Here is a 72,089-nt window from a genome sequence, read left to right as displayed (position 1 = left end):
ATGAGGACTAGTGAGAATTCAATTGTAGGTATCTGAAACTGGAATTATCATCATAATTAAGTTGCAGACATCTGTAATAAATATAAAGCATTGTGCAAGAAAATGAAGTTACTTTTCAAATAATCGATTCTGCATTTTCTGCATTAAACATGTAGTCAATATCCACCTCTGCTGTTGGTCCGCCCATTTAGTATGAGAAGGTTTCACTGACCACAGCCCTGTTCTTTATGTTAATCAGGAAACATGATGATGACCGTCGCTTTGTCTGTACGGAGGAGGGCTGTGGCAAGTCCTTTACCCGGGCGGAGCACCTCAAGGGTCACAGTATCACCCATCTGGGCACCAAGCCCTTCCACTGCCATGCAGAAGGTAGGAGTCACATGTTCTGCTGGGAGAAAGTCAATGGTTACTCGTATATCAAATATACTCGATGTATCACGGCTTGTACCACGTGTGATGTATTAAACGACTATCGCAACCATCGAGTATAAAGTTTAACGTGAATGTTTTAAGGCGTCAGCATGAAACTCTCTGAGTGTTGCTTCTCATGCCCCTTCCACAGCAGACTGCTCACTTCCCTGCCCATTCAGGAAACTCTCCTGCGCACATGTGTTTTTTTGAATCAGGAGAAGAGGGAAGACACTCAGAGAGCACGGAGAGAAAGAAAGTGAAGAGTCCCAGCGAGTTCACATGTTCAGAGACGGTTATTGACGGTTTGTTCATATTCCTTGTGAACGCTGAACCGAACTAATCAGATTACAAATGATGAACGTGAGCAGCGTTCACTCCAGTGAGAGGGGAGGTGTGTGTGTGTGTGTGTGTGTGTGTGTGTGTGTGTGTGTGTGTGTGTGTGTGTGTGTGTGTGTGTGTGTGTGTGTGTGTGTGTGTGTGTGTGTGTGTGTGTGTGTGTGTGTGTGTGTGTGTGTGTGTGTGTGTGTGCTCAGAGCGAGCTGGAGTTCACACACACACAGGCCCCGGGGCTCCGCCCCCACTTATTCTGCTACACAGTGAGATACGAGGCGCGTTTACGTCAAGCAGCCGCTCAGTGAAACAGTGGAAACAAACCACCAGAGTTTCCTCTATGATCCACAGCTGATCAATGATAAGAAGGCCCCGACTTTTACATTCGACTCGAAACGAGGTCATTTACGTGTTTTATGATTAAATGTTCGCTGATATCTACCGATGATGTGCGTTCAGGGCCGCTGTAAATCCTTACTTCTGATAGCTTAGCCACTTCATATATATCGCGATATGTCATAAAAATATAGCGATATTTGTTTTAGGCCATATCGCCCAGCCCTAGTTATACTCTACGTGCTTTATTAAAATGAAATGGACCTGTTTGATCAGTTGGAAATGAAGAGAGACAAGTTTAAATTTGTCTTCCACTTGGTTTTACAATACCGTTAAATACACAAGAAATTTGTTCTCTTTTTCTCAGTTTATCATGTTTTGACACTTGTGTCCTTTGTGTTATTTCTCAGGCTGTAATGCAAAGTTCTCAGCACGCAGCAGCCTGTACATCCACTCCAAGAAGCATAAGCAAGACAGCAGCACCCTGAGGACCCGCTGTCCTGTGGCCAACTGCTCCAAGCACTTCTCCTCCCGCAGCAGTCTTAAGAGCCACATGCTCAAACACCACCACCTCAGCCCCGGTTAGTGACTCTCACTGACTAATCATAACCTTAAAAGAAATACACTTGATGTTGTTGTTTTTTTAAGGGGAGCAAGGTGTCATGGTAATACCACTTATTATGACTAAATTACAAGAAATTGTATAAATGTAATATATGGCACCACAGGACACAGACTTGGCAGAAAAATACATGTGCATATTAAAAAAAAAAAAAGATTTGTTACTATACTGTGCAAGTTAGAATTTGTGTATGTAATTCTGAAAATTCCCATTCATGAATTATGAAACCTGTAAACATTGAGCAGCAGTACAGAATAATCTCACAGTTCAAAGTGTTCTCAGATTTTTGGAGGGCATTGTTCTAATTCATTTCGGGGGGGAATTAATTACAGCAGCAGATAGTCAAAATGAGGTAGACAGTTGAACACAAGAAAGTATTAAAATAGAATGAAGTAGGCAATAAAATATTAAAAAAATACAAAGAACATGTACATGTATACATATTTCACTATAGATGGAAAATAATTTGTATAGAAATGTACTTGAGTGCAGTGGCACAGATTGAGGTGTATATGTATGATTTTATTTTTGCATTATATATGACAAACCAGGTATTTGTAGGCTAGCACGTGTTCATATCATCAGCCACTACCGGGGAATTGCGTGTTAAGGCAAACTCGGCTGCAAGGACAGCCGCCGCAGAGAGAGACACAACGTTCTGCTCATTCAAATAAACAACAATGTGCTCCATCTAACAATTTTTTAATTCTTCCAAAAGTAACCCCTCTCGCAGCTCAGCCAAGTCCTTGACTTTACTTGCCTCCCACCACTTATCAAAAAACGCCCCCTTTTCATGTGCAAACTCGACTTACATCTGGTTGAAATAGCCGTGTACATATATGCATGTGTGTAAGCTGTTATAACTATATCGGTATGGTATACAACATGAATGAGAGCAGTAGTCCTATGAAGGGTTTTGTGACATGCACAGTGGATATATAACTCTACTAAACAATTTATTCCAATAGATGCTGTGGGAACAATGCTTACACTCTTTCCCCTCTCCTCCATGCCAGATGTTTTGAACCAAATGGAGACCACGCCCACCTTGACCCCCAGTAGCGAGCTCATCAGCTCCACCTCAACAACAGTTGCTGGGCCTGGTATTGCCGGGGGCGACCAGTTGACCCACTTGGACCTCAGCTCTCTTTTCTCCGCCGTGCCCGGAGGCACTGCACCCACCACTGGTATTGGACTGGGAATTCCTGTCGGCAGTAGTGGCTCGAACGGCACCTTCACAATGGACCTCTCCCTGGTCAGCTCAGGCATCCTGACCATTGACCCCTCCTCAGTTGGGGCCACTCTTTGTACCAGCTCTAGCACTGCCATGGCCAAGACTGTGGAACCCCTTATTTTAACAGCCAGTGCTGACATGGCCCCCCACCATAGTCTGGAGGGAACAGTTTGCGATGTCCTGCCCCCACAGGGCACCCTAAACCTAGATGATGTGCAGACGGTTACCCCAGAGGCCCTGGGAACCCTCACAGCTCTCACCATGCAGGGTGCTGGATCCTCTTTGGACCCCACTCTGCACCACCCACTCAGCTCCTCCAGTGCCCTGAGCGTGGAGGCCACAGCTGCCCTGGCCGTGGCTCCTGTGGCAGAGCTGCTGACCTCACCCTCTACGGTGGTTGAGGTTGGTGGTCAGGGGGGAGCGGGACCACTGCTGGGCTGTGTGGAGGTGTTGGGGCCTCCAGAAGGAGGAAAAGTCCTCACCCAGTTTGTTTTCCCTACTCACAGCAGCAACTTCAGCCCTCAGAAAGACCCAGAACTCAACGCTGTGTCACCAAGCAGCTTCCTTGTGAGTAACCATATTTTTTTAGACTGATACATTATTGTATTTAATCGGAAATTGAAATATTTTAAATCTCATTCTTCTGTACAATTTTGAAAGAATGAAAAACGTTTGCTTGGGTTGATACTTTTTTGTAAATGGCACAAAGGTCTAAGCCGTGAACTGTGCATAATTATTATTTATACACCTTTAACAATTTGTAGACATTTTCTAGACCAAAAATCCAAAATAATTGATAGTGAACATAAAGTGATTCAGTTCTAAAATGAGTCTACTTTGTGCATTAGGAGAGTGGAGGTTCTGCCAGGACTGACTACAGAGCCATCCAGCTGGCCAAGAAGAAGAAGAAACAAAGAGGCCCATCAGCCTCCTCTGGTAACACACTCATCATTTAGTGCTGCTCATTCAGATTAGATAAAAACCAAAATCTACAACAGTAAGTGATGGATAATTTGTCGATGTCAAATCCAGGCACTTCAGGATTGTGTCAAAGAAAAACCAAAGGAGCAAAGGCAGCTATTGCTCCTGGATCCCTGGCTCCCTCTGGTGCTCGTTACAGTGAGGGAGCTGCAGCAGCCAATGGGGGCCTGACTCTGCGAGACCCGGTCACAGGGGCCCAGTATGTCCAGATTCAGCTGCTGCAGGTGAGGTCCCAAATATCTGGTTACAATACAGTTTGTAGATCCGATGAAGCCACCTGATATTAAAAAACTTTATGACCTATTTGAAATTGCTTTTTGACTGAATGTGTCTCCCGAGGTTTTAAGTAATATATGATGATGACCTGTGTTGTGCAGCATATTCTAAAAGAGGTGACTGTATTGAATAGTCGGATGAAGCATAGTTACTGTTGACAGACATGCTGACAAAGTGTGTGTGTTCATGCAGGATGACCCAGCCAGTGATGGAGATCTGGCCTTTCAGCTAAGCTCTCAGCCCTCCAGCTCCCACTCTCAGCTCACTGTCGACCTGCCTGTCAACATTTTACAGGTGAGACATCTTCAGCCTCTCATGCCTTTAATCCACTTTGTGATACAGTGAGGTTATATTTCACAGCAAATCAAACACTAATGCACAAATCACAGCATGGTAAAAAGTTGTGATGCCAGAAACACTTCATGAAGTGATAAATGTAGATAAGAAAAGAACAGAAACAAGTAAAAATAATACTAAACCGTGATTGACCTGACAGCTGACGTAAACAGTGTATTTATATTTATTTTTATTCTTATTCATTTGGAAGCACAAGTTGGATTTCGCCACATGGTGTCAATGCAGTGGCCAAACTACTAGTAGCAATGATTAGAGCTGTCACGATATCAGATTTCTACTGAATAATGATATTTTTACAGTATCTATAGAAAGTTTGCGTGATGATAATAATAATAATATTATGTATGGGAATTATTGACATAGTATCAATAATTAGCTTTTTATTATTACCAGGATATCACGACAGCACGTCAGACAGCTGAGCTCTGTGACTCTTATGTTCACAGGAACCTTCAGTGATGGCCGAGGATGACAACGGTTCCGACAACTCCCAGTTCACAGGAAGCACAATCAACCTGCAGGACCTGGAGTGAGCAGTAGAGCTGCCGGTCAGAGTTCTCTCTGGCTCCTCATCACTGTCCACAGTTTACGTCAACACACCTGAGATATTTGTCTCCATCAAACAGTTGGCCCTAGTTTTGCCAGGACTTTAAAAGCCTTTTTGGACATGGTCGATATGGTTGAGGGAGGGGGTGGACATGATGTCACAGATAATGCACCTTGAGAAGAGAATTTGAGGACTCTTTGTTCAGAAGTTTATTATTATAGTGTTTGTATAAGTCCAGTTTTGTACCAAAATCGGGCCTGAGAGCACTGACATGTCAGTGGCTCCTACTGCTCTGTCCTGTGGTCGTTCGCAGCATCGGTGTCTATTCCATGGTGCCACATTGCCACTCATGCACACTCAGTGTGCCGTCTACGCTCCAGTTGCCTTACAGACGCCTCACGCCGTGCACACCTCCACCGGAAGGTTACCTGCTTTATTTGGTGCCATTTCAATCTCTCAAGTTTTGTTAGATTTATTTTTCTATGTTGGTAGTAGGTTCATGTTGAAAACATGCCTGATCATGTGTCTATTTACATAATATAATAAGTTGCTACCTTTCTGTAATAATCTCATCTGTTTGTTTATTTATTATTTAGCTGTGGGTTTACAGAATGGCTGAGCCAAACACAGATGGATTAAACAATTAAAGCACAATCACAGCAGTTTGTTGAAGTCTTCATTTGTATTCATTTATGATGCAGTGTTTTCATCTTGAGCTAATGAAAGATACAATGGTGTTAGAAAATATTCAAACCCCTTCATTCTGTGCTCACTTTGTGTTGTAGTTTTAAGTTTATTTGGATAAAGTACTTTGCACTTAACCCTAATGACAAAGTGAACAAAATTGACATGTTTGGATTTTTGTATTTATTGTTGTAATTTAAATGTCTCATTTCATTTAGTATTCAGACCTTTATTTCAGTAGCATACAGAAGCCTCTCTTTAGCAGGAGTTACAGCTTTGAGTCTTCCTGGGTGAAGACTATGAGCTGTAGTTTGTCAGAATCTCGTCAGATCCTTTCAGTCGAGTTTTTCTTCCAGGACCCGTCTGTATTTAGCTAAATGCTTTACCATAGGGATTTCCTTCGCAGTAAAACCACTTAATGATGGGGTAAGCATTTTTGGGGAATGACTGATGCTATTTTAACTCTAGACGGAAAAAAATACATACTCCCCCGACTGCTCCTTCAGAAGCTCCACCCTCCACATTCATGCACTTACATGTATGCTGTTGGAATTAGCCCTCACAAACATTAGCAAATGGGACAACTCAATATGGACTAAATGTGAGCAAAATATGAACTTCCATGCCTGTCAGGTATACACAAAGCCTCCTCATCCCTTTCAACTCCCTTTGGTCTCTCCGTCAATGAAATGCCTCACCGATGTCCTTGCAGGTCTTCGCCCTTTCATTACTCCTTTTTCTTTGGTTAACTGTAGTCTGTGGTGCTTCAGCACTGCATTTGGAGCGCTGGTGTGAAAATGACTGGGTATAACATCCTGTGAGAAAGCTGAGTTAGCATTTCCAGTGGCTAACAATAGTAACATTTTAAGGGTTTTGGCGGTGTACGCTATCAGAGGCCTTTATTTAAAGTTGTCCTGCCATCCTGTGATAGTGCAAAGCAGGGCAGTGATCGCAGCAGTGTTGTGCCAGTTCACACTTAAAAGGAACTAGTTCAAAAGTCAGTTCATGGAGAATGAACTAGTTCACATTGATTTGTTCTGTTTTTTTATTAGGAAGATTTAGGTGACAAATTTACAATCATGTGTTTAGTTATTAATCGATGGTGTCAGACCATGAATGAGTCCTGACTGTGTGCATCACGTCTCGTGTTGTACTGAGCACTAAATGTTTAAATACAGCCTCATAAACTCTGGAGTGAATCAAACTAACACTGATCATGTCCTAATAACTTGTGATGAGTGTTTATTAGTTAAAGTGAGTGCAGGTCAGCAGGAGAGTGGAGGGAGGACACAGAAAACTCCAGTCAGGTGTATGTGTGTGTGCTGCTTCGTGAGTGAGTGTGTAAACTCCAACTCGCTCTGTCTCAAACAAACTAGCTTCAGCAGTAGTAGATGCGTCTGTACTACTAACACCACCTATGCTGGGCTGTGGAGATGTCATGCGGCGTGTGGTAAAATTGTGTCGTAAAATGTGAGAAGGTACATTCGCTCACATTCATCATTCGTAAACAGTTCAACGTTCACAAACAATATTCACGCGTTCATTGCGCAACACTGGATATCAGGTGATGTTTACACGTTTTATTTATAAATGGCTCCAAGAAAGAGGAGTAGGGTACTGTAAGCATATACTGTTTATGTCAAACTTTTATCTCGCTCCCACTGCTCCCCTGTCCTGTGCACAAACACGACTTCCCTTGTTGCTGATTGGCTGGAACATTGTTGTGCTTTTTGGGCACAAAGCAATTTTTTTTTTCAGTGCAGCTAGTGGAGCTACAAGTAGAATTTGACAAAAAGTGCATTGGATTAAAATCGCTTACCCCACCTTTAACCACTTGTGTCTGCAGAGCGCGCTGTTGCTCAGCTAATGTCACATAGTGTTGCTTTCACGCTATCGCATGTAAATGCATGAACACTCAGCTTCACATAGTCCATCTCCAAGGAGAGGAGCACAGTTGCTGACGTACCTATAGTCTGATTCTGAGTGGTGTGTTTCTGATACAGTGGCCAGTTTATCTCCCTCCAGTATCCCAGACAAAGCTTCAGGACGTCTGTATCCTCACTTGTGGTAACTGTCAGATACAGTATCCACAGGAGGAGAATCTGCCTCCTCATGGGAACATTTCAGCTCTTCGTTAACATCCAGTGTCTTTGCTGAGGCAGGAGCTTTACTTGGTTATCTGCTCGCTGGTCCATGATGAACATCATCAAGGCTGTGTTGCTGTGTGAGTTACTTTCGTGTCCCAGGGCAACTCACTGAGCCTCGACTGCATCTTCCAGCATTCAGTGATGAGGACCAGGGGCTAGGACGTCTCTAATGGGAACATCTCTACTTTGTTAGTCTTTGATCATATACCCAGAGTTTTGTGTCTGCTTTCACCTCCTCCACCTCCTTGCCTTGTGCTTAGTTTACTCACTCACTTTTGCTGATGATGGAGCAGGTCTTAAGATTCTCTTCTCTCATTTTGTCATCAACTTGATAGTTGGAGATGCTCTTTTATTTCAAATATTCACTTCTGAACTTCTAATATGCCTCCCCTCCATTTTGGAGTATTTCTTTTTCATAAAACCATATCTGTTGTACCTGGTCAGATGACCCCTTTAAACATATTATAAAATACATATATACAACATAATAATGATCATGTACAATATGGCAGAGTACAGATCCACCAATAAATAATAACACAGTATAACATATAACACATGGTGGTGAAGTGAAGGTAACAGGACTGTGCCACTTTATAGACACAGAGTAGTTCTCACAGATGTGGTCACTGTTAATTTACAAAAGTATTATCAGTGCTCATGATGCTCATGAGTTTGGGCCATATTTCCCACAAATCATCATACTTTTCTTCTGCATATTCTGTTATTGGGACAAACATGTTGCAAGTTATTCAACTTGTTTCTCAGTTGGTCCATCCGCTCTGCCCTCCCTGTCTTCCTCTGCAGTTCTGCTCAGACTCCAGAGGGGAAACAGTGCTTTCTCCCTGGGATGAAGGGTCAGTTCACCCAAAACCCTAAAAGACAAAAGAAGTGAAGCCATGGTCTTGCACAGTACTACTTCTGAACCAAGAGATGGCGCCCTAGTCATATAGAGCTTCCCTCGTGGCTTCCACACAGAGGGCACCACTGAGCTAATGGCAGGTTTAACATGTAAACATGCGTTGCACCTGCACTCATATAGATCTTCAAAGATAACGAAATTGTGGTGACAGTATAACTAATAAGAACCCTTATGAAGTTTAGCTGAAATATATATGGAGGATCATATTGTTACTATAATCCGTTTTCTATTTTCCCTGTTGAGTCTCGACCCGCCTCCGTCTGACTTTTTGCCCCGACTGCGTGCAGTTGGTGCAAGACCTTGTATGTTCACTAACCCACAAACACAACACACGTAGTTTAACAAGGTTTATAATTAACTGGTGCTGGTTTAGAAACTGTTTCCTGACCTACATGATGCTTAAATCTGATCACAGATCAGCACAGAACACCAACTGAACCCAAAGGTCAAACTCAAGGACCAGGAACTTTTTCTCCTGGATTTGCACCGAGCAGCACAGAAGAAACTGCTGCGTGTTAAAGAATTATCTAACATCACAATATTTCCATGCAGTGTGATTTACTCACTGCACGTTTACAAGAAGACAAGTGGTCATTCACAAGTGATACTGAGCAGCACTGGAACCTATTTAAATCTACAATCACCCATGTGGTCTTTACAAGCACTCACAGTGAGCATCTGCAAGACAGATTTCCAGGCTAGTTTTATGAGCGTACAGATGACAGCAAATGTAATTCATACACAGCAGTGACGGCCATAACAGAGCGATGAGAGCGACTGCAAATGTTTTCTTTCAGTTGGTTACTGCTGGGACTGGATCACATTAATAATCCTATTTGAAAGGAGACGGGGGAGAAGTTTGTTTTGTTTTATTACATTTTATAAAACCACACTGAGAATAATATCAACACATTGCTGATAGATAAAATGTGGGAAAGTATTACACAGTATGCAGTGTAATAGAGTTTTTATACTTACATGAGCTTTGTTCAAATAAGGTCATTCTTCATCATCAGTCGACACCAGTTCTCCAGTTTCTCTATTGTTCATAGGTACAGTTATGTTTCAGTCTTGTCCTTTGGTTTGTAATTTGTGAAGAGGTGACCAGGACTCATTTTCACACACTGGAGGTTTAACAAGCACTGTTGAATAGTTTTCACCCTCCACACCTGCAGCATTCAACACAGTTCTGCTTGACTCCATCAAAGACACTGAAGAGGCCGCTTCAAGACACTAGTACTTTCATACTGTGCTGCGAACGGGCCCAGTCTACTTCCAGGACATGGTTAAACCTTACAGCCCAGCCCATCCACTCCGCTCTGCATCGGCCAATCGGCTTGCTGCTCCCTCACTGTGAGGGACAGCTAGCCACTCAACAAAATCACGACTGTTTGCTGTCCTGGCTCCCAAATGGTGGAACGAGCTCCCCAATGACATCAGGTCAGCAGAAAGACGACACATCTTCCGCCACAGGCTAAAGACACATCTCTTCTAACACCTTGATTAAGAAGATGATGGTCTAATAACCATCGTCAAACTCTGGCGTTCAAATTTAGAAAAAAGTTAGTTGCACTTATATGTTGCACTTACATGTAGCACTTGTGGGTTTGCTCTTTTGAAGCTAATGTACTTACATGATTCTTGCTGTTCTGGGCTTGTACCCTCATGGTTGAATGCACTTATTGTAAGTCGCTTTGGATAAAAGTAATGTAATGTAAAAAACTTCAGAATGGCCCCTTTCAACTCATTTTTAAATCTTCTATGTTTATTTAGGTAGTTTTGAAGAGAACAAAGTCACAATAATCACACCAATGTCTCATCGATACATGTTACTGACTTGACGTCTTCCCCAAAGTCCTTGTGCTCAATTGTTGCAGATCCAGGATCACGGTTGTGGCCATATTGTGGATCGTGGATCATGGTTTGTGGTGGCAGCTGCTCGTGGATTATGATTCCAACTAGATTGTTTTTTTTTTTGGTAGTTTTTCCTGACTCTAGTTGAGGGTTAAGGGAGGGGATGTTGAATCTTGTACAGATTGTTAAGCCATATGAGGCAAACTGTGATTTGAGAATATAGGCTATACATATTTGATTTGATTTGATGGCGCTTGAACCCTGTCTTGGTTATGTTACTATAGGCCTATACTGCTCAGGGAACTCCCATCATGCACCGAGAATACTCTTCCCTGTCTTTATTTCATACTCTGCAGGTTTCTTCTAGATTAAAAGGGAGTTTTTTTTCTCTTCCAAAAGAATTGAATTAAACCTTTTCGTCTGTGTTTGGATGATCACAGAAAATAAATTGTGACAAATAAATGCTTATGTCACGTTTCTTTCAGCAAGATAATCATTACAAACAACAGAAGTAAAAAGCCAATGTTAGCCTATGAACAATAAACAGCACCACTTAGTGTCCAACCTGTAACTTGATTTAACACAGTTACCTCTTCTACAAAAGCACCTTAGAAAGTTAATAAAAGGTTTAAAGACAATGAGTATAATCACAACAAGGCTGTGAAGGAGGACTGGTGAGTAGATCGGTTTACAGTTTTGCAAAAAATTTGTGAAAGCTTAAAAAGTCCTGGGTGATATTATTTACCAAACTTTTTTTTTTAATAGAATAAAACAAAGAATTAAAAGCAAAACAATTGAAAAGAAACACGGACAGAGTGTATTAATGCAAACACATGTGTTGGGACTCATTCCTGCAGGCCACCATAAGCCTTTTTCACAGCAGACATTTTGACTTGTCATAGCAGGAAAGTCACAGTTGTTACTCACTGTCTAACATTAACAATGGCTGCCTTCTTAATGTGTCCCAGTGAAGGCAGCATGTATCTTACCAGCACCATGAAATCCAAACAGCTGTTTGGATTCCAGCCACCATTCATTTTGCATTTCCTGATCTGTAAACCTTAACTGTGGTTACACAGCATATTGAAGAAAGAAACATACAAAGAGGAGAGAAGCAAAAGAAGAGAATGACAGTCCAAAGTTTATGGTGGAAGCAGATTTCTCATTTTACTGTGTGAGCAGTTTATTGCACTGAGCTTATATGTGACTGCTGCTTGATGAACACATCACTGCCAGTTCATTTCAGTTCATGCATACTGCCTCCTGCAGTCCCTTTGTCACAGCAGAGGTTTAATTAATACTGTTAATGGCTGCTTGTTCCAGGGCTCTGCTGTCCATGCTGACTCTCTGGGACACTTACAAAAGTTAATATATGTCCTAAGGCACCAGCTACGACAGGTTCTGTGCTACTGTAGAAAAGCTCTATCTCAGGTTTGGATCAACCATCCCATGTTTGGGTGAGTTCTAACTCAGAGGGATAAGGCAACTTAATTATTAAAGACTTGAGAAACTGATCACTATCTGAAGCTTTACGAATGTTTAAAGTATTTACACAACTGAAAACGTCTGTCAGAGATGAAGGGAGCAGTGATGACAATTGTAATAATACAGATTTGGCCAATAATAGTACTATATGTGAGTAGGTATTTTGTATATGGAAGCAAAGTAGTAGTAATCATTGTACGCAGTGGGTGGCTCTTATTCTCCAATAGAATATTATGTAAAGCAAGACGACAATGAGGGGAGATTTTGAAAGGTTCTTCATCTCTGGTACAGCTGACGCCTCCTCAGGCTTGTGGCATCTCTGGAGAGAAAGTGTGACATCAACCATGTGAAATACAGGGCTTGTACACATCCCTGGTGAGACAGAGACGGAGAGGAGGAAGTAGGGCAAAGTGACTAATCCTTGAATCAACGGCATTTCCATCCCCCTGGACCAAGCCTGTAATCTGTGAGCCCGCCCCCCCTCCTGCGGGGACAGTCTCGGGGCTCCAGCTATTTGATGGCTGGATTAAGAGGTCAAGTGGGATCAGCCAGACATGCTGCTCTGCCTGTTGCACAACATGGTAGGTCTAATAACATCCAGTTACTGCAACATGTTCTGTATAGGCCCCTTGCAGAGCCTGGTCAAGCCCTTTACTTTATACTTCACTGGAGATAGTGTGAGGTCAGAGGGGTCAGGAGGAAACTGTATGAGGGGGGGGGGGGGGGGGGGGGGGGGGGGTGGGTCATGGTATGAGATCAATGCCCCAAGCAACAGGGCTCAGGTTGTACTGCATGTCTCCCATCCCCCCTTCTCCTACTTTCACTGTCTAATGAAGGCACAAAGAAGTGAGGCACATTGTTTTGATTATATATTTCTGCATGAACACACACACGCACATGCTATAGTTTATTTTACCTTGGTTCACATGCTCCGTCCTGCTGCTGGAAAAACTGTGTATTAATCGCAGTTGAACATACACTGCTTCCTCCTGTTTGAGTAATGTTTGCTGAAAAGGGCAGGGCCCTGCTGTTTTGGGAAATCACTCGACCATTTTATTGAAAATCAAACACATTTGTGAGGTTATTCCAGAGCTTTATATCCTCAGTAGGGACCACTGTGATTATGGCTGAATGCCACACACTGTACGAGATGTGTGCGTCTGTGCCCTCACATGTTTGGGGCATTTCAGTGACAAATTGAAGAAGACAAAGCAAACTAGATCTGAAGGATATCACAAATAAACCAGTTTAACACAAGACACGTCCGGCTGCTGAGACCTGCAGCTGATGTAACGCAGGATCTGTATAGTCAAGGAACAGGGACATTTAAGAGGAAAATGCATGAGTTTGATATAATTTTCAACTTATTAGAGAGGAACAAGAACAACATCTGGGAGGACAATCTCATTCAAACATGGACAGAGTTTGCCATCATCTTTTGATGTACTGAGTAAACATTTTGTTGATCCTCATGCATGATAATATTCCAGCACAAACCATGCAAATACATCCTATTTGCTGCATTCTTATTTCTTCTTTTGATACATTTATAACTGTAACTACAGGCTGTTTTGTTTTGTGTGAGGAACAATGAGAGCGGTTCAGATCCTTTTCTTAAAGCTGCATTTATCACTATTTTATATCAATAATGGATCAAATCAATAAATGAGAAAAGAATCAGGTTTGCACAGGTAATTACGACTGTGGAGTTCCCCTCAGCCCTGCAGAGCATTTCAGCCTCCTCCAGCGCTCTCATCAATATTTCTTCCAGCTGCAAAAGCCTGTTGGAGACCAAAGCAGAGCTCAAAGAAGAGTAACTCCAATCCAGTGGCTGAGACAGGACTCATGGGTGTTGATGTTAACAGTTTGTTCTGCCGCCACCAAGAGGCCAAATGTCTATTAATGATTCCTTGTAGCAAAAAAAACTGTTACAAATTATAGTCATTTTTTAAATTTTAATTTAAGTGAACATACAGAAGTGTTTTTCGAATACCAGTCATTTTGTCCCAAGCAAGAGTACTCATCATGCAGAATGTTGTATTAATACACATCATATTAGATTATTGTCACTATATTAACATAGAGCAGCATCGTGATGATCGAACTGGCAGAAGTGGAGCTACTTTTATTTTGTATTAGGTATTTTAATATAAGAATGCATAATATGTCACATATAAAGTAAATCTGTTTCCCTCTAAAATACTCTAAACTAGAAGAGTCATACTTGATTAAATTACTATAACATTACTATAACAACATATTGTTGCCATAATACTATTCCTGCTGAATATGTTGCCCTGTACTTGATGTGGTTTAATCAGATATAATGGTTCCATGTAAAACAGCTGTTTGTTTCTGAAGGTGATGTTTATTTAACCCTGTCACCATGTCAGCTCTATTCTTTTCTCAACAGCAATACAGTCTCAGAACAAAACCCCATTAGAACAGAAATAGACTTTCCATTAAACACTAGCATAATGAGCATGGAGAGACGGAATCATTTAGAATATGGCCTGACAGGTGATAACATGTGGAAAGGTGGAGAGGTAAAAGTCTGCCACCGCTGAGTCAACTGTGTTTATACACCTACACTAAGTGCAGCTGCCCTTCCCAAAATAACACTCTCTCTCTCTCTCTCTCTCCTGGCCATCACATGTCTCTGAATATGTCGGAGCGACTGCATGTTCAAGAACAACCTGACACCTCTGAAACACTTCCTGTCAGGCGCCACTGATCACCCTCACTGATAGAGTAGGTTCGTCTCTGTGTGAGAAAGAAAAGTGGAGAAATTTGAGGCAGGATTTCTGTCATTCTTGATCTTGTCTCACCACAAGGTCCTTTTAGTGGTTGATCCGGAGCTTTCACTCATATCACCTTCAGCCCGGTTGTCATGAAACTAAAGAATTGATTCAAAATATTGAAATGCCATAATTCAGTTTGTTTAATGGAGCTTTATTTCAGACTTCTAGGTCCATATCAGTATAAAATGAAAATAAATAAATAAATTACAAAATACAGAAGAAAAATATAGAAAAACCCCATGCGGTCGAGGCAGATGGAAGAAACCTGTAGCAGAACCAGACTCAGTTATTGAGGGAATTCTTTCTCTTCACAGTTGCCAAAGTGTTTGCTCATTGTGGGAACAGTCGGGGTTTCTCTATTATTTTTATGATCTGGAACTTAATATGTTAAGTGCCTTGAGATAATGTATGTTATGATTTGGCACTATACAAATGAAAGTGAATTGACAATTGAATGGAGATTATAATCATCACACTTTATGAGTTCACAGAAATTTCCTAAACAAGATGAGTACCTTGTGCCACTCAGTGTTGTCTCAGTTAAGGCCCCTATGATCAGGTTTTTAATATATATATTGTGTTTATACTGTATTGTTATATTTCCTTGCGGTTGTATTGCATGTTTACTTATTATAACGTTTACTGATGTCAGTTTTTGGACTGTCCTCTTGCTGTAACACAGCAGATTTCCCCGTTTTGGGACTCATCTTATCTTATCTGTGATCTGTGTGTGTGTGATTTTAGTGATGGAACTCTGACTTGCCCTGTTGGACTTGAGTCCAGACATCAATCAATATTGTTTTATTAGAGACAAACAAATAAGCCACAGTTTCCCCTTTTCCCTCCTTGTACTATTTTCTGTTTTTATGTCATCTCTATGTGGTTTGTTTTTTAACTTAAAAAACTACCTCGAGCTAAGACTCATACGCAGCTCTGCTTAATTCACAGAATCCTTCAGATAAAATCAGAATATGAATCTGATCTGCTTCAGACTGGGATCATCCACATGATCCAACAGAAGTTCCTGTCCCCGTCCTGTGCGCGTGTTGTCTGTGGTGTTGACAGGTCACAACTGCGCGGCCCACATGTTGTTCCACGCAGCGCAGCGTCAGTGAGATTGACTGACAGACCGGACGACCCGCCTCCACCCCAGCACGGCCGTCCAATGGGGCTGCGGAGCGGGGACGAGCCTTCAGTAGCAGCAGCCCCTTATTTCTCACTACAGCACCTCAGGAGCACACTGGCAGTCATGTGACGGTCATATAGTACAACTCGGTGAGCGATCAGTCCAGACGTACGCTGCTGCTGCTGCTGCTGCTGCTGCTGTATGGCGAGTCTCAAGGTTAAATCCTGCTCCGGTTACACACTGCGGATATAAACAAACCCCCCCCGCGCCTTTTGCATTGGGAATGTATTTGCTGTGAGGTGAGTGCAGAGCTTTATTCTCCCCGTTCGCGGCGGCTCCGGGCTGCAGCGTGCGCGTGTTTCCTCTCCGTGCCACAGCCCGTGCTGCAGCAGCCTGGACGAAAACATGTTTACGTTGAGAGCGGAGACGCGCGCCAACCCGCCGTGCGTTAAGACGCGCGGGCCGGAGCCCAGCGCACGGTCAGGACCACACGGGGCTCGGCCAGTGTGCAGCCTGCGGGTCAGTGGCTCCACGGGAGGCTCTCGTGTGGCTGTGCAGAAGATTCACGACACGATGTAAATGAATGAACCGAGTTTGGCTCTCGGAGCTGCTGACCCACGCTGCCTGAGAAACGTGGCCGCTGGAGCGGAGCACTGTTATGCAATTGTTGTTGTTGTTATTCTAACATAGGCAGATCATATTTTGTTGAGATGAACCGGCATTGATGATTTATAATTTGTACTTTAGATGAATTATACATTTTGTAAATACACATTTCAATAATAGTAACATAACTTGTCCATGACCATCACATGTGGCCCAACCTGCATTCTGCACCTACATATTTCTCTCTTGGTGACGTGGCTGCTTTAATGCTCTGTAATTGCGGATCTGTGCAGCACACTGCTGCCTACTGCCCCATGCGTGTTTTCTGATAATAATGTTGACAGTGTTTTTTTCTTCCCCCTCAGCCTGGGTTTACTCTCGGTCACTGAGACCATGTAGGGGCCCCTGGAAAGGGGGGAGGAGGTGGAAGCGGGAGGGTGGATAAAGGAGGGGGGTATGACCGACTCTCTCTGGAAAATAACCTATGAATTCCAGAGTAAGACATCATCAAAATGCGATAAAGTGGAAGAAGATAGTGTAATTTTTATAGACAACTGTAAACTACTAATCTTTAAGTCACTTAAACTGGCCACAATAAAAGAGATAAGAAACAATCCCGACACAAATAACAAGGAGATTAAAAAGTATGAATCTAAACAATATTAAAAGAAAATTAAATCACTTCTATTAGAAAAGAAGATGACTTTAAGTAACATGCAGTCAATAAAACTCTTGAATCATGTGATAGGAAAGTAAAGTAAAGCCTGTAGTGATGTATTATTAGTCTGACTTAGTCTGGCTGTGGGTATAAACTCGTCATATGGTGCCAATTTCAGGTGCCTTCTCCTCCTCTTCTGCTTCTGACCACTAGTTTTCAATATCCACTTCACTATGGAGATCAACAAGAGGAACCTCCAAGCTGCAATTACAGACCTACAATATATGTCTTTTACCTACTCTCTTTTTTGTGACATTTTTCTTGCAAGGAATTTGCATCGCAATTTGCACATTTTCACTTAAACAACACCTACCTCAGATAGCAGTGGGCAACATCACTGCATCACGTGCTGAGTGCTGCCAAAGACCCCAAACAATTGTGATTGTTTCAATAAATAAAAGCAAGACAGAGCATTTCCCCCACAGCAGAGTGATATTGGATGCAGACCTTTCTGGTGTGGAGTTGTGGACGTACAAAACTAGGGAAAATGTAGAGGAAATAGTGCCAACATTATGAAAATATATGTGTATGAATGCACTTTTTATATTTTACCTCAATATGGTCATTTTGAGAACATCACTTTTTGTTAGACTATCCATAGCTCATATGTCCTCAATAAGGGGTCAAGCAATTCAAGGGTTAACTGTTCAAGTGATGCTTAACAGTCGTCTGTGCACGCTGCTTACTTTGACCGAGAGTTATGTTTATTGTTATTCTAGCAGCCACAGTCATTATGATGCAAGTAAAGGAGGAAGTTAAGGAACATAATATATAGAGAAACAAAGTGGATAGATATCATAACAGAAGACTTTTTCCCTCAGGAGGTCATTTCAATTTCAGTGTTTCTTTACTCAATGACCATTCCACATCCTTAACCATGTGCTTGTTGTTGTTACCATGGTGATGAATGTCTGGTACGCTGCTGCTGTTATGCTCCTGTGGGTCATGTCCGAGGGTAGACGACCTACACTGTGCTTTGTCATTGATATTATGGCGTGGCTGCAGAGTGTACTGCCTGACAGATGGATTGAAGGAAATGGCACCTTGTCAGGCATTTCTCAAGATTTTCCAATACTCTTTTTTTAGGTCAGGCCATATTTAAAATTTGAGCAGCAGGCACATGTGGGATCGAGATTAACAGATTTCTTTCTGTCTGTTTTTTTTTCTATTTAGAGAAGTGTATCCTGACTGGAGACCTTGGATTGTTTCGTTTACTTTTTCCACTCTGAGAGAGAACGCCAGGTGTTTCACTATCCCACACGTTTGGGAAAAGTGACCTTGGTGACCTGGGTGTGTTTGGCCTGACTTTCCCAGATGCAGAAGGAATAATTCTCTTAAAAAATCATTCTAAACACAGACTCTGAATCCAACAAGAGACTGAGGTTTGGCACTAGCCAGGAATGGTAGATAACTTCCCAGCGAGCAAGGAGGTTTTTCTTCCTCACAGTGGCTCTCCACCGACCTACTGGCTGTCTGACATGGTGACAGACCTGGGGTCCTACCAGGTGATGCCGTCACCGCTTTCGGAGGACGACCTGAGCGAATCGTCCAGCCCTCGTTCCTGCTCCAGCCCAGACTCCCAAGTGCTCAGCTCAAGCTATGGCAGCAACTCCAGTGCTGAGAGCCAGGATAGCATCCTGGACCACCTGCTGTCCCAAGCCTCTTTAGGAGGTGCCAACAGTGTCCCGGCAGGGTCTGTGACACCTATACCTTTATCCACTTTGCTCTGGGACTCACGGAGAGATGAGCCCTCCAAATGTGAGCCCGTAAAGGAGGAACATTTTGATTTTCTCAACTGGTCCAATGTGAAGACAGAAGAACGACTTGTAGGGTCCTTTCAGCCCACTCTGGAAGAAATTGAAGAATTCCTGGAGGAGAATATGGATGTGGTGACAATGAAGCAGGAGATCCGAGAGGGTTGCTCAGAGTTGGGAGTGGGACTGGAGGAAGCTCTTGGTCTAGACGTTGGTCTGGAGTGGTGCAGGGAGGCATCCTCTGATTATAAGGTAGAATCAGAGACCAAGTATTCAGACCAAACTGTCCCAACCTCCAGCAACACTGACCTGGCCACTGCTGCCTCCAGTGAGTCCAAAGCTACATTAGTTAACCCCCCACATGAATCCAGAACTGGGACCAAGAATACACCAGTCAAGAAACCTTCATCAGTGGACAGTGGTGGAATGCCTGTCGTCCTACAGATTCAGCCCCTTCAAATCAAGCAGGAGCCCACAGTGGCACCTCTTGCCCCAGTAGCAGAGCCACCACAGCCTCCCCCAGCAACAGACATCAAAATTGCACAGTTGCTAGTCAACATCCAAGGTCAGACATTTGCGCTGGTGCCCCACATCGTGCCATCTCCTAACTTTCACATCTCCTCCAAGTTTGTACGCATTGCTCCTGTCCCCATCGCAGCCAAGCCTCTGGGGCCTGGGGGTTGCTCAGCCAGCCAGGGATCAGGGATTCTTGTTGGAGGTCAAAAGTTCCAGAAGAATCCAGTGGCAGATCTGATCAAAATGCACAAATGCACCTTTCCTGGCTGCACCAAGATGTACACCAAGAGTAGCCACCTCAAGGCCCACCTGAGGAGGCACACGGGGGAAAAGCCTTTCGCCTGCAACTGGCAGGGCTGTGGATGGAGGTGGGTACTGCGGAGGGAAGTGTGAACTGAGTGATTGAATGTGTTTCTACATACGTCTTAACATGCAGGCCACTGTTTGACAAAATTAAACATTCACCTCACAGACAGAATGATCTCTGCCCATGCACAACTACTTCCGCACCGCAGCTTTGAATGTTTATGTGTTTGTTATCTGTGAAGATTACAATACGCGATTGACTCATATTTATGACTGGTTATAAAAAGCCTGTTTAAAGATTTGTTTATTCACAGAACTTGGCAATAACATCAGTAAGCAGGGTGTTTAAAAGGGGCTTAACCCCCATTACTTGGCGTGTCCTATCTGGAAGCAGCAGTAATTATATGTCAGGGGGACATGTGTATATGTTGTACAAAGTGTCATGTTGCTAGTGCAGATTTTAACTGACTCTTGAACTGACTTGTGACATTGAGGGACATCCATTATCCCCCCCCCCCCCAAGACACACACACACACACACACACACACACACACACACACACACACACACACACACAAAAGCATCTAGTTAACATGAATGTCATTAGTGGTAATATGGAAGACTTTCCTGTGCTTCTGTCTGTGGCGTGTCTATTTCATGTTTCAGCAATGATGAAGAAACACAAAGTTATTCAAGGGTCTTTTATAGAAAAGCCAAGAAAAACCCTCACTCTCTTTTTACTAAGCACTGGAGCTGAAGAGCTCTTGGCAGCTGTCATGCAGCCTTGTAAGTGTTACTTGCAATAATGTGAGGAAGTGGACCTGGGTGCGCAGTCACACTTCTTCTCAGGCGGCAAGATATCTGGAATGTGCAAGAATAGCTGGGGTGCCATTTTTTTAAGGATGTAAACTAAATCTGGGACAGAGCATATGGGCTGGAGTCACATGGGCACAACATGGGAACCTCCTGTTGAGACCCGACAGCTGTGCAATTGCTGGGGCAGTATGAGTGCACGTGTATGTGTATTTTTTTGTTTGCGAAGTATAAAGCAGCAAGATCTCATTAGGAACCTGCTGTGTGCAATGGAAAGAGGCAGAGAGACAACTTGGGCATCTTCATCAGTGAGACAACTTCTTTGCTCATTAAAATGTCTTGAGTTGACATCAGGTCCGTCAGTGAGACTGGCTCGAATGCACGTTTACTTGTACCCTTTTGTTCAGATTTCTTCTGATATTGTATTTTGCCGCCAATGCCGCCAAGATTATATAAATGAAAAAAATCAAATTTTTATATTCTTCACCTCATGTCGAACAACATACATGCCAACAGGATACCTGCGATAGGCCAATATTGGCTAACGTCTGTTTCTCCGCTCTCCAGCAAGCTGATCAACACGTGCTAAAAGATATGATAGCAGATTAAGAAGATTATTGCATGATGTCACACAGCTGTTCCTATGAAATGCAGAATAAATCACCAGTAAACAGTTATCCCAAAATCTTCAAAAGGAATGATTTCAATCAGAATGAAAAAACATGTGCGTGCAGCTATTTATAAACCTTTGTTTGCATGCAGGTACTGGCTGATCATTAATATCCCATAAAAGATTGATGTAGGTCCATAGAACCCAACTGGCAACCTGCCACTTGTTCTTGTCATGCTGCACAAGTGTGTCCCAATACATGAGCGGAGAAATCTGTGGTAGTAATCCAGGCTGTGTGCTCCAACTAACAAAGGGCTCTTGTCTGTACACAAAAGGCAGGATCTAGTTTGGATGGAAGTGAGTGTGTGTGTGAGAACCAGTGTGTGTGTGTGTGTGTGTGTGTGTGTGTGTGTGTGTGTGTGTGTGTGTGTGTGTGTGTGTGTGTGTGTGTATAACTCACTGTATGTGATGGGCTAAATGAGGGGGCCAGCCAAAGGGAAAAAAAAGGCTGGGAAAAGTCTGCGAGATGCAAGCGACTAGAGTTTGCAGCCGAGAGTAAGTGAGATTTTCAGTTTTGCACACAATCACTTGAAGGGGTGAGTGAGGAAGTGGAGCGAACAAACAAAAAGTGTTGAATAGTAACCATGACTGTGGACTGGGAACGTCCAGGCTGCCATACTGCATGAAAGGGAAGAGAGGGATCGGTCAGGGTTCCACACATAGAGGAGGAACAGGGAGGGAATGGTCCGATGGAAAGATGAACTGATTGTGCTACTGTATAATTAAATCTATAACAACATCGGAAGATCCCAAGAAGATCCACTTCCTAAAATCTTTATTCCAAGTTTAGTAGATGGTGTTACTGGTTAGATATTGTCAGAACATTGACATCATTTATCAGGATCCTAACATTTTGTAAATATTGGTGTCTGTTAAAAGATTCATAATGTTTTTAAATGAAGTATTATTAACTTTATTTACTCAACTTATGGAGCCCTATTATTCTGAACAGTTCTTGGTTATTGACCCTCATTCTGTGAAGTGATTTTTATTGTGCTATAGCCTCTAAATGAGAAGATGATTTGTCATGACGCTATTCCTGTTGCAGTTGTAATGACACTGGGACAAAATGTGTGATCTACAGTGGATTCATTGAGGATCTGTCTTTTTTCTGTCTAAGTTGAACTATGGAACAGTTTTAGAGTAACTTTGCAAAGCCATGAATGAATCTAATGAAATGAATTAGGTCTGTTTAATCATAATAAGTTAATTTATTCTTGAGTTATGTCCAACAATGTGTTGTGAGGTCACATGGACCTTGTCTAACAACATTTGAACACCAAAATCGAATGAGTTTGATCTGAAAGTGTGTTTCTGCCAAATGTGAAAAAATTCCATCACAATGTTTGAGCCATCGCGTTCACGAGACTGGGATGGAGGGAGGGAGAGAGAGCCAACCCAAAAACATAACTTCAGGAGGCACAAAAACGATAAGTTGTCCCCAGGTTGTTTGATACAGAGCAGGACATCATCAAGCCCACGTGTTGTTACTCAACTGCTTCAAGCTGACTGTTGTAGGAATGAAGCCAGGGTCTCCGTTGGTATGGTTGGATGAGCTAATGTGTGTGTGTTTGTGCTTTTGTGTGTGCTGACTTGCTTTTCCCTCCTGCCTGCCTCTCCAGATCACTCTGCAGTGTCTGCCTTTATGGATGCTTTTTAATTTGCAGAAATCTATATACAGTCTTTTAGACATTAGCTCACATGAGATGGAAACAAATCCCTTTAATAGAGAGCGAGCAGCTTCAAATCGATGCCGTTGGGACTGAGAGCAGATGAAGCGTTATAAATCCTGTCATTGTTTTGTTCTCTCACATAGCAACAGATCTGAACCAGATGTTGGAATGTCAGGCTTCAGAGTGGCAGTGGCAGTGTTACTCTTCCACATCATGAGACCATCCATACAAACTACGTAGACCAGTTTGTAGATCAGATTGGGATGCACGTGGTTTACTGGAAGGCAGTGCATGATTTAAAACACTTGGTTATGCCAGCAACCTCTTTATTTTCATGTGTGAAATTTCATCCCACATCCATCCTGCGGTGATGACGCTGACTACTCGCTCCACAGTACAGTTAATATATCCTGTGATATTTGTGCTGCTTCCCATGAGATCCAACCATACAGTTAGTTATTTGAGTAAAAGAACTAGCAAGCATGGGGTAGGTGTTTCGGGTGCTATAAGAATGTTATTACTGGCTGTGTCTCCCTGTATAAACTATTGTCTGATGCTTCGTGTATCTTTATCACGTCTATTACTGCAGCCACTTTTCTCCAGCTCTGAGCCGTAACCTTGTTGTATCTGCATATGACGGAGAGTACAGCAAGTTTCTACTGCAGCTCCCCAAGTGAGGTTGCTTAATTACAGTGTGGAATCATATCAATTCATCATCTTGGCAGGTCAGTGGAGCAACATCTGGGATGCAAAGTGTGGCTGGGGACAGTCACTGTCAGAGAACTAGGTTGCTGGGAAGAAGCCGTGGAGCTGTTGTCCCTGTGGCTCCAGCCCGGTAGCGTTTTCCTCACATGCCAAACCTGCTGCTGCGACGTTTAGCTTGTCCACGAGTTACAGGCAACTTGTCGCATCAGCCTGTGATGCTTGCTCGCGAAAAAGAAATTGATGCTGTTGAATCGCCTTCCTGAGAAATGGCCACTGCAGTCATTAGGGGTCCGTGTTAAGGAAAATCAGAGAGGTTGCCAGAACGCAGTACAAAATAATAGTGTGAGAGCGATGGAAAGATCAAGGTTTTCATCACTTCTTGCATTATGTTCTCTGGGTAACTGAGTAAAGATGAATAGTTTCCATGTGAAAAGAACAACAATTCCATCAGGAGAGACTTTGTTTGATGAATGAACAAAACAAGTGTGCTGCATCATGTAGGAACATACTATATAATGGATGGATGGATATTGGAATATCTTTCTTTATGAGGATCCCCATTAGCACCAGCATAAGCATAATTTCCCCTTTTCCTTCACACAGTTAAGTAATAATTCTTAACAAAAAATGTTGGTTTTACCCATCATGCACAATTCCCACTTAAATTCAATTCCAAGGAAACAAGGTTATTATATTTCTACTTTCACCCTAATCCATGTATTATCTTTTGCCAGTTTGAACAAAGACACAAGTCAAATACTGTTTATACTGAGTTATTTGGAGAGGCCGTTTAAACTAAAATATGAACCGCTCTTTAATGCTCTCCTGAACAATATGCATTGGAAATGAAGTCCACCTGACCATGGCTCTATACGTTCTGTATCACACTTGTCTTAGCATTAGGTAGCACAAACCTTCTGTCTGTAGCATATTGTGTTCGCTAGTTGTTCTGAACAAACTGCGAGAGTAACCTTTCATGCACTATGTTTGGTGATCGTGTCACAACTACATTTCTAACTAAATTCAACAAGGCAGAGGTAAATCTCTGATGAACAGTTAACCAACTCAAACTGCCATGCTATCCATTACATCAGTTCTATAAGAGCACTGTAGAGCACAATGTGCTGCTTTATTTTGTGCTACTTCTCTCTTTTCTTTCATTGAGGCACTGGACCAAATCATAAATAGGATCAAAGTGTTGGTGTAAACTGCAAACACACCTTCCCCTCCTGCCTGTGCTACATGATTGGCTGCTGTTGAATTAATTTGAATGTGTATCCACAAGTTGAATCTAAAATCATCAGATCCATGATTCCTGTTCTAGACGTCTGACTCTGAATCCACACCTCCTTTTCTTTCTTCCAGGTTTTCACGGTCGGATGAGCTGTCCCGACACCGGCGGTCCCACTCAGGGGTCAAACCCTACCAGTGTCCTGTATGTGAGAAGAAGTTTGCCCGCAGCGACCACCTGTCAAAACACATCAAAGTCCACCGCTTTCCACGAAGCAGTCGGACAGTTCGCGCAGCAAACTGAGGCCCTGCTCGCGTCACTGGGATCTCTGGGAACCCTGGGAATGCTGGGATCACTCTCATACAGACATAAGCCACATGAGCAGTGTGGGAGTGGAAAGGAGTCTTGCTTTTTATTTCAGCAGTCTGTGATTGTTCTAATTTATTGTATCAAAGCCACAACACAGTTGACCATCCTGTCTGTAATAAGCTGGATGTTATTGCTGTTGGTATGTTTGTCCCGTCTTTATCTCCTGCCCCAGCAGAAGATAAGACGTTCAGTCTGGATTATGTGGTAGACTTGGTAGTAGCCTTGTCTGTCCACTCTACCTGGATAAAAACAACTGCCTTTATCTTCCTGAAAGCTGCCAACGTCTTGCACATTCCTCGTGTTATGCAATGTAAAGGAAGTGTGACTGAAGTTCACTGGGATCCCTATTAGTTACTATCAGAGTCAGAATTACTCTCTCTGGGCTTCACGGGCCTGTGAGGGGTCTTTGTCCTACTTTTGACTCTGCTTACATTTTTACGGCAACTTTGTAAACCTGCTGAGACTCAAGAGAGAGAATGACACAGCAACACAAGAAATGCAAAAAGTTAAACACAGCTCGAAGGCTAAGCGCACAGTGATTGTCAAATCAGCCTTCTGATCAGTGTTAAGTGTTCTTTGTTGTCCTTTTATTAAGCTATCATATGTACCTACATGCTGGTCTTGTATTTTTATCAATTTTCTGGCCTTACTGTACCACAGAGCCAAATGGTTTTGAAAATCAGGCTTTTCAGTGTTTTCCACATGTTAATCAGGTGACTGGTGAAATGGTCTCATGCAGTGGCCCGTGTCCCTCTGTGCACAGCCACAGAACCGAATGTTTCAGTCTGCCATCAGTATTTGAACGATATTTTTCTATCGACTTGACACAAAAGCTGCCTCAGCTCCGCTTTATCTGTTAATGGAGCGACTTGGACAGCCTTCCACCTCAGCTGAGGTGACATCAGAGGACACACTACACACCATGGTGCTGAACTACCAGGAGGACAAGCTTCTGGGGAAATGTAGTCACAACAACCTTCTCGAGGCCATGACACACCTTCAAATGCCCCAAATGCTGTCAAATATTGTTTTCTACGTGTAGCACACCCCGCTGTGAATATGTAGGGGAGTGACGGTGCCGTCCATCGAAGTTCATGTATTTAAGGGGACAACATGCAGGGGCACATTGTGCATCATTCCTTTCATTCAATTTTTGAATTGTCAATGCTTGTGCCAACACAGGTGTTTTATCGCATCCTATGAATGTATGTAAATATGCAGGAGTGACCATCGCTGCATCCGGGAAAAAGGCACAGAGACTATTCTGATACCATATCTTAAAACAAATGAGTGCTTGTGAAGATTTGTAGTTTAAACCTAAATGTGTATATAAGTTAACATTTCAGTACATATGAATATATTATATATTTTTTTCTTTGTCCTATCCAAGATGCATTTACAAATAAAAGTGAAAAGAAGCAAACGTGTCTACATCATCTTTACCAACCATTATGAGTGAAGTCGTATTATACTGACTGCTCTCAATGCCGTTTTCTCTACTCTGCCTGTGTTGGACTCAATACATTATGTATTTCATCTTAGCCTAAAATTACCACTTTAATGGATGCTGACTTTAAACAGTTTTAATGTCAGCTTTTCGGTGTTTCTCTGTGGGGAGTGATGAGGTCACAGCCTAGACTTCAAACTCTGTACACATTCTACATTGATATTTTAATCCAGTCCACATGAGCTGGCTGACTGAAAGGTAAATGTAACTCTTATTGGAATTTTACAAAAAAAGTAAAACTCCAAGTCAGTGTAGGAGCTTTGATGGAGCTTTCAAACAGAAAACACAGTCCTCATCAGCAGATAGTGTTTGCTCTCTTGCCACGGAACCAGAGATGTTCAAAGAGAATTAAACAAAACCAGGTGAACTCTGGAGCTATAAATTTGCAAGAATTGTCCATTTTAAAGTTTTGCCCAGGGGCCAAAATCCCATTGGCAGAAAAATGTGTTCGGCGTTTTCCATCTTGATAACTCTTCATACCTTACTCAGGTTGCTCCGGCTGCTCTGTTGTACAACACTGTCTGACACCACCCTTGAACCAGGGTCCGTTTGTATACGACACATCATATTACTGTTTTTACACTGGCTTCACTTTAGATACATGTTATTGGACACTGTTTCCACTGAGACCTCCAGCCCATTTGAACCCCTGCTGACACACACATGCCCACACTCAATACTTGTGAGAACCAGAGTGTCTTGACACATCTAATGTTGCAAAGTCGCTGACTTAGCCTCTGCAAAGACATTGAACCCCTAACCGCCCATGATGCTGAATCCTTGTATGTGAATGAGTAACACAAAGTAAAATACCAGCTGTAATAACCAATTTAAATATTGCAATTAAGAAGGTAATGATGAAATCAGGTTCAGATTCATAATTCATCGAACCCAGTGTGGAAGCATTTGATTTGACAACTGCTCACACACACAAACATAATGCACAGGAGGCTGCATCTGGTTTGGTCATGAGCTACTTTATAAAATATGGGCACATAAAGATAGTAAATACTATTATAATTGAAGATTTGAGATGTATTGATCTTGGATCGGTTTCCACAAATATGCACAATGCAGCATTTGTAGTCACTTCAGCCAGAAGTCCTCCTCTCCTCTTTTCCGTACTAGACTGGACAAATATTCTTGGGTTGTATTTACTTGCGTTTCCCACACAAGCATCATGAGTAAATACAAATAACACACCAGTCAAACAAATGCGAACCTTTGCCTCCCTTTCAGCTCCGGTCCATAAGGGGTGAATACAAAAAGTGTGTCTCTTGTGGCACAGCAAATCCGCAGTGTGGCTTCACTTTGGTGAACTTTGACCCACAATATTCACTTTTACATTTGAATATGTGTGACCATTTCAAGCCGAAGATCTGGTGTGAACGCAATATGATATTTATATTGTAGGTCCAAGACACAGGTCATCCTCAAGATTCAAGAGTGGTTCAGACCTAAAGGATTAAAGCTGTTGTCAACAGATCCTGTAATACAAAAAACTACCAGTGAAGACAAAATTCTTTAAATATATCAATTTTATAGTTTAATTTTCAAAAAACATTCAGTTTAGGCCGGCTGGACACTGTAGATGTAATTAAATGATTGTGAATACTGCAATTGTTAGGGACTGTTTTCAGTGCAATACACATTTGATGCTCTGACATGTGCGTATTATATTAATGGTCATATTAGTCATGCGGCTGTGGCTCAGAAGGTAAAGTAGGTCGTCCACTAACCAGAGGTTTGACGGTTTGATCTCAGTCTACCCCAGTGTGCCAAAGTGTCCTTGGGCAAGATATTGAACCCCAAACTGCCCTTAACAGCTGTGCCAGCAGTGTGTGAGTCAGGTATGATAGTAAGTGCTGCACATAGATGCACTGAATGAATGTGTGTGTGTGAATGGGTGATACAAACTGTACTGTTCAGAGCTTTGAGTGGTCATCAAGACTAGAAAAGTGATATATAAATACAGAACAGTTACCATAGAAATGAATGGCTGATTCCAAATCCAGTTCAGGTGCTTTTTCACCAGTCAGCACAGCTGCTGGTAAAGGAGGCGGGGTCTGATGTTACCCGCCAGCTGGATCAATTACTGCCGTCCCCACTGTAAACCTGCCTGTTTGGAATGGGCTGCTGGCGTGGCCTGTGGTACTGGTGGCTGCAGCTTTCTTTCTAAAACTATATAATTGGCCGGCAGTAATTGAGCCTCAGCAAGTCTGGACAGAACCCTGAAGCACAAAGAGCGGTTCACCTGTTTATTCAAAGTTTTGTGAAACTCGACTCACTGGTTCGAGATATGCTTTCCACATAGACAGATTTCTGGAATGAGTAGATAAACTGACCATTATCCCTCTTGTTATTGATGACAACGTGAACATGAAACGCAATTCATTATAAAAATGTACTGCTGATATATGTACAGGAGTCAAACTAAAAAGTACCTGATAATAAATCTACTTAAAGGGGACATAGCATGCCCATTTTACCACAAGTTGATATGGTTCCTTGGGGTCTTAATGAAATGTCTGTAACATACTTTGGTCAAAATACCACAAGGATCATTTAAAACAGCACCCTTTTTACCCTGTATAAAACAGCCCTCCACAGAGTGACCTGTTTTGAGTGCCTGTTCCTTTAAATGCTAATGAGCCAGCTCCCCCCTCCCTCCTCTCCCCCCATGATTTTAAACGATATAAATTACATATTTTATATGATATAAATTATCAAATATGCATCCCATACTTTGTATTCCCCTTCTGTTGTCCTGGAGTTTTAATTTTCCCAATCACATAATTAAATGTCCCCCTCTGCCCATCCACTACAAGCACACAAGCAGACAGACAGAGAGAGAAAGAGAGGTGGGGGGTGGGCCAAGACCATGTAGGGAGACTTCCAGTTCCTTGTTACAACACAATACACAGGAAGCGCAATCGAGTCGCTCAAGCATGACGTTTCTGACTTAGAGGAACTATAACAAAACGCGCGAGTGTTTTTTCCCCAGAGTTTTTGGGTTGGTAGACATGCCAGATACCCACATTAACCTGTAGAAGCACTAACAAAGTGGAATTTGCATGCTATGTCCCCTTTAAGTAAAATACAGACACATCAAAAATGTACTTAAGTCGAGTAACAACGTAAATGTACTGTCCTGCCACTGCAATTCCTCAATTTAACTCAAAGCCCCCGAAACTAAAGATAATTAGTGAAATCCCACAGGAAGGACACAGCCCACTGAGGGAGCTGATTCAGTGACACACACCCGCTGCTGCAGGAACGTGTTGCCTGGGCTAAAATCAAGAGAGCTGCTGCAGAGATGTTCACAAAGTCAATAGAGACAAGTTGAAAGTCAAATCTGTGTATGCTTTATCTGCAAGCTGAATTTGTACACTGTGTCTACACAGGTGCTCTTCTGAGGAGAACCCGAAAGTGTTGTTTGCTCATACAGGACCAGTTCAATTCATCATGCTCTATGGCTGTCTCTCACCGACACAGGCCACAGACACCTATTTAAACTGCATTAATAATCCAGACACCTCATTTACCATCACTGCATTCCATTAGTGCCATGCACAGGAAGCTGTATATTTTATGTACACATTCAGTATCTTATCAGTGTTCCTGCTGGTTTGATGGTGTTCAGACAGGCTCAAGGTTACATGCTGATGGCCTGACAGGAGGTGCTTAATGTCTGCATTGAGTTTCAGTTAGCAACGATTGAGCAGATTGTCTGGGCTGATGAATTGGCTTTGGGGAGCACAGCAAGCTGCAGTTTTCAGGAGAATTACTGTGATCTATCATGAATGTTGTGTACATGATGGTGGATACAGCATTGGGTGATGCCTGTGTGTTCATCAATATGTATGTCCAAGGGAAGACTGTTTATCTTAGACGTGTTGGTGCGACTGCATATGTGTGAGTGTCCACGGGTTCTGCACGTGTGTCAATACGCTCTCCGAGCACAGACACAGTCCTCCACAGGGAACCCTTGAAATATTTACACTACCTAATCAGTATTACTTACATTCTCATTCATTCATTCTACTCATTTATATTTTAGGTGTATATATTATTTTATTACTTTAGTTTTATTTTATTTTACAAATTTCATTTTATTTTGTATATTCGATTTTTTTAGATTTTTTTGCTTGTGTGGTTTTCAAATATTTTTGAGCATGGCTAGAAGGGAGCCTGTGAGAATGTCATTGCCAGCGACTGCTGTATGTAATTGTTGTGCAGATGACAAAGTCTCGAAGTCTTGAAGTCTTTCCTGTTAGAAGGGAAACAGTGGAACATTAGGCTGATACAACACACCTCCTCCTGCACATCTGCATAATGCACTCTGTTTTTCTTTTTTGAGAAACTGTAACTCAATTACTGATAAAAGACACAACAATAAACACCACACACTGAAAAAATACTGTTACTGATTTAAGCTAGTATCCAGAACTGGGGGGTGAATACAAAAGATGAGCTTTAGGAGGATCATTTATCCAAATTACAGTGTAAATCCTATTAATTCTGATTACACAATTGAATCTTTAGGCATTTTAGCTTTACTAAATTAAGAAGTTAATGAGTAATATTATATATTTCTGTGGATGAAGTTTGTAGGGCATTAATGGTTTATAGTATTTTTAGTGTAGCGTTGCATTTCGATTGGAAGCAGGGCTAAACAGCTGCCTATTTTCAAACAATATGGCATATGATAGTTTACCTAATAATCTAGTTTTTTTGCAATATGTATCTGGCTTTTTGAATCTGTGCAAACACAGAAATGTAAAAAGGATCCATACTGTACTTGGCTGTTATTAGCTGAGAAAGAGTTCCTGCACAAAAATACAAAAAACATTTTTTTTTAAATACCTCTTTATTCCAAAACGGTGCATACAAATTAGCATTTGAAAAAAAAAAATTGTACATATTTAATAAATAATATCCAATGTGTTGGTGGTCTTTCCCTTCCTACTCCATATGTATAGTGTATATATATATATATACACTACCGTTCAAAAGTTTGGGGTCACTTAGAAATTTCCTTATTTTTCAAAGAAAAGCACAGTTTTTTTCAATGAAGATAACATTAAATTAATCAGAAATACACTCTATACATTGCTAATGTGGTAAATGACTATTCTAAGTGGAAACGTCTGGTTTTTAATGAAATATCTACATAGGTATATAGAGGCCCATTTCCAGCAACTATCACTCCAGTGTTCTAATGGTACATTGTGTTTGCTAATCGCCTCAGAAGACTAATGGATGATTAGAAAACCCTTGAAAACCCTTGTGCAATTATGTTAGCACAGCTGAAAACTGTTTTGCTGGTGAGAGAAGCTATAAAACTTCCTTCCTTTGAGCTAGTTGAGTATCTGGAGCATCACATTTGTGGGTTCGATTATACTCTCAAAATGGCCAGAAAAAGAGAACTTTCATGTGAAACTCGCCAGTCTATTCTTGTTCTTAGAAATGAAGGCTATTCCATGCGAGAAATTGCGAAGAAACTGAAAATTTCCTACAACGGTGTGTACTACTCCCTTCAGAGAACAGCACAAACGGGCTCTAACCAGAGTAGAAAGAGAAGTGGGAGGCCCCGGTGCACAACTCAGCAAGAAGACAAGTATATTAGAGTCTCTAGTTTGAGAAATAGATGCCTCACAGGTCCTCAACTGGCAGCTTCTTTAAATGGTACCCTGCAAAACAGCCAGTGTCAACGTCTACAGTGAAGAGGCGACTCCGGGATGCTGGCCTTCCTAGGCAGAGTGGCAAAGAAAAAGCCATATCTGAGACTGGCCAATAAAAAGAAAGATTGATATGGGCAAAAGAACACAGACATTGGACAGAGGAAGATTGGAAAAAAGTGTTATGGACAGACGAATCAAAGTTTGAGGTGTTTGGATCACACAGAAGAACATTTGTGAGACGCAGAACAGGTGAAAAGATGCTGGAAGAGTGCCTGACGCCATCTGTCAAGCATGGTGGAGGTAATGTGATGGTCTGGGGCTGCTTTGGTGCTGGTAAAGTGGGAGATTTGTACAAGGTAAAAGGGATTTTAAATAAGGAAGGCTATCACTCCATTTTGCAACGCCATGCCATACCCTGTGGACAGCGCTTGATTGGAGCCAATTTCCTCCTACAACAGGACAATGACCCAAAGCACACCTCCAAATTATGCAAGAACTATTTAGGGAAGAAGCAGGCAGCTGGTATGCTGTCTGTAATGGAGTGGCCAGCGCAGTCACCAGATCTCAACCCCATTGAGCTGTTGTGGGAGCAGCTTGACCGTATGGTACGCAAGAAGTGCCCATCAAGCCAATCCAACTTGTGGGAGGTGCTTCAGGAAGCGTGGGGTGACATTTCTACAGATTACCTCAACAAATTAACAGCTAGAATGCCAAAGGTCTGCAATGCTGTAATTGCTGCAAATGGAGCATTCTTTGACGAAAGCAAAGTTTGAAGAACAAAATTAATATTTCAAATAAAAATCATTATTTCTAACCTTGTCAATGTCTTGACTATATTTTCTATTCATTTTGCAACTCATTTGATAAATAAAAGTGTGAGTTTTCATGGAAAACACGAAATTGTCTGGGTGACCCCAAACTTTTGAACGGTAGTGTATATATATATATATATATATGTATTGGCCAATATGTTGAACTATTTTTTCATGCCATGACTGTAAACTTCCTGCACCCTGCTTCTTTTATGAAATATCAATATATATATATATATCACTATCCTTAATGTGGTTGAGTAAAGTGAAAATTCCACTTTTCAAACATCAACAGCTGCTCTTCATTATGTTTTGCCAACAGACTAAATATTGTTCCACCTGCTCTTCACGGGGACACTTTTAACCATGGCTTGTAAAATGTTTTGTAGAGACTTCATAGAGATAAGTCGGGTAATGAAACCCTGCTGCCTGTTCTTCTGTTTGTGTGAGGGCCATCATGTCCTTCTGCTGAGGGAAGAGAGAGTCTGCTCCATCTCAACACGGTGACTGTATGTACAGAGCATTGGCTCCACCAGAAACCAGGCATCTAAGTTCAGTCTGAAAAAATGTTATGCTCTCTTTCATGATATACATCATATCTTTTATAATAATAATAATCCATTATAATCATTTTAAACATTACTAATGTTCTCATCATGTGTGTCTGCATTATGTCTTTTGTTGTGTTTCTGTGAAGACCTGGCAGCTCCAAAGAGCAGTCATCACGACACACTCTTCAGAGAGCCAAGGGCCGAGAACGCATCTGTGGTCCATTACACAAATGACCACGTGGTTGTGTGTGTCGATTGCCAGACTTTTGCCACTAAGTCTGTACCAGTTTGAAACAAACAGTATCAGCTGTGTTCTCCATTTCCCCGCTTACTCATTGTCAATTAGTCAAACAACCCATCTCAACAAACCTTTTGAATCAAACAAATCCATTATAATGAAAGTAGAGCATTGAAACATCGGCAAATTATTGCTGATAGTCAGAAGAGAAAAAAAACTAAGATTCAATGAACTTCCTGAAGCAAGAGGAGTTATTAACTAGTTGGATAAGACATGTGGATCAGAGGCTGTAGCCTTCACAGCAAATCCTTTAAAAAGCTAACTTTCATCTATGAATGAAGACAGTAATTGTGTGAACTCTTTGGACTTTTTGGACTCTTGTTATTTTAAGTTGGTATCACTTTCATTTTATTTCCCAGTTGTTTTACTTCCTGTCATTGTCTAGTTTTCCCACTCTTGTGATTGTCTTCCCAGTCCTGGTGTGTTTCACCTCTGTCCCACTATCCCAGCCTCTCTTGTGAATTCAGTCTCAGTCCTCTTTGTATGTTCGGCTCCACAATGTTAATGGTTATTTGTAATAGATTTTGACGATTGTGAATGTCCAAGAGAAATCCTGCTAATTGGGACGACAGCTCAGAAAACAGCTTTGTTGGTATAATATTCTTGAACATTTCATCTGGATTAGTCATTTACCTGTAAGGGCCACTCTTCATATGTTCTGAGTGCAGCAGCAGTTACAAAATAACAAGAGTAAACTAATCTTGACTAACTGTGCCACACAGTGTGCTACTGTCATTTTACTGTATTACAAAGCATCATTTGTGCTAAAGCTTCATGTGCTTCTTCAGTGTGGTTCAACAACAAAGATTGTGTTCAGTCCTAAAAGTTTGTATGTTAAGTTTGTGCCTGACAAACCACTTTGTCAGTTCTTATTTTTACCATCCTTCTCTTGTCCTTAACTTTCTCCTCCTTTGTCTGTCTCTACCCAGACTACTCCCACACAGAAATGCACCCTCTACTCTTAAGCAATTGTCTGTCCACTGGGACGTCTGCAACGTCTATTTCCACTCTTGTTCTCTGCTTTGTTATGCACACTGGCTGCGAGTGGAGGCCATAATCTGTCCTCCTGAAACCACACAGGAAGAGAAGATTTCAACAGTGAGCTGCTGTAAATGGGGCCATGCTCAGACTGGCTGGGACCAGAAGGCAGTTAATGCACTGATGGTGGGAGGTTATTTTATGGATGCTACACATACCTGGTGAGCTAAATGCATATAACTTGCTGAGTTGTGGAATTCTTCAGCCACTTAACATTAATGAGTATATAGGAGAAATTGAGTTAATACAAGAGAGGACGAACAAATATACCTCATGCTATAAAAAAATCGACAACTTATTATTTTCTTTATGTGCCCATTTTACGTGATTAAACCAGTTGTGAGTTTTATTGTATGCTTATATAGCAATCAGAACAAACCAGGAAAATACAAATCCATAACATTTGTGTGACTGATTGGTGCAATTAAAGTGATATGTTTCCTCTTATTTATTGTATAATGAGTCTTGGAGCTATTTTGGGGTGTTTTTCCTTGGACCACCATCACATCCACATAATAGTAAATGCATAAAGATGACAGCTAGTTCTAGCAATGTGCAGAAACAGTAAATACACTTGATTCTTGTTACTTTCTACCAAACACTGAAACCTGTGGAATGACACTTCTCTTTTACACACTTGAGTGATGAAACTGTGTAAAAGGAAGCTGAAGAGGCAGAACTAACTCCCCAGGGGCCTCATTTATAACCGTTGCATACACACAAAACAGGGCCTGAAAGATGCGTACGCCACTTCTCACGCAAACGTTGGGATTTATGAAAAATAAATCTTAATATCTTCTAACACTGTGCGTGAATCATCAAGTACGAGTGTGTGTAAAATCACAATTTCCAAATAATGTCCCAGAGTGGAGGTTAGGATCCACTGATGTGCGAAGTAATCGGTCCGATTGGTCTGCATATATAACTACTGCTGTGACACATGTGCATAATGCTGTTTGATGGACGCACGTAAATGTTTTTTTTTATTTATATAGCGCTTTTCTAGTCTTGATGACCACTCAAAGCTCTTTACAGTACAGTTTTTTACATTCACCCATTCACACAGTGCATCTATTAGCAGCACTTTTTTGTTCTATGAGGGGCAATTCAGGGTTCAGCATCTTGCCCAAGGACACTTCGGCATGCAGATGGGGAAGACTGGGGATTGAACTGCCGACCTTCAGGTTGGAGGAGGACCGCTCTACCCCTCAGCCACAGCCGCAAACAGACGTAAATGGAAGGATGAGGAGGAAACGAGGGTTCAGCGATCACAAAGAGTTTTTGTCCCATGACGATGACTGATCAGCTGATTCTATAGATCTGTAATCAGTGATCTTTGTGCTGAACTGAGTCCAGTATCACACAACCGAACCATCCCAGGACAAACACAAGCTTATAAAAATAATTCTGTTAAATTTTATAGATTGGGGACATCACAGCTGTCTCTGAATTTGATAATCCTGCAGTTCTGGATGATTTAAATACGAACAGTCGATACAACAAGTTCCCTCACAGTCTGACGGTGTGAAGTCATTATTTGCCTCTTTTTGCCAGACACTGTTCTTTCTATCACACTCACTCTCACTGTGTTATCAGCAGCAGCAGCAGCAGCAGCAGCAGCAGCAGTGTATCAGTGTATTTTATTTATTAATGACATCACTGCTGTCCCATATAATCGCTCTTCACCTCCACCTCACTAACAAACACCTCAATGTCAGTGTCAGAAAGTTTCACTTCCTCTTCTCATCGCCTGATGCCATGACTCACCGTGGAAACCCATTGGTCAGCAGGATAATGTAATATTCATGAGGTGCTTTGCATTGACCATATATGGTTGAATGTGGGCGTGTAGAGGGCGGGATATGAGGCAGATCCACGTGCAAACGTTTCTAGGTGAACTGTGATTTGTAAATTGAACATTGCGTTCAGATGTGTTTGCGCACGGTTTTATAAATCTGATTTTTTTTGCTTACGCCATTTTCCGCTTTGGTGCGCACTTTTTGAATGAATCCTACGAACTGTTTTATAAATGAGGCCCCTGGTCTTTTACAGCAAATGCATAGGTCACAGTTTGCCTGCCCCCCCTAACAGCCTGTAGTTTAGGTAGCATAGCTACGAGGTGGCTAACCACAGCACATAGCCCAGTGCAGGTTGAAAGGGAAAACTAATTGTTAACAACTGTCTGTTTAACACTGCTTGTTATTATCTGCTGTGGAATATGTGATCTGTGCCACTGGTATACAGCTCTGGGTCCTCCATAGATAAGCTGATGTTTGTCATGTTGGAAGATATCACCACTATGGTTTTGAACTGATTTGGTACCAGTTTTGGTACCTGATATTCAGTACTGGTATCAACAGTCCTTTTTTGCTCTCTCTGTAATATCAAAAAAAGAAATTTCGCCTCCCAGAGTAACACATTAAAAAAACAGGCTCAGTATTTTGCGGTATGCACCTTAATGTTGTTTGTTATCCACATTCTCCCCAGTCATAACTTATCCAACTGGCAAATTAATGACCCGAAGTCGATGTCTGTGAAGCTGTCGATGATTCATGTAACCTAAGGTTTCATTGTCCATGGACATTTTCAAAAGTGTAACCAGATATGAGGCTGCTTTCGGCTCGCCATTGCTTTAATGTGAATTGGTGCTCAGTTGTACTGTAACAAATTTGGTTAGTACCCTTAAAAGTACAAAGTTATGCCAGACCCTAATCACTACAGCATTATGCTGGCCGGGATTGCTGTAATTATTATTATTTGGGCAGTACATCACAAATGTGTGCAAACTCCAAGGCAGTCCAAGCTATTAGCAGCCGCAGCCAAACAGCTGAGTCTGCTGTGTTGTCCTAGCTTTTGAGGACTGCGTGGAAGGGAAGGACATCCCATGCATTACCTCGTTTCCTCTCTCCTCGTATCTCAGGAGGCAAGAATGATGATTAGGTGCAAGTGAGGGAAATAATGGAACCATCTAAGACAAACGATTTCCATTACACCTGAATCCCTCACTGAAAATCAGACTGAAGGAAAGAGCAGAGTTTTCTGTTCAGGCCTGGCAGAGCATCATGGGAGTTGTATTTTATCTTTTTTTTTATCTTTCTTTGTCTCTTATCTTCTGATGTCTATGGATAAAAGTTCAAACAGTCAATGAAATAGAGGATTCTACGTCAAATATTAGACTATGTGACTAAAGTTTGCTTCTTAACTGATTAAGATCTTTTGTCCAATTAAACTGGAAAACTGAAATACTGTCTTTGTTAAACCTTGTCTTTCCAATATACACAGGCCCCATACACCTTATCTGCCCAAGGTTGGAAAGATGTGGCTGCACTCAGGCCTTACAGGTGTGTGTGCAACAGGTTTAGTGAAATGAATCCACTAAAGTTATTCTTTTAAACCTTGCACACATTTTGTTTCACTGTAAAAGAGGCAGATCTGAGAGCTGAAGAGGCACCACAGGTGACTACTGTGCTACACTGTATGGAGGGTTGCTCCCCTCGGACATGTGTTGGAGTTTGAACACATGGCTGCGACAGTATCTGAGTCCATGACTGTCCCTATATGATGAGACAGCTGGTCCCTGAATCTGGTTTTCACACAGAGACACATTATTTCCTCATGCAGTGCAGAGGAAAATCTATTTTGTAACATTAAAAAAAAGTATGAATCCCTGAATACAGTTAAAATCATTAAAAACGAATTTGGTTTTTGTTTAAATACATTTGTATGTAAATATTTAAATAATAGTAAGAAAACATAAAAGGGATAGTTCACTGAAAAATGAAAAATCAATCATTATCTACTCACCACGATGCCGATGGAGGGGTGGGTGAAGTGTTTGAGTACACAAGACACATTGGGAGTTACAGGGGTAAACTTTGTTGCAGCAGAATCCAATTCAATGGTGAGTCCTTCTTAAGACGTAATAAAACAACAGAAAAAACACAACATTCCTCCATACTGCTCGCCTGGTGTCATCCAAGTGTCTGGAAGTCCCAACATTTATATTCCTGTTTTTAGCCTAGTCACTCTCCCCATTAGAAACAATGATTTGTGCCATGTCATCCTCAGCCAGCTCTCTAATATTCAGCATAGTGCTGAGGATGTGAATGTCCCTCAAACCAGTCTGTCCTTCAGCATTATTCACACCTTTTATCTCAAAGGATTTTGCTTCAGCAGTCAATGATTTTCTTATACGTGATGATATTTGTATGATACGTCTGGATAAAAGCTAAAAGGCTTAGGCACATGTAAAGGCACCTTACATTCTTCACCCAAGCCTTACATACACTCACACAGGCGTAAATATGAGAGCTGTGTACGAGAAGCAGTTGATAGCTCATGTTCACATAATAAACCCTATCCAAGTGTTCCCATAGTTTCTTATAGCTTATAGCTAGCTGAAGAGCTAGGTGTGAAGTATTACACACTTCTCATGGGAGATTTTATATCACTCAACCAAAAGTTGTATTGTGCAAGAAGAAATATTTGGACCATTTGCACCATTATCCGTACTGCACGTCAGTGTATCATTAAAATGATAGAGAAGGTATTGAAGGTAAGAAATGTAAGGTAAAATTGTTGCATTATGTTGCTGTATTGTAGACATGGGTAACCGTGTGAAAGTTGCATTACAGTACTGTCACGTAGTCAGACAGTGTTTGAAATATGATCATTTGCCAGTGGGGGCAGGTCAGGTTAACCAGACTCACACTGACTCTTATGTAATGAAGCAACACATGGAGGCGCTCAGAGGGACAATTGCACAATATGAAATTCAGCATGCTGGGAGATTTTGACATGCAGCGTCAGCTGAGCAGGGATCTCTCAAGGGTAAAAGTGTGTATGTGTGTGTGTCTGGCTGGATTGCATTGACCTCAAGTCCATTATATATTTAATATAAAAACTTAAAACCAGGTGACTGATATATATACATGATGTGAACTCACAAGTGGGTCATTTTGTTTATAAAATCATTTTATATCATTATATCATTTTCATAACTTCAACTTCAACAACAACTACTTTGTCATGAATTTGTTTTCTAAATCACGTGAAGTTTTCTGTTAAGTTGCAGAGTGGCAAAATCTAATTTAAATAATAACATTTAATGTAGTCTTGAAAAGTCATCTGCTGAATCTGTGCACTTCCACTTCCACTGACTCATGAGGCACAGCGATTATATGCTAAGTAGCAGGCCCACATGTGTTACAGTTTAAACTATACAGGGTGTTTACCACGTGTTTGTTGATGCACACAGCATGTATTGTTATATTGCCTATATTGCAATGAGTCACTTGTAGAGCAGACGTAGCATACAGCTTATAGATGTCGTCTGGAGTTTCCTTGTGAACAAGCAAATGTTATGTTGACTTTCAGAGCTACTCACTCAAAAGTACTGTGTGAGGATTGAGGTTTAACTAATGTATTAAAACATTTCCTTTGAGAAAATCTGTAATCTAAAAGTATTTTAAATTTCACATTCATTTTTACCAGCTAGGAGTCTCCCTTTACTGCGTTTGTCGCTAACACCAGCTGGAGAGTGCAATGATTAAAAACCATTGGACAGAATTTAAGTCACGTCACCCTCATGCGTGTGCATTATACAAACAAAATGGGGACCAACTCAGAAAAAAATGGCTCCATACGTTCAGGTCAGAAACCCCATAGCACCTAGAGTACAGTTTCTACATGACTTCACCAACACTGGCCCCTGCTTGAAAAGAGTATGTTGTGTTTCCTTGTTCTCCTTCAGTGGTATCACTGCCTTCACACTGTCAACTACTATACAAATCTCACACACAAGCCCCAACAGTAAGTGTAAGGAAAAAGGTGTGATGTGTTCCTGGTTCTGTGAACGTGTTATATTTTTATCCTGTGTGTGTGTGTGTGTGTGTGTGTGTGTGTGTGTGTGTGTGTGTGTTTAGGGGGTTGATTGGACTGCATATGGACTCCATTCACTGCTGCTTGTGTACAGACCTTCAGTCTTCAGTCAACCTGTGTCTCTGTGATTCTGTGAACACTACAGGGATTTGGAAGAGGAGTTGAATGCTGCAATTTCAGTAGCTTATAAGTGCCCCCAAGCAGCAACATATGTTTCTTATAGGGGTGTCCCTGCTTTAAATGAACCTCTTCTCCACACAAGAACACAGTGAACAGTTTATGTCCTCAATCACATGTTTAAGAATGTAACAAGGCTAAAATGATGATAAAGATTTCCATATGAGGAATGTGCTTTACTGGAGCTGTCTGTTTTTAGGAGAATACAGTCATGGAAAAACTTCCATTCAACCCGACCAGTCAAACTTATGCAATAACCCAATGAAAGAGTTAAGCATGATGGTATTTTAAGTCGGCAGACAGCAGCCTGCTTAACTCTTTCATTGGGTTATTGCATAAGTTTGACTGGTTGGGTTGAATGGAAGTTTTTCCATGTTTTTCCAGGTTTAGAAATCAATAAAAGCATAACTCTGTAATTTCAAAGATGTTCATGGAATTATATAATATGATTGAAAACTACACTCACCAGCATTGGCCTCCCCTTTAACACTTCAAGTCTTAACTGTGCAATATATTGCCTGTGCTATATTCATCTGTCTGTGCAATATCAAAAGTTCATGTGCAATCCATTCACTGTACATATTCTCAAACTGTATATATTTCTTCCTGTCTTTACACTTTATATACTAGTTTAATTACATTCATATTTTTACGTATTTCTATATATTATTTAGTATTCCTTACACTTTAGTATTGCATATTACTTATTACTTGCTGATGTCTTCTTGACTGTTGCTGTCTTGCAGGCCTAATTAGTTTTCCTATTAGGCCTGCAGTATACTTGCTGTTTAAACCTTGCTACACATAGGCAACTGGCTGCGTTGTCAATGTTATTGTTCACATACTTGCCTAATATTACATTTGTTACTGGATGATTCCAGTAGAAGGCACATCCCACAGACTAAAGACGGGAGATCAACATTTGGCTAATATTAAGATTGAGACATAAGGAGCCAATTGCCCATTCATAGGTGGTATGCCAGATTCTTCTATAGTTATATTTCTGACGCTGATTACGTGCCCATTGACCACATCAAGGACTATTGTTTTACCCTAGATATCATTGAAATTGAAACAAAATAAAAACGAATATGGTCAGATTTTTCAAGATATCTCCTCAATACTTGGGGTACAGCAAGAATCTAAAACTTAAATTGATAAGAAAATGATTCCCCATCATAGGATGCCGTATAATAAAAAACGTCACTAAGACATTAAAAAGAAACAATCTGTCGTTCATGGTTCCGGAATTTTTTTTGTATCTCTGTATTCTATAGGACTAGACATGACCTAAAAAATCCTTCATGATCATGTGGTTTTAATGACATCATCATGATGCCACAATGCGTCAGAAAATGACATTCACTTTTGCAACATTAGAGACATGATCTACAGATTATTTAGATCAGAACCAATCATTCGTCATCATAAGGTATAAAGGACTTCATGGTGACATCATTACGATATGAAAAAGCCATTGCCTGGTTGGGGTTTATCCAGCGCATGCAGAGTATGCATTGTCCCACTGGTTCGGTAGGGTAGCTATATCGAACAAATAGCCTTTAGTCATATTAACATCAAATATAACACAGTATATTTATTTACATATCAGATAATTCTGTTCATTGAACAAATATATCCATCTACTAACTGAATCAGTGTATTACAACATTACTATTATTACAAAAGCAGAGTGAAGCTCAGCAACAGAGAGAGAGGAAGGAGAAAGGACACAGGAAGGTAAGACAGGATGAAGGGTAATAGCTGAAGGCTGGTGGGGTTCCCAAGCTGAGGCTAACACCCTGGGCCTGGACAGTCCCTGAGTCAACACTTCAGTGCTGGGTAAAAGGAAAAGGCCATCACAAGCACACGGCTGGGACAAACCCAATAATTTCTTCAAGTGACCATGCAAAGCTTGCAGATATAATAATAGTCCTTCGGGGATAAAGATTTCCTTGACATGTGCAAGACATCCAAAGACTGGTGTTTCAGTTTGCGCAAAAAACGGTGTTAAAGGGCTTCAATACAGGGAGGGACATGTCTTTGGCAGGTTCCACGGGTTCATGTGGAGGAACTTACATCTGGGGATTAGAAGAGCAGAAAGCATCAAGCATCAAGAGCAGCAGGGTTCAACCCAACGGTTGCAAAGGACTGATTTGACAGGTTCCAAGATATAATACAGACCCTAGGGTAAGAGGACATGCTGTTGCATATCTGGAGCTGTAATGAAACTGGCTTCTCTTGATTCAGTGCATATCAACCATCTGCTGCTCCATGATGGTCAGCCAGTAAAACCATCACCTCATCAATCTCCACCCAGCCCTCTGTCCGCCTGCAATGTAACCCCACCGCCTCTGGAGAAATTGATTGGACAGAACAAGTAGCTACGCAGCTGATGATTGAGCGACTGATGGTGAAGTGTGAATGAAGTAGCAGACACCAGTCAGCTAATTTAAACACGACTTCAGTGTTCTGCAGTAATGCAGTTCTGAATTAACAAAATAGTACTTCATGTAAATCTATTTAAGGAACTAAACCGCTTGTTCTGACTGAGTTCGATTCAGAGTTCTACATTTTGTCCATCATTTGCAATTAAGAATAGCAACATTCATTAATTCTTTAGTTAGGCCATTTGTAGGAAAACAATTTCATAGTGGCGATTCCAGGGACTTGGGATCTTACAGATTCTTCTTCTTATGTTTTTTTTTATGGTGGATGGCAAACAACATTTAGGAGAATTACCGCCATCCTCTTAACTCAGGGGGTCTGCCACCCGTGGCTTCAGCCCCTCTGCAGTGGCTCCCTGTACAGTGTTGTGCATGAACAAATAATATGAACGTTCATTGGCGCGTTCATATTTTTCGTGAACGATGAACTGAATGAATCAGTTTTTATATGATAAATGTTTACGTTCATTCATGTGAAATACCAGGAGCAAGAGAAAATGTGTGTGTGTGCTCCCAGACAGCGCGCACACACACAGGCCCCGGGGCTCCAAATTTCAAAAAATGAACTATGAACGTGAACTAGTTAATTTTCTTCTGCATGAACTGAACTTTGAACTAGTTAATTTTAAGTGTGAACTGGCACAACACTGAGTATAACTATATATAAAACTTTATAAGCTGTGTTATCAAATATGTTTTGTGGTTCCAGACCCTTTATATTTGGTGGAAGAGGGGGCTAAATAGCTCTTTTGATAGTAAAGGTTGCCGACCCCTGTCTTTACTGGAGTGTGGAAAACTGCATTTTGCAGCACAAGCTAGAGGTGAGTTGGAAATTTATTGTTGTTTTTAGTCACAGCTGTACAAGTACGCAACATCTGGTTAGTGACCTCTCATTGGCTATTGCATGTTTCTACAGGAGCCGAGTATTGTAAATATCAAATATTTTTGATATTTATGATTCAAGGGGGGGGGGGCTCTGACCAAATCGGGGGAATGAAGATTATTTTGTAAACCCTTTGTAAAGGATTATTTAAATCGGCACCAATTGGCCTCTTATTGGGAACACGTGTGATTGCCGGAATGGCAAAAATGTTCCCGATTAACCTCTGGTGAGCAGCAGCGCTGACTAATTTGCACCCCTATATACACGCCTGTAATTTAACAAGTTGGTTTCATGACTAAATGAACGCCACAAGCACTCTTATACAAAAGCCACAATGGCAACACTTATGTAACACTCGGAACACAAGACCAGACATCAGATTAATATAACAACTGCTGCAGTTCAAATTTTTTATTATTTGTTATTTCCATCTTCATTTTCATGTGCACATGGAAAATAAAATCAGTTTAATAAATCAAGACACACTGAAAGAGACTTTATGCTGTTGTTCCAGAAAGCATTTTCATTGGACACAGAACGCCCTGTGATGGCTTATATAAATAAAATGGATTGACTCTGAATAGTAGTGGAGTAGAAGAACTGTATAAAGCAGAACAAAATTAAAATACAAGTTCAAGTACATCAGTGAAGTACAAAAGTAAAAGTATTCAGTTACTTTTAACCACTGCTTATCAGTGAGTTAATGCACACGTTGCAACACATCATTCACCCTGTGACAGTGATCGGATCTGAGCTGATGACGAAAGTGGCTCTGGTCAATATTTGTGCAGGCAGATGGTGTTCCAGAGGGTCCCCTCAGGACCCCAGGACCTGCTCTTTATTGATAAGCAAAGGCAAAACAAACACAAGTGAGCGGCTGATGACGACAGCAGCGATTATACCAGCCTGTCAATCAGTCATCCTTCAAAACGTGGCCTCTGCTCTGTGGAACATGCAACATTTCATCAAATTGTCGGTGTTCAATTTAGATTAGATTTACATGTTTAATCGCTATGGACAAGTAGAAACCCCAACTCTGAACGATTACAACAGCACCAAGTAAAATCATTACTTTCATCAGTTTCTTAAATGCTATAGTGTGCTTTTTTCTCAGACATATTAGACAGTAAATAAATCTTTTTCTTTACTTTGGTTAAGATTACATGAGATAGAACACCTCATGTGATCAGTTAGGAACCGAACATCACACCAGAAGTACATACAACCCCAACTATCATTGTTCCTTTAACTACTTTAATGTCAAACCAGTTTCTATTCATGCCTCCTCTTACAACTGTCTTCCTGGCAAAAACCTTCCATTTTTCTTTGTGTTCCATATTAAAGTATTATGCTACTATCCTCACCACTATGCCGGGTGGGTGAAGTGCATTAGTCCACAAAACACTTTAGTCTCAGGGGTAAACAGCGTTGCAGCCAAATCCAATACAATTAAAGTAACTGGCGACCACTTCATAAAACGTAAAAAAAACTACAGAAAGAAACCTAAAATGCCTCCATCTAATCATGTTTGAGCAGGCTCAACAGTCTGTGGCTGGAGCAAAAGAGGCTGAAATGCATTGGCTGTTGGCTTTTTTCATTTATCTTCATTCATATGCACATAATTGTTAAAAGAGATTAGCCAAAATGGCGTTTGGACCTAAATCACATACAAAAAGGATCACTGTGTTTTGTAAGATGTTTGACTCGTGATAGAAGAAACGAGTTAACAGTGTATAACAAACAAAAGATGGAATCTTGGACTAGATATCAAACAAAACACCCAAATTATTGGCCATTGCTCTCAGAGGCTGATTTGTCATCAGACTACAGCCGACGGGTTCTGAGGAATGGAGAATAGTACAATTACGTGTGTGTGTGTGTGTGTGTGTGTGTGTGTGTGTGTGTGTATGTGTGTGTGTGTGTGTGTGTGTCACCGAGAGAGAGACAGAGAGAGAAGCAGCTGAGACCAATAGGACAAGAAATGAGCACAAGGTGGAAGCCTTATATTTACAATTTGCTCTCTAAGCAAATATTTCTACTCAGTAGTAACAGTACATCCCAATGTTTAAGTGGGTATATGTGGTACATACATACTTTACAAGCAGAATAGATTAAAGACCAGATGAATACATTAAATAAATTCACAATTAAAACCTACAAAGTATCCAACATAAATGGTCTATGGTAAATGGATTGTATTTATATAGTGCTCTTGTAGTCTTGATGACCACTCAAAGCACTTTACAGTACAGTTTTATATTCACCTATTCACACACACATTCATACAGTGCATCTATGTGCAGCACTTTCTCTATGTGGGGGGGACACTTCAGCATGAGGACTGGGGCCGCCAACCTTCTGGTTAGAGGACGGCCGCTCTAACCCCTGAGCCACAGTCGCCCCCATTAATATGCAATAATTTAGCATTTGCACATTCCTAAGGGACTTTGGGGGCCCCAGTCAAAAGGGACCTCAGGGGCCCTGCACCCTGCATCAAATAAAACCAAACACCCTACCTCCCCTAGCTTCTCTCAAAGGAAACATATGATACCAAACCACATCCTTCTAATCTTCAAATTCTTCTTTTAGTATCAAAATTGTAAACATATTACATAATTGCATACTGTGCATACATATAAATTACACTAAATATTACGTGCAACCATCAACACCACCCCTGGGTCATCATACACACACATTTTAATGTTCTACTCTTAAGCCAAATCTCTAAAATATTGAAGCTACTGGCAGAAAGCTAGTTGCATGGGACCTTGTTAGGAGTTTTCTGAACATGGTGTCATTCCATTCTCTAAAAGAGAGAGTCACTCAAAGAATGGATGGAGGTTCTAACAAAATTGGTGTTGCTGTGGACTAACATAATCCGTCCTCCTTGAGGGCCCCAAGCAATCGCTTGCTTTCCCCCGTGGCAAGACCCTATTTGGTTTGTTTGCCACTTTACTTTGTCGTCTGCTGACTTTCTAGCTTTCTCCCTACCTGAGAAGTACTGTTTTTCCTAGCTCGTCATCTGAGTCGGCCCGTGCATCTCTGGCTAGGTCTAACATGTAAAAATGAATGATAAAGTCTTAATTTTCCTTTTTAAAACTGTGTGCTTTGCAGTCAAAATGAACTTGTTGCAACAGATGATGACTATGCTATCTTACAATAAAACAGGTTTGAGTTATGACGTTATAAGAAAGTGTAGTCTTTTGTGTTGCAGAGAAGCTGAATGTCCTTACCACCATGCAGTGTACAATGAAAACAATGTGAGACCTGGTTTTATGGAAGAAAAATGTAAAACCTTAACATGTACTAAAAGCTGTCGAACATCTAAAATGCAGCAGTGAGTCTTTACAAAGTCTGCAAGGAACAAAAATCTAATTCTAACAAACAGTGACTCTACTGTCGTATGCTGGTTCATCTAGACCAGTGGTCGCCAACCCGTCGATCGCGATCTACCGGTCGATCCCCCAACTCTCTGGACTCACTGTCTGTAGTCGCGCCGCAGATCAGCTGTGTGTCGGTTGTCTGTTCTTCACACGCACTGTGTGTCCGCTACTGGCGGCGGAGTTGCAGGTTTATCTCCTGCATTTCCTTCAAGAACAAGTCGGTTTATGTACTAAACTAAATTTCAGGACTCTACGGTATGAAGATGCGCATCTTTCGATCTGTCGATAACAATCAACAAATGAGTGGATTCAGAAGGTGAAACGCTGGAGTGCTTTTACTTTGAAAAATGTTCGGGAAGTGATGTAAATACGTTTGTGTCATAAACAGATACACATTGTGGTTCACAGCAGAATAAACAGAGAAAATGATCTTACCTGATTTTTAATGTTTATCTGATGAATTTATGTCACAAACAAATGGTTGCAACACTTTCTGTATGCCTTTTCAAAATAAAAGCACTCCAGCGTTTCTGTTGATGGAATCCATTCCCTTGTTTAGAAAGGGTTTTTTATTGTGAAATATTTGCAAGAGCGGAAGATGCACGGCTTCAAACTGTGTAGTACTGGTATTTATTTGAGTACAAGGGACTTCTTTCATACAGGGCAATAATCATATTTGTGGCCATATTCAAATCAAAGCCTATATGTAAAAACATTGTGCTGCAGTAGCAGCTCCTCTGCAGAACATGATGTGGAACTGAGAAGCTACATATTTTGCATTGTAAATATGAATTGATATTAATTTGAAAATTGTGCGTTGAATAGAAAAAGTTGCACAACTGCCCTTCTTTGTGTATATATATTTCTTGTACATTCAGCCTTTAACAGAAATTGCAAAAAATAATACGTATGACCCTCCTAAGTGTTTTTTTGGAAGATATCAACAAAATCACGACTGTTTGCTGTCCTGGCTCCTAAATGGTTGAATGAGCTCCCCAATGACATCAGGACAGCAGAAAGTCTACACATCTTTTCCGACTATACCTTGAATAAAAGTTTAAACTAACAATTTAGTAGCACTTAAATGGCACTTACTTATAGCACTTTGTAGTTTGGCTTTCTTGAGGAAATTGTACTTTCTTGATTCTTGTTGTTCTGGGTTTGTACCCTCATGGTTGAATGCACTTATTGTAAATTGCTTTGGATAAAAGTGTCACCTAAATGAAATGTAATGTAATGGTAGATCTCGGCTTAAGTTTGGAATTAAAAAGTGATCTTGGGCTCGAAAAGGCTGGTGATCATCTAGATTCTAGATGATCACTTTTTTCATCTTAATTGATTCTAAAGGGGACTTTAAGTTACAGTCTATGTAATACTTAACTCAAAATCACAGGAGGTAAAGTCAAATACGTGTCTCTACAAAATCGTTCTAAAATTGGATTTGATTGGTCAACAGTTGTCAGGCTCATGTTAGACATCATAATCTGGGAGGCTTTTCCCTCAAAAACCTGATGTGAAGGTTTTGAAAATATCTGAATAAAATGTGGGAAACCTCTGTAGTACAGCCTTGTTCACACCCAGCAAGATCAGAGCAGTTTATCCAAGTTCTTTTTTGCTCTTGTAGTTTGGTTTATTTGGCCGAATGAGAGCGATAACTCAACATCATTTTTTCTCCTTCAGAACAAGTGTCGGGTTTGTTTGGAATGAAAATCTAATCCAAACCAAATACACAAATCAGCCCCAAAAGACAAAAGTTTATATGTTGACACCTGATAGCAGCAGCACCTCATGTTTGGAAGGCCGAAGATAAAAACCTAACCTATAGTCTGGATTAGAGTTCGTGTTAGGCCTGTTCTCAGCTAGTTTGAACACATTACAAAATGACTGAAGCAAAAGCCTGTCCTGCTTTGCCGAAATGAGATGGCATGAAATTGAATTTGTTTTGCATTACATTACTACTGCAATGCACATTCAAGTTCAAATTGGGGATGTCCCACAATCTCCAGCTTTTAAGACCCCGGAGCTTTAGAGCACTGTGGCGCTCACTGTGAAACTCTACGCCTTCTTGGGTATGTACATCTGTATCATCATATCAGGAGACATGTATATTTCAGTCACTCTGAATGAGCATTTTAGTAAGCATGCTACATAACATTTCACCAACACAGTCTCAATTCAGTGTAAATACTCTTCCATTACAAGCTTGAAAAGCAGTCATGAGTCAACAGGTCATAAACTAAGCATTGACAGCAGTGCGGCAGAAGGCCGTCTGCCTTATGTCCAAACACAGCAGACGTATTTTCTGGTGCAGAAGGTGTTTGTCAATTAATCTCAGTACATTAGGCCCAGCAGGGTTTATGGAAGCACAGTAACTGCCGATCAATCATGATTAGAAAATAAATATGTTGCGCATTATTCATGGAGATGGGTAAGTCTGATGAGTGAGTTTACTCATCTGTGTTTCAAATATAAAACTATCATACCTGTCTGTGGTTCATCTGCAAAAAGTATGACGAAAAATACAAGTGCAATTCCAAATTAAATGCTTGAGAGCTAAACAAAAATAAAACGCAACATGTATTTCAATTTTCAATACTTTGTAAGATAAATGGATAAATTAACTAATAATTGTTTAAATGTAGTCATACTCAACAATCCATACATCTGCGGAATACCAAGTCTATGTACTATAAGTAGGTGAGCAACTATTTGCAATACTAAGTAACTATCAGCCGCTTAAAGTATCTCTGGAGCAGCTTTGACTAAAACTAGCCCTGCCAGGCCAGCTAGCCAGTTAGCTCGCCAAAGCAATTGATCAATTGTGAGTTGTCGCCAAGCAAACAATTGTTATTTTGTTGATAAACCAGAGTATCCCCTTGTTTTGTCACAACCATAGCAACATCTTTGGATGTTTTCTTCAAACTATTTATCCGGATCGATGCATGCTGATCGCAACTAATCTGTACAATTCTTGACCATATTGACTTGAGTTTTGTAAAACTTTGTATAAGGAAGATTTTGTGATACAAAGTCTCGACTCAAAAGGGAGGTAGATTTCTGAGGTCTTTGAATTGTTTTACCCTCACATGTCTGGTATTGTTATTCCTAAATCTTTTTAACATTTCTGCAGACTGCTTTGGCCATGATTGTGATCGGTTGACAAGCAAACAATCACAACATGTTGTTTTTCAGAAAGCTCTCATCCCTCTCATTGAAAGATGCCTTTGCCTTTAGATATGCATCAAATAACTCTATAATAAATATATATATATATATATGTTAGATTAAGCCACTAAAAATAAATACAAATAAAAGATCAGCTTTGATTTCCTCTGTTTGTGTGGCTAATTATCCCATTTTGCATCTATTATGCACCTTAAAATTTACACAATAATTAAACCTTGGAAAAATCTCTACTTTCTACCACATGTAATAAAGCAATAAGACACTGAAAAGAAATTACTTATCCACATGGGAGGATGCTGGACTTCAATAAGAAGTGTAGCTTCTCTTTGAGAGGACTACTGTGTACTCTTACTGTTCAGGCAGAGTGTGTGCATTTGTGTGTGCGTGTATACATTTTCCCTTCTAGCTCTCTTCAGTCCCTCAGGCGTATTCCTAGAACCAGGTTTGTTTAAAGCTCACGCAGCTTGGAGCCAAGTCACCAGCTTGTCTACTCTTACACACACGCTCTCTCTCTCTCTCTTCCCTTTACACACACACACACACACACACACACACACACACACACACACACACACACACACACACACACACACACACACACACACACACACACACACACACACACAAGACAGGAAATGATCCCCCTGTCTTTTCCTTGCATACCTAGGGGTGTGTGTTACAGCACAAATCATTAAGACATATGCCAAACCACTGCAGATCAGTTTAAGGACTGGTCGAGTACAGCATAATAAACATATATATCATAACCAATACCACTACTGCTACAACTAATAATAAAGGTAACAATACTAATGTGAATAATAACACAGAAATGTGGAGTACACATTTTATAAATCATGATACTAATGACATACTTTATTAGTACTTAATTTGCATAATGAGTTCTGTTGAGTATAGCTATGAGCACAGTGACCTTTTATCCAGGCTGATCAGCGATGAGGAAGTTCAAAGCATTAAAGTGTGCGTGGTGTTGTATCTGATTACTGCTTGTGTCTGAGTACCAGCATATCATGCTACGCTTACTTGCTGTTGACTGCGCTATACAGTTACACTGCAGCACATTCTGATACTGAATAGGTACACTGGCTATCATATTCACTGTGCCTACACGGAAATAGAGACAAATGGAAAAATCATCGACTGCTTTGGGAACAATCGCATCTCTCTACGAGACGAGTTCATCATCAAGCTGAGAAAGTAGTATAGCATAGCACACAGGGACCTGCTGCAGTTATTGAGTATGTTAAGTCTTTTCATTTCTGATCCACCCAGTGCATATTGTCATGGAACCAGGGCTTTGATTTAATTCAAAACCTGAACCAATGCTGGAAACCCAGTTACTCCCACACTGATGGTATGGATTTATTTATACACTATATGTTTATGAAAGAGTATTGCATGTAGCTTGGCTCCCAAACTCAGCATCAGTATTTTTTCTCTGGCTGGAAAAAGATGGTTCTATAAGATTGTAGATTGGATGGAATTGATGTAAAGTTGTTGTATCTTAATTTATATAAATAATAACTCCTAAATCTGAATGTCAGTTATGAAGATGACTTTTCAAAATCAGCCATTATGATGGTCAGCAGAGGATGTGTTGTTTCACTCGAAAAACCTCTAGGCCTCAGCTATTTTCTACAGAGCAGTCAAGGTGTAAGGCACAGCATGTTTTCCATGATGAAGCAGTTACAGAGCGCGCTCACAGTCGGGAAAGACGTAATCATGTGTGACCCTATTTTATACTTTGGGAGGAGCCTGCCAGCTGAACTTATAAACAGACCAGCATATTGTGCTGATGCTATTGTCCCACATTCCAGTTCTTTCTGGCAGGCCTCTTGGGAACTGGTGTGCAGGATTGATATTTGTACCATTAGCATTTGTTCCATCGGGGAAAAAAAAAAATCATCCACCCTGAGTGACCAAAATGCAACATTAAACAAACTGCCAGTATTGAGAAAATCATCAGTGTTGGCTGCCCAGAGGTTAACTGGATAGACAATGGAGAACTTCCCCAGATGGAGGTATTGTGCTCTGAAGCTCATGGCATCTTCCCTACATCCCAACTTTCCCACCAGGAATCACTTGTGCAGCCTTCATCTATATCTGAACCCCCACATAGTTTAATACCTGCAATTAAAAGCCACACTATGGTTTACATTTTAACATGGGATGGGCTAGTATTGTAACACACTGACACAAATGCATACAAACTGTTCAAGATAATTTGTTGAGTAGTAGTAGTCCAACAATTCTTTCAAATTTGAGAAAACATAGTTTGGCATTAGAAGTATGATTCACTGCCCAATAGTCAACTGTAACCTTCCTGAACTTTTCACAGAGGACTGCTACTGTGCATTGGTTTCAGATTTAACTGGCACAAAGTTGTATTTAATCCATCAGAAATGTTTGTATTGGTGGATCAGATGCTTCACATCTGCTCTCATGAGGGCCCATTATATGCCAGTTATTGCACTGCTATATCTGTGAAAAATGGAGTGGAGTTTTGAGTGTGTAATCTGGCTGCCAGATTCCCAGGCCCAGTGGACCAGGAACATTTGGCATTTGGCTTGTGGCAGGATGAAGAGTGACACAGTGAGTGGGAGCAAAGCAGGAATCGGACAATGGCCCTTTATTCTTGGGGCAGTTTTTTTCTCTGTCTGCCTGAGGTAGTGGTGTAGTTCAGCGTACAAAGCAAGAACCCCATTCTGTCTTGTTAGTATGGCAGAGAGGGCCTTAATGAGGTCTCATGGGAGGTGCAATGTTTTTGTATTAATGTGATAGCATGTCAGGCTGCAGAGATATGCTATATGATCTCGAGAAAACTGAATGGGCAGTCAAGATATATTTCCCAGTTTGAAATTTCTGTAAATGGGTTTGTAAGGATGGAAGCACTTTTACTGTCTGTTAGCATGTATGTGCATTCATGTCATCCATTTGCAGATCAAATAGAAGGAGTGAAGGGAGTTCAAGGATTTAGCATATACTCAGTGTTCATAGTTGGATCATGCATCTAGTGGTTGGACACACTGAGACAAATCCTTGAGAGCCTTCACTTTGGTGGGCAAGTGGATCATCAAAAAATATCTACTAAGTGTCTTTCACAGATGCCTTATTGAGTTTCTAAGATACTAACGTTTGTGTCATGCTTGTGTCAACACTCATCTATGTATGTTTTTTAAAATAACAGCAGCTTTTCTAATACCTGACGTTTGTCTGCAACGGGACTGGATTGAATCAGCATTCACTCCCGGGTCAAATGACTCTAGTAGACAAGGGTTTTAATTGGTTCCACCTCCGATTGGCAGCAATGGAAACGTGAAACCTGCATGAACTGAAGGAGCGCCTCAGCTGTCAGTGCATATGTGACGTTGAACATGACGCATCACGGAAAACAAACAAAAATGGAAACTCCTCTACTGACAGTGGGAAATGAGTCAACTGCCTTTTTTGGCAGGTTTACCGGCATTTTGAAAAGCGTACACGTGTACCTGCTAACTTTGGTGTAAAAGAGGTATAAGTGCCACATTCAGCAGTTGATTAAGTAAAGCCGTTTTCATAAGACAATATTTGCTAACATCAGCCATGATAAGCTACATATCACAACTAGCAGGACTCATTGTAAACATTTATATTAGGAAGATTTTGTGATACAAAGTCTTGACTCAATAGAAAGGTAGATTTCTGAGGTCTTTGAATTGTTTTACCCTCACATTTCTGGTATCGATACTCCTAAATCTTTTTAACATTTCTGCAGACTGCTTTGGCCATGATTGTGATCGGTTGACGAGCAAACAATCACACCATGTTGTTTTTCAGAAAGCTTGCATCCCTCTCATTGAAAGACGCCTTTGCCTTCAGATATGCATCAAATAACTCAATTTATAATGTTAGATTAAGCCACTAAAAATAAATGCAAATATAAGATCAGCTTTGATTTTCTCTGTTTGTTTGGCTCATTATCCCATTTTGGTACAATTCTTATGGCCAAAGGGGAGTGTTATGTCTCTTAAAACTCCCTTAAGCCCAACTCATGTTTCTGTGTCAAAGCTACGTCGTGGGAACACGTGTAGCGGGCCGAGCATTCAAAGTTGTACATAGTTGTGTGTGAGTCACGCTGCCAGTACACCATCAAAAGGATAGTGGTGGTAGAGTTTCTATGCTACTGTTGAGTGTCTTCCGGTTTCTGGTCCGCTTATTTACAAATTCTCTGGCGTCTCTGTTAACTTCAGAACAATGGCGATTGTTACCAAGTGGATTGTGCTGGAGTTAGGGCTGATAGATGTTGAAGAGCAAACACTTTTCTAAAAGAACTGCAACGGAGAAAAGAAAGATGTCGCCCGTGTACGTTCCTTCAACTCAATTAAAAAATGGCAGAGTCTGCCCGAAATGCAATGCTACAAAGCAAACCAATCCCAGCCCTTGCAGTCTGCGTCGCCTCAAGTTAGATAGATAGATACATTTTTTGGGGGGTGTAGGGCTCTGCATAGGCTCTGTAGTAGCTTCGACGCAAAATGATGAATTGGGCTTTATACCTCACTATTATCTTCAATCAGAGCAGTGAAGATATAAGGTGAAGTGTGATAACAGAAACCTCATAGTCAGTAAGGATGTAATCATGTGTGACCCCATTTTTTACTTTGAAAAGGAGCCTGACAGTTGTACTTACAAATAGGCCGGCATATTGTGCTGATGCTATTATCCTTTGGACCAGTTCTGTCTTGCAGGTCTCCTGAGAAAACAGTGCTGTCGTACAGCTGGGCCCCTTTTCCCTAGGTCAGTATTTTACGGTCATAAAAACACACTGTGGTTTTGCTTGGTGGGAGGAAGGGAGCAGGAGCAGGAGAGAAAGAGTTCACAGAGGAGCAAAGAAAAAGAGGAAATATGACAGGAATCTGACTGGCTTCAAGAATCCCACAAGAAAAAAAGAATACATTGTGTGATGGCCAGCTTTCAGGTGTTATGACGAACTTTCACAATCCTGATGATTGAATCCTCAGTTTTACTTTCTTGTACTTCCCTATCCTCAAGTCTTCTGCAGTGAAGCTCCCCTCAATGAAAGCAGATCAGCTGTGATTGTACTTCCTGATTAAAAATGTATTGAAAGCCACTGAAACAGTAATGACATGAAATCATCAAATAGGAGGTTACTTATCTACTTACTTTTTAAATTATGTTTAATTTGATTTAGGCTACTAAAACCACACATAACATATTTTTCCAACAGGAGACTTAACTTTGAACTGAAGACAGTCATTCTCACGACTGAATATGACTTCATTATGAGCAATGTTAGCGCTCTGCTTAGAAACTAAAAATCATTGACAAAACAGAACTAAATCAAATAAAATCAGCAAAGTGATTCGTTACTTCTGTAATGATGAACCCATAAAAACATTTTCACCAATTTATGCTGCTCTGCGACGCTTTGGCCTTTTGTAGATGACTCTTTTCGTTTAAAGCCTGTTTTTCTCGAAATTAAAAATGGCAAAACTTCACAACAAAACTGAATTCCAAAGAAATGCCCACTACATCAACCCGTGCAAATATTCTGTGTTGACTGTTTTAAGAACCTCTGACATGGAAATTGGCAACATTGATCAATCTTTATTTGATATAGTCATATAACATTTTCAGGATTATTCTTATTATTGTTAAAGCATAAAGTATTTTTCAGTGAAATATACTATTTTGAGAAATAAATGCTGTTTTGTCAGTGCTGACCTTTAGAGGAATATAGAGTATGTGGGTCTAACAGAAGATTCTATCGTATCAAGATTCCCTTATAACTTTACCTTATTTATTTGCTAAGTTTCCATGTAATGAAAGAGATGAAAACAGGACTCATTGGAGGAGACTCTATTTTGTATAAATCTTCAACCAAGTCTTTTCCTTGGTGTTGTGTATTTTCAGTACTGGCTGTATTTTTTGTAAACCTGCCTCCCTAATGCTTACTATATATATGCTGGATAATACATCATAGCTGTCAACATTCATGCATTTGCTCAGAATGTCTATAAAGGTCAACATGAACACAATGCCACAGGATAATGGTGCAGTGGTAAAAAAACATCTTAAAAATACACAGTGAAACAAATGACGAAGCAGTAGTTGGCCCCTTGTTGGCAGCACGGTTTTACATGGGGCTGCAATGCTCCTTTGACCTCTGCTGCTCTGACAGACCCACACCATCCACACCCAGTCATGCTTGGTTTGGTCAAAACAGAGCCACAAATTTAGACCAGACACTGACACACATACACACTCATTGAAATCCAGGACATGTTTACAATGGTTGCCACATGTCTGATGGAGCATAGCAAAGAGTCTCCTCATGAATGTTGATGTACCTACAGCAGGTTGCTCTCCAATATGGAGGAAACACACACATGCCTGCACATAAACACACACACACACACACACACACACACACACACACACACACACACACACACACACACACACACACACACACACACACACACACACACAAACACACTAATGTATGGATCTTTATTTATGTGCATGGGGTTGAATGGGTGCACCAGTGTATCTTCAAACACAGTGCCACATCGTCGTTCGCAGGCACACACACAAACACACACAGGCCTTGACTAAAGCTGATTTTATGTATGCTTATGTGCGCATTCTTGCACTGTGCACACACACACAAACACATCGACAAAAACTACACACAAAGGAGAGAGCAGGAAGGTAAATGGGGCATGAAATCTCCTTGTGTGAAAAATGAATACATTAATATTTCAAAATACAAGCAGGTCAGTGTGGAATTGGGCACTTTACACTGTCAAATACTAATGAACAAATTACAATTATCAGTAAATGCAAATAGATTGACAGTGGAAATCAGTTATTCGTTCTGCTTGGCTTTTACTGAACCTCCCTCTGCATCACACACATTTGATTATTTTGACAGTGCATAATGTCTCTGCCTGTGTAACTGGAGGGTTTGTAAATTGAATTAATGTCTTGTTTCTGTGACTGACTTCCCACTGTTGAGTGCATCTAGTCAGTAAGTTTGCAGCTCTGTCAGATCTCTGGCCTTGTGCAGTGCTGGTTTTATAGCACCTCATACTGACTTTGGGACACAACAGAAAGAAGTTGGAACTTTTTCATCACTATATATATATATATATATATATATATATTGTATGAGACCATGTACCGTCACAGCCCAGTTACTGTGGTTGATTTACAGACTTCACTGTTTTCACCTGTTTTCTTTGGAAGCTCCTCTGAAGAAACAGACTGGACTGCAGGTCTTTTCCAAGATTAGAAGGTGCCAAGAAAAGTTATGTGTAGACGCAGTGTTCCTCACTAAAGTGCAGTGTCCATGAGCTCATGTTGAAGCCAGTTCCTTCCTCATAACTCAACACATCTGCAAAGCAACTTTTTCAATATAGTAAATCCTGCTCATCAGTATTTTCTGTATGAAAGTCTTCTTTCTTACCACATTGGTGAATTGCCTACTGTCCCAATTTTTTATCCCCAGAATAATGTGAAAAAAATGGCAATGCAAAGCCTGTGGCTTTGTGCACATATGCAGAGGTCAACAACTCTACAGGGAACCTTTGAACTTAAGAATTTTAGACTCTATTATAAGTCTAAAACTTACTCAAATGTCTTTAAAAATGTGACCTCCCCCTGACTGCTTGTGTTAGCCAAGTGATGTTCCTGTAAATCCTTTACATCTGGCAATAATCAGCAATAGTGTGTAAAATACTATATATTATATATATATATATATATATATATATAATATATAGATGTTTGCAAATTTCTTATCAAATTTTTTCTCTGAGAGAGAGAGAGAAACATACACTACCGTTCAAAAGTTTGGGGTCACTTAGAAATTTCCTTATTTTTCAAAGAAAAGCACAGTTTTTTTCAATGAAGATAACATTAAATTAATCAGAAATACACTCTATACATTGTTAATGTGGTAAATGACTATTCTAGGTGGAAACGTCTGGTTTTTAATGAAATATCTACATAGGTGTATAGCGGCCCATTTCCAGCAACTATCACTCCAGTGTTCTAATGGTACATTGTGTTTGCTAATCACCTTAGAAGACTAATGGATGATTAGAAAACCCTTGAAAACCCTTGAAAACCCTTGTGCAATTATGTTAGCACAGCTGAAAACTGTTTTGCTGGTGAGAGAAGCTATAAAACTGGCCTTCCTTTGAGCTGGTTGAGTATCTGGAGCATCACATTTGTGGGTTCGATTATACTCTCAAAATGGCCAGAAAAAGAGAACTTTCATGTGAAAGTCGCCAGTCTATTCTTGTTCTTAGAAATGAAGGCTATTCCATGCGAGAAATTGCGAAGAAACTGAACATTTCCTACAACGGTGTGTACTACTCCCTTCAGAGAACAGCACAAACGGGCTCTAACCAGAGTAGAAAGAGAAGTGGGAGGCCCCGGTGCACAACTCAGCAAGAAGACAAGTATATTAGAGTCTCTAGTTTGAGAAATAGACGCCTCACAGGTCCTCAACTGGCAGCTTCTTTAAATGGTACCCGCAAAACGCCAGTGTCAACGTCTACAGTGAAGAGGCGACTCCGGGATGCTGGCCTTCTAGGCAGAGTGGCAAAGAAAAAGCCATATCTGAGACTGGCCAATAAAAAGAAAAGATTGATATGGGCAAAAGAACACAGACATTGGACAGAGGAAGATTGGAAAAAAGTGTTATGGACAGATGAATCAAAGTTTGAGGTGTTTGGATCACACAGAAGAACATTTGTGAGACGCAGAACAGGTGAAAAGATGCTGGAAGAGTGCCTGACGCCATCTGTCAAGCATGGTGGAGGTAATGTGATGGTCTGGGGCTGCTTTGGTGCTGGTAAAGTGGGAGATTTGAACAAGGTAAAAGGGATTTTAAATAAGGAAGGCTATCACTCCATTTTGCAACGCCATGCCATACCCTGTGGACAGCGCTTGATTGGAGCCAATTTCCTCCTACAACAGGACAATGACCCAAAGCACACCTCCAAATTATGCAAGAACTATTTAGGGAAGAAGCAGGCAGCTGGTATGCTGTCTGTAATGGAGTGGCCAGCGCAGTCACCAGATCTCAACCCCATTGAGCTGTTGTGGGAGCAGCTTGACCGTATGGTACGCAAGAAGTGCCCATCAAGCCAATCCAACTTGTGGGAGGGGCTTCAGGAAGCGTGGGGTGACATTTCTACAGATTACCTCAACAAATTAACAGCTAGAATGCCAAAGGTCTGCAATGCTGGAATTGCTGCAAATGGAGCATTCTTTGACGAAAGCAAAGTTTGAAGAACAAAATTAATATTTCCAATAAAAATCATTATTTCTAACCTTGTCAATGTCTTGACTATATTTTCTATTCATTTTGCAACTCATTTGATAAATAAAAGTGTGAGTTTTCATGGAAAACACGAAATTGTCTGGGTGACCCCAAACTTTTGAACGGTAGTGTATATATACAGCATAAATATATATATATGTGTTTGCAAATTTCTTATACATTTTTTTCACTGATCTTTTGTAGCCATGCTAATGACCAGCTACTGACCTGAGTAAAGTGAAGCAGTTGATTGTTGTTAGTTTTGCACATTTTCAGTTACTTCCTATTTTATTTTGTTAACCATGTCTCATGTATTAGATTGTTTTACTTCCAGTCTTTGTCTTACTAACCACTCCCCACTGATTGTTTGCTCCACCCACATTAGTTTCACTTGGGTCTGTTCAGTTGTGTTATTGAAGGCTTTTCCTTCCCTCATCCCCAGTTCATCTCATCAGTTCCCTGTAAACTTATACCCGCAACTCCTGGTGTGATTATTTGTGTGTTACTACACACGCTTTGTTTTTTCACCTGCTTCTAGTCTCTGTGTTTATTGGATACATTTACCTGATTGTTTTCGATGCTGATGCCATTACCAGATTGATAGCATGCTGGTGTTGCCATTTAGCTAAATAAATGAGACCTTAAACCTAGTTCACACTTCAAGATTTTCAGCCTGATTTGCTAGTAGCTGGTGAGTTCTGCAAGTTATAGACTAAAGCCCCAAAAAGCCCCCAGTCACCCATTGCTATGTGGGAATTTTTCAACGACCTAATCAGAGAGGCTCACCAACTCCAATCAGAGTTCCAATGTGCTGGAAATCTAGTCGGAGTCAGTGACACCTTTAGCCAACTCCAGCCAATCAGAGTGAAGGTAATGAAGTTACAAGTAGTGGTGAGGTGCCCCCTGATTTTTTACAATATCTATAGCCTCTAAGCAATAACCATGCTTGTGAGGAGACAGAGTGACACAAACTCAGAGCAGGCTTTATTTACTGCATCATGCTCAGAGAAAGAAGAGAGAATGCCAGTTGGGTTAGTTTAATCTCTGACAGGTTTGGACAAAGAAATCCCCCCGAGCCGCACTGTGTTCTTTACAACTGAAGCAGGAGGAGCAGTGGGATGTGGGACCCCACACACACCCCTTTTCAGTGGCGTGCAAGCACTTGTGTCAGCAAGAGTTTGCTGGAGTTTCTATATATATATATATATATGTTTTTCTGATATTACCAGTCAGATGAGTCAGATGAATCTACACAGACATGAGATTGAATGATCTCACATATATCACTGGTCAAACTTCTATCATCATCATCATATACATGGCATGTGATGGCAGCTTCCTGTGAAGGTACAAGGTGTCACGACTATAACACAGAGGCAGTTTGGGGAGGTCACCTCTTCATCACATTTTCCATGTCAGTCCACACCAAGGCCTGATAGCTGGGGTGGCACGTTGTGTATGTCAGAGCTCTGGATTCCTCTGGGTGGGGAACGAGAGAGTGAGCAATAGAACACAGAGAGAGACACAGCATGTGTTTGTTAAGTGCTTGTGTTTGCTATGTTCTGTATGTACCAGTATGTGAGTATTTTAAATATGTACACCCATATGTGTGTGTGTGTCTGGTGTGTGTGTGTTATTTGACTTAGCTGCCACTAAGTGTGAGATGTCTGAATATGGCCAAGGTGAGATTCCTCTCTCGGGGTGTAATGACTGATGGCTGGCTCACCTGTCACACATAGAATCAACTTTTTTAACAGTTTTCAAGTTGTGGAAAAGTCAATATTTGTATAAAGAGATGTACGCCAGATTAGTAAATTAACTTAAAAGATAGAGCTCAAGCAAGAACACTTGTATTCCTAGGAATGCCTCTTATTTTGTCGTTGTCTAGGGGAATGGAAGCAGAGTTGAGGGATTTCAGAGAGTGCTGAACACACACACACACACGACTGTTGCACATTGACACAAATATTGTACTTATAATATGGGGTATTGTGATACTTTTCTATTGACGCTATTCCCATCAAAGTGCAGATCACATATTAAACACTTAGTTTAGGCCTTATAGGACTCAGTCTACTCACTCTGAAGGCCATGACTTCACCAGCTTGTCTCGCCCATACCATTGCTTTGTTAGCTACTTGGCACCTTGGCCACATTGTTAGCTAGCTTGTTAGCTTTGTCACCATCCCAGTCAAACTCAATCTGTACTGAAAATCTGTACATTATGTAATTTTCTTGATGTCTTGTGCATATATGACAACATATGTAATTCTGCTTATGGCCAATCAACCAGTTCATTTGAAACTTTGAGTATGAAAATATTATTCGGGGCCGTAACACACGGACTGACAGGACAAACAGCTTTTAAATCGGGTTTGAACTAATTGGCAGGCTAGATAGCCAATTAGTTAGTCAACTGTTGGACTGAACAGCTCATAAATGTATCTGCAAATGGCAAGATGAGTCATTTAATATGCCAAAGATTAAGCCTTTTTCAGTGTCTATCTTAACTATATCTTGTTGTAGCCTGTAAGCTACAGTTAGCAACAGTGATTAAATTATTGCACACTATAGGTTGAGTTGTTAATCAAGCACATATGGCCATCCACTAAATAAGTAGATGTGATATACCTTATATATACCTATATGAGTGCTTTCATTCTGTCTTTGAATTCACTGTAAACCTTCACAAGAAATTGAATCCAATTAAATTGTATTTGTATAGCGCCAAATCACAACATACATTATTTCAAGGCATTTTAAGGTTAAGACAATATCATATAGAAACCCATCAGTTCCAAACACTTGGTGGGGAGAATAAACTCCCTTTTAAATGGAAGAAACCTCTGGCAAAATCAGACTCAATGTGGACGGCCATCTGCCTTGACCTGTAGAAAATAATAATTTAACAATGATTATTCACTTTAAATAGAGTGTTCTGTAATTTGAGTCAGACTTGAACAAGTTGGCAGATTTAAAATGTTCATATGAACTGTTTAAGTTTTAGGGTCATTTTTGAGAATAATGAGATAAGATGTAAGATGTAGATGTATGTAAGTATGAGGACTGTAATTCTTTTTTAACAGGTATGAATTGACTTTTGTAGGTTCTAGATATAAGGTGTTGTGTTACTTGCATGTGTTCGTGACACACACACTCGGTGACCACATATGATGCATGACTTTCAAATTCTTGGGCCTCAAAATATGTTTGCAGCTCATATAAATGACCAAAATAGCCGTTGTCATGCTTTGTGTGTGTGTCTCTGTGTGTGTGTGTGTGTGTGTGTGTGTGTGTGTGTGTGTGTGTGTGTGTGTGTTTGTGTGTGTGTGTGTGTGTGTGTGTGTGTGTGTGTGTGTGTGTGAGTGTGTGAGTCACCCGCCATTGTTGTCGTTCCCTACACTTCATGCTCACAAGGGCATTGAGAGTGCAAAACAACCTCAACATGTGACATTAGGAAATCCAGGTCATTGAAATACGACAGAAGGAAAGAGTGGGGGAGAGCAGGAGAGAACGGGGGAGGAGGAAAAGACAGGGGGAATCTTGTACAGCACATTTACTATATGCTACTTTACAAATATATAGTGTTTTTGCTGTGTGTGACCTCATGAGTGTTTAAGAAAAAAAAAATCGAGTGTGTTCTCTCTAGGAAGACAAGCAGTTTTCACACACACACATGCACATACACACATTCTCCTCTCTTTCTCCATGGTACATGTTCGGTGCATGCTTAGGTATGTGAGTTAGGGTGCTGCTGGGAAAGGGGACCCCCTGGCTTTAAAACCAAGTGTGTGATAATGGGGCACTGGTTATGTAACAGAAAGGAAAGCAGTGTGTGTGTCTGTGTTTGTGGTGGGGTGTTGGGGGCTGGATGGGGGCTCAGGGGGAACAAGCAGGGGTTTATTCACCGCAATGCATGAAGGAATGCCCATAAGTCCATAGACATTAGATTTGAGTCCAGCCCAATAAGCTGTTAAATACTCCCTGATATGTTGTCAATCTTTCACACTAGGCTTTTAATTACATTTACATTTTTCATTTCACTGCACAACAAAAGTCTACCCCGACTGAATCTACAGTCATTAATAGAAATCCCTGCAGGGGGAGGAAACAGAGTATCACTTGATAAGTTCTTTCTTTAATTATTTCTTTTATTTATGCATCCACACAATGTGTCCCTGACCACCTCCAGAGGTGGTTCGGCCAAACAAAACATAAACTGGTCCTCAATGTGTCTCAGGTGCATTTACATCTGTAATTTGATGTGGTCAAGCTTTATCTGATTGCAGTCTGATCACCTAAAATGCATTGTAATATCTGCTGTGATGTATGTTAAAAATGTAGGTCTCGAATTGTTTTTAAAACAAGCTTTGCAAATGTTTTATGAAGAAACATGTTCACATGTTTGTGAGGGCTCAAGGGTAAACACAAGGCATTTTAGGGAGACACTGTGAATGTAAACACAATTTTTACAAAAACTACCTTTTTAATTAAATAAGGTCTGAACAAGCATCAGCTGGAATTCATTTGTTTGTTATCTGTTATTTGTTAGTGTCGTCCATCATTTATTTCTAAACAGCCTACATGCAGTTTGTTGACACCCCCCAAAAAAGAAACCTTTATTGTATTTTGCACACGCACACAGACACACACACACGCCTTACTTAACCATGCTTAACACGAGCAGCACTGAGCACATATGTAGCAGTGACCAGCTGTACCATAAACCTTTGGGAGCAGTCAGGGGGGCTAGGTGCTGCATACATAAAACCCATGGGGGTATGTTGTTTCAGGTATTTGTGAGAACATGGTCCAGGAAGTCCAGTTTGAATAATGGGTCAATGAGACAATAAAACACCTCACAGCTTAATACTTCTTTAAACTTATTGCATACTGACTTAATCCCATGCCCCCCCTTTACCCTTGGTGTCCCCCAGGGCTCAGTTCTTGGACCATTAAGCTACTGTTCACTATTTACATTCTACCTCTTGGACATAATTTGTCGACTTGGCCTCAATATTCACTACTATGCTGACAACACACAACTTTACATTCACACCACTCACCGCTATTCACACCCTCAGATACTCTGCCAAAGTAGCTATTAATGCTATCTATGCATGGATAACTTGCAATTACCACAAAGTTAACTTTAATCAAACTGAAGCTGACTTCATTTCTCCCACAGCATGCTTCAAAAAACACTCTCCATCCCTTTGTTAATTACATCTTCCGTTGCTGAGGTGAAAAATGTAGGTGTTGATCTAGACAAATATCAAAATATCAACTAAACAGCCTTCTTCCATCTGAAGAACATTTCTCTCCCATGCTGTTGCAGAAACTCTCATTCACGCCTTTATAATGTCACATCTTCAAATATACAATGCCCTTCTCCTTGGTGTACTCACAGGAATTGAACAGACTTTATGTACAGAATTAAGATGAGTCCTCTGCCACGCATGGTTCATAGCCTTCAACAGCTGCACTGGAAACCAGTTAAATACCACATTCATTTTTAAGCTCTCCTTTTGTACAAATCCCTAAATGGCTTGGCGCCTCTTTACTATTCTAGATTTCTCCATTTCTACGCACCTACACAATCACTATGCACATCTGATGCATATCAACTCAATTATACAATGTTTCATCAGATGTATTAGAGCCAAGTTCAGCTTATTTGAAAAATGAAACCTAACTGAAATAAATGAAATGGCTGCTAACGTCTTTCCAATGTAAATGTCAAGTTATTATTGTTGCCTTAAAACGATATGTTCATCCCATTGTGCCATTAAAACCAATACAGTGGTGTAAACAATTTCTCAAAGGAAAATCTGTTTTCAGCAAAGCAGAAAAACATTTACAATTGTATCTGTGATATTTGAATTGAATTTCAGTGATGTGTCTTATTCCTGCAGTTGTTTTTGAAATGCTATTACAAAAACATTATCTTAAGACTGTAACATTTTAAATTGAGAGGGACAAAATAAGGACAACAAGCGTTTATTTGTAATTACTAAATATGTATTTTTTTCATTTTTGCATATTCTACTCTTCAAATATAAACTGGGAGGGAATTCGTGTTTAGAGTCTACACAAACTTTGTGCGTAAAGTGAAGAGTAGAATAATGTAATAAAAAATAATCCGTAACAGCAGTTTGTCTAGAGTACAAACTTGTGAAGCTAATGTCCTGATATCCTACATATGTAATTAAAGAGACACAATGATATTACTTAGGCTGCTGTCATATGTTTTCCATTGTCTTGTGAAGATTGACTGTCTCAAAGGGCTTTTCTGCCGATATCCAGCTCTTGCATCACATATAGCTCAAGTGCTCTGGGGAGTTGAGGTTAGAGAAAGAGATGAGAATTATAGGTCTTTGCAGCCAGATCTTAAGGCTCTATTCTTTACGGTGAACCATTCAGAATAACAGCTCATTGTACTTTTTAATTTGTCCAAGACTGACTGACTCAAAGCTGGCGACAGTAATGGTCATAAGCCCTGCCTCCTCCATGTTAATTGATGGGAGATGGAGCAAACTAAGAAGTCAAAGTACATATTAAGTGCATTTTCCCAAATATGGTTTCTGTCATTTTAGGTAGTTTGTGTTAATATTTCCAGTAAGTTTGATTATAATTAGTTATATAATGCTATAAAAACAGGGGGATATGTCATGATTGACAGCTGAGACTGGCTCATCGTATTGACGGGGTGTCACAATTCCCCCGGCCTCATCCCCCAATCACTACTCTGCACTTTGGCTACAAGGGTGGCGGCATTTGTATCCAGGGTATTCTAACTTTCTGGAAAGTGAAAGAGGAAGAGGACATGCATTGTCGACTCACACAAATACACATTGTGATTGTTCTGTTGAAGACATCTCTCTCTCTCTCTCTCTCTCTCTCTCTCTCTCTCTCTCTCTCTCTCTCTCATTCTCTATCTTAGCTTGGGTTCAAAGTTCACTCAGCTCACACTTCCTGCAGTTTTTCTATTGTAGCACATGGTCATAATAGAAAAAAAAAACCTACCACATACACAATAATGATTTAAGTGTTTTTCTACAATGATGAAGGCCACTGTATACCTGCCAACCAGATGCTATGGCTGACTCCATGATGGGTGGTGTACTCTGAACATCTGTCAGTGGAAGTTAGAGCACTGCTTTGTTCAGCCACGAAGATTGTGTGTGTGTGTGTGTGTGTGAATAGAGAATAGGTGAGCCCCCACCGTCCTAATACTAACCAGCTGTGGTCAGACAGTGTACTGTCTCATCACAACTACTAAGTGTAGTAGTAAGTTATGTATAGGTATTTAAGTAAAGTAAAGTAGAGTGAATAGTTATCAAACCATTTCCAAGGTCAACGTAGAACCTTATGCAACTAAAACACGGTCAGTGATCACCACAGCCCACAGATAATGAGAGGCTAACTCAAAAGATGATGATAGTAATTGAGACAACATGAATGGGGGAAACAGATCAATCAATCAAATTTTATTTGTATAGCCCATGTACAAAAATTTGTGTTATATGGATAAATGCTCCTGTTTTTTGTACTACAAACTGAAATCAGTGAGCTGTAACTATGTTGTATATGTTAATTCTTACCTACAATGTGACTTTTGTCATATTCATAGGTCCTGTATGCAAAAACCTCAGTTCACTCCATTGCTAACACTTGTGCTATGTCCTTGAGTGCTCACTCTTCTGCTCACATCTGCAGAGGAAACGGTGGCTCTGTTTATACCTGGTAATAACCCATAAAGACCAAAGGCATCCTCCAAACCTAAGCACTGTGTAAAAACAACCTCCTAAAACCTGAGAGTTTTCGAAAAAACATTATGTTCTATAAAACCTTTATTTCTCAAAGACTGAAGCAGAAAGAAACTAGAATGAAAACCATCTGAGAGCTTAGACTACAGCTTTTAAAATGTATTTCTTTACTGTAGATTTTTCTTTTTTGTAAAACACGAACATTAGTACAAAGGCTTTTAGTGACCCTTAAAAAGTAACATCATCAGTGTTAAAGTAGAAATAGATGTGAATGCACCCAATCTGTGTGGCTCTTTCAGTGTGATGAAGGTCCAAATATTCCCCTTTGCTGTTGCCTGATTGTGTGTAGTGAAGCAGCTTTGAGGAGCTGGAAACATATAATATAAACAACTTATTCTGTTAAGTTGATTCACCTTTCTTCAATTTTATCAGCACAACACCTTTTAGTCTTAAACATGAACAACATGCAAGATGACACATAAAGATGGGGACTGGATTTTATAAATATCCCCCATGGTGAAGACCATTTAGCATTTGTAAAGTTACTGAAGTAATTAATACACACATTCCCAGATTTTAAATGGTAGACTCTAAAGAAAAGATACACTGGCTCAACTTAAAAACACAACAACAATTTGCCTGGATCTTTTTTAAGCAGTTCCAACTAAGCCATTATTGAGTAAATCTCACAATAGTTTTATAGTTAGACTAACAAAATTACTTCAGTGCAACAAATATGATTAGATTTTTCCTTAGAAAGTTTATTTATGGTGAACCAACTTAATTTTAATGAAAAAGGTTTGAGAATATTAAGTGGTTACATTTTTTTTTTTATTATTCTACCTTTATTACCTTTATTTTTGGAAACCTATTTCCCTTCATTCAGAAAAAAAATACACATAGCAAACAGAGCACACCCCTTTATGATCAGACTGTTTCTTTTACAACCAATGGAAACATCTTTTGTAACGCTTAAAAACATTCGGGTATATCAGCCCCATTAGCAAAGCAAAGGCTTATGGAGCAAGTCCTCTGAATGTCCTCCTTTCCTTTGTGATGATTCCAGTGTGTCAGCTTCCAGGGAAGCTCCATAACATGTGTCTCCTCTCTCTGTCTGGAGGCTGGTAATACATCCACAGTCAGGCTGGATCTGTCAAAATGCTGCGGAAAGCACACACCCACATACACTGAACACAAAACTGTGGTTTGAGACATGAGACTGTAAAAGTTCACTGGGTGCAGATCCAGTTAAGATGGAGGTTAAGTTCAGTTTCCGATGAACACAAGAAACCGGCTGCTGAGGCTCAGCCTGGATTCACTTTTAGTGTACACAACTGACTTGAAGTGATTCATGATTAAGGATAATTGTACATGTGTGTTCTCAAAAGCAATTTGGAAACATTCTTTACATAACTGTCAGCCCTCAGTCACACTGACAGTGTCTTTTTTTATCCACATATTTGTCTTTAACATGCAGTGCACAAACAGATTGACAACCTGCTATCAGCTATATATGTATATATACACTTCAGTTGTGATTGTACTTTTGGGGCCTGTATAAAGTGCGATTTGGACACGTGATACTTTCACTATTAATAGAAATTGATTAAACAGGCGACCAGCACTCTGTCCCAGTCAGTGGGGGCAAGAGCTGTGTCTTCAGTCCACGGACAAAGTTGACCATGTCTTCTTTTACATCCTCTGATAAAATACATTAGAGGATGGCAACTGGTTCAAACCTCTTCCAGATCATTTGGATGATTTCATTATTTTTATTTCACCATATTGGACCGACACAGACATTCACAGGTGCTGATCTGGGTCATGCAAGCAACATTAATGACTATAAAATGCAGGTAGGATGACAACAGAGTTTTCTACCTTCACTCTGCACCATAGACTGTTTATAAAAAGCTCTCCACACAACGACCAGCACACAAACAATAAACAGTGACAGTATATTGTCGAACTGTTTGAGGAGGACTGACTAATGTCAAGGAACCATTCTGAACAGGCTAAGAGAATAGTCCAATCCAAACAGGCAGGTTTAGAACAGGCGCTGCACTTCCCAGATTAAATACCAGACGAGTAAGTGCCTCTGACTTGGCGATCAGAAAAACTATAGATGTGTGTCACTGATTGATCAGACTGTATGGAATTCACACTGTTGGTGTGTATAGGTCTGATGATTGCTGTGTGGCACATGATGAATTTCTGAAGGGACAAATAAATCTATTTGAGTACAAATGTTTTTTTCTTGTCTTATTAAGGACATATTATTTCTAGTGTGGTGTAATTTCATATCAAGTACGGCTTGTTGTGTCTTATTAGCACACTGTTAAATAAAGTGCAGTAAAGTTTTTAAAAGGGAAAAAAGTAACTCAGACATGCAGTGGTATTCTAAGGCCAAACAGAGCATCTTTGCTCGTTTCAGACCAACACTGTTGTCAGCACCCGCATTGTTTAGATAACAAATGTTCTTGTGCCCACATGGTCTGTTGGTCTGAAAATGAGGCGTTCTTTTGACCAATATAAATCTGGTCTGAAATCAGTGGAACGGTATTTTACTGTAGTTTGAAGCACACATTCAAGACAGTTATATGACCCAACATAGGAAGATGCACAACACCCATGATTAATTAAGAGACTTTTGAACCATGTGTCTGGTGCAGCAATGTTAGGCCATATGTCTAAGTTGTAAAAGTAGAGCTTTGAGCTCAATGGCCACAATTCATTTATTCTGAAATACTGGAGCATTTTAGTCTGATATTTTGGCTCAGTGTTGACTACTCCTCAGCAGCGCCCATCACCATTTCCATGTACCAGTCACTTTTAAAAAGCTACAGTATTCAGCTACAACCCATTACCTGTGCTTGGCCTTGCTGTGCGTCACTCATCAAACAGTCAATCAGAAGAGGGGCCCAGAGACAAAAAATGCCTTGTTCTAGCTAGAACTCCAGAATGACAGGGTTTTTGGTCTAGACTACAAATACAGAATAAAGTCTGTCTGTATAAAGTATGGGACCTTTAATCCACATTTGATTTGGACACGCTCAACTAACTCAAAGTAACGCAAATCATTTCAGAAATGTCTCACCATATTCCTAAAAGTAATTGTTTTTTCAATAGTTAAATTGTTTTTGTCCCTTTCTTGATAAAAACATTTTGGATATTCTGGACATGTATAATAACAACCATCTGTTAGAAAGATGGACCTGCTGTTAAAACCACATCACTGGGTTAAATCACTAGAAAATGCATGTGAAAAGATGCTGTGTTGATCATGACCACTTTACTCAAGGAGGGTCACCCTGATGATGCAGATGATGCCCAAACTGAAATTTAGAAAAAAAGCCATGTATTTCAGTGAGCATACTTTAATGGTTACAAAACGTTTTAAATTCTTGTAGAACTACATCAAAATTAAGATCTTAAAAAACTCTGACCAGGGAAGTACTTCTTGATCCTTGTTCTCACAGCATCTGGGTACATTTTTTTTTTCCTTGTGAAAGGTTTCCAAGGCTTTTAAATAGTGTTGGCCTACTTTATTTAGAAGGCTTCATATTTAACAACACATCAAATCTATTAAATAAAGAAAATGTTTTTTAATCACAGTAATACTTTAATATACATATTGTAGA

The 72,089-nt window shown here is 40.6% G+C and overlaps 2 protein-coding genes across 2 annotated transcripts in view; both read left to right on the top strand.

Annotated features, from left to right (window-relative positions):
- The window catches only part of si:dkey-156n14.3 (zinc finger protein ZXDC), a 10,115-nt gene extending 4,359 nt beyond the window's left edge, over window positions 1-5,756 (top strand). The window contains exons 4-10 of the mRNA XM_034584329.1: window positions 239-369; window positions 1,488-1,658; window positions 2,716-3,500; window positions 3,782-3,869; window positions 3,966-4,138; window positions 4,383-4,484; window positions 4,994-5,756. Coding sequence (XP_034440220.1) covers window positions 239-369; window positions 1,488-1,658; window positions 2,716-3,500; window positions 3,782-3,869; window positions 3,966-4,138; window positions 4,383-4,484; window positions 4,994-5,080 — 1,537 coding nt within the window. The 3' untranslated portion in view covers window positions 5,081-5,756. The remainder of the gene's footprint in view (window positions 1-238; window positions 370-1,487; window positions 1,659-2,715; window positions 3,501-3,781; window positions 3,870-3,965; window positions 4,139-4,382; window positions 4,485-4,993) is intronic.
- A 10,470-nt stretch (window positions 5,757-16,226) lies between these two features.
- LOC117760924 (Krueppel-like factor 15) lies at window positions 16,227-26,898 on the top strand. The gene is made up of 3 exons (XM_034584346.1): window positions 16,227-16,412; window positions 18,611-20,075; window positions 25,241-26,898. The coding sequence occupies exons 2-3, from the start codon at window positions 18,838-18,840 to the stop codon at window positions 25,407-25,409; spliced, it is 1,407 nt and encodes a 468-aa protein (XP_034440237.1). The 5' UTR covers window positions 16,227-16,412; window positions 18,611-18,837; the 3' UTR covers window positions 25,410-26,898.
- The last annotated feature ends 45,191 nt before the right edge of the window (window positions 26,899-72,089 follow it).

The sequence above is a fragment of the Hippoglossus hippoglossus genome, chromosome 5, assembly GCF_009819705.1.
Source record: "Hippoglossus hippoglossus isolate fHipHip1 chromosome 5, fHipHip1.pri, whole genome shotgun sequence".
Lineage (NCBI taxonomy): Eukaryota > Metazoa > Chordata > Actinopteri > Pleuronectiformes > Pleuronectidae > Hippoglossus > Hippoglossus hippoglossus.
The sequence above is the reverse complement of the archived record's forward strand: the minus strand, read 5'-3'. Positions and strand labels throughout refer to the sequence as shown.

Excerpts from the sequence above, each read along its gene's own strand:
- LOC117760924 (XM_034584346.1), top strand. The coding sequence starts at position 18,838 with ATGGTAGATAACTTCCCAGCGAGCAAGGAGGTTTTTCTTCCTCACAGT. Across the intron at positions 20,076-25,240 it reads TGGCAGGGCTGTGGATGGAG|GTTTTCACGGTCGGATGAGC; the intron begins GTGGGTACTGCG and ends TCTTTCTTCCAG.